We start from the raw sequence: 72,089 nt of genomic DNA on the forward strand, positions 1-72,089 counted from the left end.
GAAGTGTGTGTGTGTGATTGCAGTGACTTGGCTGGATTTACATGCAACGTAAGAGTGATTGTAGTGGGTCAAGGAGCCCAATTTATTAGGACACCAATTTGGGGCAATCCGCCGAGGTCACTTTGCCTACGCTTGGTGTGATGCTGGGGCGATCTGTGATGTGATGCTGAAGCCCGCTGCCCACTGTGGACTGAGAGCAGAGCCGACACTACTGTGCAACTGAAGCGGCAGCAGCCTGTAGTTCCAGTGGAAGCACGGCGTGCCTCGGGAAGAGGCGCCCGACAGCAACCTGCTTTTAATTTGTCATCCTCATATCTGTATCATGTCACTCGGTGCGGAATAGGGTTGGCTCTGCGCGCTCGTTGATCTCTTGTTATGCCACCACAGAGGCAACCGTTTTGCTCCAGCCACTTAACGTGCATTCGGTGTCACAAAAAGAATACCCCCAATCCGCATGATCGATGACGATACAAACGTTAAGTTTTAAGCTTGGGCATGTTTCCGCATGTGAACGTCTTCATGCCTGTCTTCACGCCTGTCTACTAGGGGTGTAACGGTACACAAAAGTCACGGTTCGGTACGTACCTCGGTTTTTAAGTCACGGTACGGTACGGTTCATAGTTAAGGGGGAAATTTTAACATTCGCCATATTACCGCTATGTACGCGACATTTACGTACCACGGTGCACCTCTGTAACCGCTCCGAAGTGCCTGTACCGTGACGGTTCGCTACAAATACTTGTACCGTTACACCCCTACTGTCTACGCTTCAAACTCGTGCATGTTGCAGAAAATGTGCAACAGCGCCCCCTAGGGTCACACTGTTCGGTGGCTTCTCTCCCCATAAAAAGCTACAGTCAGTGTTTAATGAGGTTGATTTACCTTTGACCATTTCCTATTATAGGCTACTGTGTAAAATGCTGTTTAGAATTAACATTTGTATCAAGAAAGAAAGAACCAGCGAATGACGCTCTTATTCCCACTCTACTTGCTTGACCACGCTCTAGCATCTAGGATCGATTGCTCTTCCTTGGGTCCCCGGATGTTAACACTGAATTTGTAGACATTGAATTTTGCAGCTGAATTTGGCATGTTGAATTTGGGGACGTTGAAAATATTTACGTTGAAGAATTTTTAACATTGAAAAATAAAGTTGAATAGGATTTATTGAGTTAAATTTATAGGCAAAAAATCCAGATACGTTATTTCAATGCATAAATATTCAGTGCTTAGAGTTCAATGGCTTTTTCTTTTCAAAATCCGATGGCACAGATTTACTTCCATAGCTTTACACATTTCTAAAAGTTGTTCATATTTATTTGCTTCATAGTAATTCACTCTACTATATCAATTTGAGACGATAAACTCGTCTTTGAAAAATGTTCATTTCCCCCAAACAAAACGGCATTATAAAACATGGCACTGGTTTGAAGCAAGACCATGCCCTCATTTATCACACATTAATTCCAAAACATAATGGGTCGTTTTGCAAAGGAAGTTAACACAACTCTGCGAACTAGCAGGCAGGCCTTACCTGGCTAACAAGTCTCTCTGGCTTTCGTACCCCCCCTGCGTCGGCAAGCACACTCATTTAGTGCAGAAAGAACTGCCTCATTATCATTTTGCACCCACACCACCATCCTTCATTATATTGGTGTCCCGCTATCATTTGCAAAGCCTATCTTTCTTGTTTTATAAAAAAAATCATTCAACATCCAACTAGAGCCGTACTTTGCACACGACCCCCCTGTCTGCTCAGTGTTATGGTACGACCCATCCGAGCGCAGCCCTTGTGGTTGTGGTTGGCTGTCTTGGTTAAAGTAAGTCATCGCTCCGGTCCCCTATTGCTGCCAGTCGGATGTGATTTCATTTTTTATTTCATCGTAACTCATATTAATATTCATACTCATATCATATTTATAATTATTTGTGTCCATTTAATGTGGTTGAAAATGGATAATTACAGCGTCATCACCACTCCTCTCCCGATCCCCCCCCCTCTTCCCCCATAAATTCACCTCTCCCCCATCAACCCCCCTCTCCCCCATCAACCCCTCCCTCTCCCCCCTCAGATCAGTCGTAGAATGACCAACCCGATGCCGAGTGATTGCAGCACTTACCAAAGAAAATATTTAGTTCCTAAAAGAGCTCATTGTGACAGAATAGCAATATAGATATTTTTTTATTATTTTTCTGATTTGCATTACAACAAAAATAGAGAAACAAACGACTATCTGAGCAGCGCAGAGAAGGCTTCAGGCTTTTTTAGGAGGAATGTTCAAGGGAGATGGCGACAGTTGGTCTTACGTTTATCCGAACATTATCACGTTCTCCCTCGTCATTTCACTTAACATTTAAACACATGAAGACTAGAGCAGGAAGGTTTAGACTGGTTCAGACCCATTACAGCTGGGTTACGGACCAGATTCAGAGGATCACAGATGACTATACTATAACTGTTTTTTCCCAGAATTCACAGCAAAACCATCACTAAACCATCAAGCTGAAAGCTGCATTCAGACTAGTTAATATTAACATAATCCTTTTCACGTTTTCAATTGAAATCCCGTTAAATTAATTAATTAGCAGATCAACTGTAGTTAGCTTAGACCTTTTAAATTCAAGTTCCCTTTAATTAATAAATTAGCAGATCAACTGTAATTAGTTTAGACTTTTTCAATTGAAGTCCCCTTTAATTCATTAATCAGCGTATGTTTCATAACCACTGCGTCAGGAAGACGTAAACCCAGCTTGCTCAACGGAGGGACGAGACAGACAGAGAGACAGACAGAGAGAGACAGACAGGGACACAGAGAGAGAGAGAGAGAGAGAGAGAGAGAGAGAGCGCAAGAGCGAGAGAGAGCGAGAGAGAATCAGAGAGACAGAGAGAGAGAGAGAAACAAAAATATGTCAAAAACAACAACATCGTCTTGGATATAACCATCTTACAGGACGACACCAGGGGGAGGGCCAGTCACTGGGGGCCCGGATGTGTGGGTAACGCCCACAAGGGCGGGCGGGGTCAGGGGGCGGTGTCGAGGGCGGAGCAGGCGTGAGGGGGCGGGGCTCCAGGCCTCACTGGGGGAGGGCCTTCAGGATGGCGTTGACCTCCTCCGCCACAGCCGTCAGCGCAAACTCAAACTGGTCCTGAAACAGACGGGAAGAGAGGGTCTGACTGATTCTTAACCTCTGACTGACTGGCCCTTTACCTCTGACTGACTGACCCTTAACCTCTGACTGACTGACTGACCCTTTATCTCTGACTGATTGACTGACTGACCCTTAGCCTCTGACTGACTGACCCTTAACCTCTGACTGACTGACTGAAACTTAAACACTGACTGACTGACCCTTAACCTATGACTGACTGACCCCTTAACCTCTGACTGACTAACTGACCCTTAACTGACTGACTGAGTGACCCTTAACCTCTGACCGACCCACCCTTAACCTCTGACTTACTGACTGACCCTTAACCTCTGACTGACTGACCCTTAACCTCTGAAAGACAGATTCTTAACCTCCGACTGACTGACTGACCCATAACCTCCGACTGACTGACTGACCCTTAACCTCTGACTGACCGACCCTTAACCTCTGACTGACCGACCCTTAACCACTGACTGACTGACTCTTAACCTCTGACTGACTGACCCTTAAACTCTGACTGACTGACTGACTGAATCAAACTGGTCCTTGAACCGACGGGAAGAGAGGGTCTGAGGGACTGACTGACTGACTGACCCTTAACCTCTGACCGACTGATCCTTAACCTCTGACTGACTGACCCTTAGCCTCTGACTGACTGACTGACCCTTAGCCTCTGACTGACTGACCTTTAACCTCTGACTGACTGACTGACTTAAACTGGTCCTGAAACAGACGGGAAGAGAGGGACTGACTGACTGACTGACCCTTAACCTCTGACCGACTGACCCTTAACCTCTGACTGACTGACTGACCCTTAGCCTCTGACTGACTGACCCTTAACCTCTGACTGACCGACCCTTAACCACTGACTGACTGACTCTTAACCTCTGACTGACTGACCCTTAAACTCTGACTGACTGACCTTTAGCCTCTGACTGACTGACCTTTAGCCTCTGACTGACTGACTGACTGACTGACTCAAACTGGTCCCGGAACAGACGGGAAGAGAGGGACTGACTGACTGACTGACCCTTAACCTCTGACCGACTGACCCTTAACCTCTAACTGACTGACTGACCCTTAGCCTCTGACTGACTGACTGACCCTTAGCCTCTGACTGACTAACTCAAACTGGTCCTGAAACAGACAGGAAGAAAGGGACTGACTGTCCCTTAACCTCTGACCCTTAACCTCTGACTGATTGACTGACCCTTAGCCTCTGACTGACTGACCTTTAACCTCTGACTGACTGACTGACTCAAACTGGTCCTGAAACAGAAGGGAAAAGAGGTACTGACTCACCCATAACCTCTGAATGACTGACCCTTAACCTCTGACTGCCTGACTAACAGACTGACCCTTAACCTCTGGCTGACTGACTGACCCTTAACCTCTGACTGCCTGACTCAAACTGACCCTGACACAGACGGGAAGAGAGGGACTGACTGACTGACTGACCCTTAATCTCTGACTGAATCCTTGATGGAGGCGGTCACATGGTAACTCACCTTGGTCCTCACCATCCCCGGCCTCTGGTCTCTGACATGCTCCAGAGTCGCCGCGATGTCGATCTCCTTACCGCCTGGTTAGAGACCAGATACACAGGCTGGTTAACAGGCTGGTTAACAGGCTGGTTAGAGACCAGATACCCAGGCTGGTTAATAGACTGGTTAACAGGCTGGCCAGAGACCAGAAAACAGTCTGGTTAACAGGCTGGTTAGAGACCAGATGCAAAGGCTGGTTAACAGGCTGGTTAGAGACCAGATACACAGGCTGGTTAACAGGCTGGTTAGAGACCAGATACACAGGCTGGTTAAGAGGCTGGTTGGAGACCAGATACACAGGCTGGTTAACAGCTGGTTAGAGACCAGATACACAGGCTGGTTAGAGACCACATACACAGGCTGGTTAACAGGCTGGTTAACAGGCTGGTTAGAGACCAGATACACAGGCTGGTTAAGAGGCTGGTTGGAGACCAGATACACAGGCTGGTTACCAGGCTGGTTAGAGACCAGATACACAGGTTGGTTTACAGCCTGGTTGGAGACCAGATACACAGGCTGGTTAACAGGCTGGTTACAAACTAGATACACAGACTGGTTAATAGGCTGGATAACAGCCTAGAAAGAGACCAGATACACAGGCTGGTTAACAGGCTGGTTAGAGACCAGATACAAAGGCTGGTTAACAGGCTGGCTAGAGGCCAGAAACACGTTAGTTGCTTAGTACTGAGTTACTGTAACTAAGTGAATGTCTGCCACTTGGAGAAAGTATAGGAAGACAGACAGACAGACAGACAGACAGACAGACAGACAGACAGACAGACAAACCTTTGGCCATGCGGTTCAGAACCATGTCAATCAGGATGTATGTCCCAGAACGCCCGGTCCCGTCGCTATGGAAACAACATCATGTGTCACATCTGACACAGTCCTTAAGAGCTCTATAGGTTAAACAATCAATCAAAACACTGTCGATCAATACCTAATCAGACTACACAGGAAAAAAGATGGATCAATTCTGGACGGAAAACTACAAAACCCTTAACACTTATATTCAGAAACAACACTGCCTCAAAAGGCTATTGGCCTAAGCAACATATACTTTTCCCTGAAATTTTAAACGTTGCAAACGTGCAAAAACATACATTTATATTTATGTGGCATTCAGTCCAATGCTTAAAATATATCGGTCGCATTCAGTAGGCCAATGCTGTGGTAAAGTGTGTAAAGTATGACCAAGTCCTTTCTGTTCAGATAGATATAACTTTATCAATCCCCTGTAGGAGAAATCTGTTAATGTTTGTCCCTATAAAACAATAATTGTAAAAAAAAAATTCAAAACATGACAGTAACTCTAAAGTCAAACCGTCCAATCTGAAGGCTCTACTTAACCTCTCCCCTACTCACTTACACCAATGCAAAGTGAACAGAACTGAGTAGGGGAGGGTGTAGCCTAACTAGTTTGCGAACGACCCAGAGAAAAGCAACGCAAATTCAATGTGAACATGTATGAGACAATTTTGAAATTCTGCCCGGACACATTATTTTAAAAGTGTCTCAAAAAGAGGGCATGTCCGGGCAAAAGAGGACGTCTGGTTACCCTACGTACGGGGAACCCATTTGATTCCTACCTGTTCCACTGTTAAATAGCGGCGCTATCCTGGTAATTTCTCTGCGTGAGAAATACGAAGTGAGGCGTTTGACCGTGTGTATGGGTTGAATTGCCTGTGTCTCACGCCGAATGCGTGAGACTTGAGAGCCCTGCTTAGTGTATGTTATCGTCCTGGCACTTAAAAACAATCCTTAGCATGGTGCAGCGTCCTACTCTAGCTGTCTCTGTTGTGCATGGGGAATGGGTTAACCTAGTGATAGTTAGTCCCTGCCACCTAAAAACAGTCCTTAGTATCGTGTAGCACCTTATCCTAGCTATCTTTAGTACTTAGCATGGTGTAGCATCTTATCCTAGCTGTCTCTGTTGTCTACGGGGAACGGGTTAACCTAGTGATGGTTAGTGCCTGGTATTTAAAAACAGTCCTTAGCATCGTGTAGCACCTTATCCTAGCTATCTTTAGTACTTAGCATGGTGTAGCATCTTATCCTAGCTGTCTCTGTTGTCTACGGGGAACGGGTTAACCTAGAGCAGCCTGTCTCTGTTTACCTGCAGTGGACGATGATGGGACAGGATCTTCCTCTGTAGCATTTGTTCACCTTCCTGTGGAGAGGAGGTGGAGAGAGGAACGGTGAGGAGAAGAGGAGAGGAGGAGAGGGGAGAGGAGGAGAGGAGAAGAGAGAGGAGAGAGTAGAAGAGAAGAGGAGAGGAGGAGAGGAGAGAAAGAGTGAGAGAAAAAAAAGAAAGAGAGAGAGAGAGCGAGAGAGAGAGAGAGAGAGAGAAAGACCGGAACGTGAGGAGGTGGAGGAGAGAGGAACGAAAGATATTGTTTTTTCTTTCTTCTGACAAACAGACTAACTCTAAGTCTCTCTGGGTAAAAGCTAGATGTATTTCAGAATAAGAGCGTGGAGCAGTACCTCCTGAAGTCCAGCAGGGGCCGCGTGGCACTGGGGATCCCAGCGGTGGGCCAGCTCAGGAAGTGGAACTGGGTCAGGGTCCGGGTCTCCTGGGTCTGGACGTTCTTCAGGTAGAAGCTCCGTACCAGGAAGTCGTTACACCAGATGTGCTCCGACACCAGGTTCACCTGGGGGGGAGAAACCAGAGACCAGCATGAGGAGGGAGACCAGAACCTTAGAGGTCTGCTCCGACACCAGGTTCACCTTGGGGGGAGAGACCAGAGGGAGAGACCAGCATGAGGAGAGATACCAAAATCTTAGAGGTCTGCTCTGACACCAGGTTCACGTGGGGGGGAGAGACCAGAGACCAGAGGGAGAGACCAGCATGAGGAGAGAGACCAGAACCTTAGAGGTCTGCTCCGACACCCGGTTCACCTTGGGGGGAGAGAACAGCAGGAGGGACCAGCATGAGGAGGGAGACCAGAACCTTAGAGGTCTGCTCCGACACCTGGTTCACCTGGGGGGGAGAGACCAGAGGGAGAGACCAGCATGAGGAGAGAGACCAGAACCTTAGAGGTCTGCTACGACACCAGGTTCACCTGGGGGGGAGAGACCAGCAGCTTAGAGGTCTGCATGAGGAGAGAGACCAGCACAGCAGAGAGACCAGCACAGCAGAGGTCTGCATGAGGATATACCGGTCCTGAGATGTGATTGACAGGCAAGATGGATTCCCAAACCAATCAGAGAAGAGACGTCAATGGCCATAAGGAGTCAGACCTCGTAAATAGGGTAGAGGGAGGAGCATATGTGGTAGAGGGAGGAGCCTACCTCGTACATGTGGTAGGGGGAGCAGCCTGCGTGATGGGGAGGAGCCTACTTCGTAGATGTGGTAGAGGGAGGATCCTATGGGGTACAGGGAGGAACCTACTTCGTAGATGTGGTTGGGGGAGTAACCTGTGTGGTAGGGAGAAGCCATATGTGATAGGGGAGGACCTACTTCGTAGATGTGGTAGGGGGAGGAGCCTATGGGGTAGAGGGAGGAGCCTACCTCATAGATGTGGTAGGGGAGGAGCATATGTGGTAGGGGGAGGAGCCTACCTCATATATGTGGTAGAGGAGGAGCCTATGTGGTAGAGGGAGGAGTTAATGCGGTGGGGGAGGAGCCTATGTAGTAGAGGGAGGAGTTTATGTGGTAGGGGGAGGAGCCTACCTCGTAGATGTGGTAGAGGGAGGAGCCTTCGTCGGGCCAGTAGCGGTCACACTGCTTCTCTCCGTCCTCCACTAGAGCGGTCAGCATCACGATGACTGTACAGCCGTTCTCCCACACCATCTAGAGAGAGAGAGAGAGAGAGAGAGACATAGACAGAGAGAGAGACAGAGAAAGAGAGGGGGAGAGAGAGAGACAAAGAGAGAGACAGAGAGCGAGCGAGAGCGAGAGAGAGACTGAATGAATGAATGATCTTTATTTGTCAAAGTACAGGTACGGGTCAGCGAAATTTGGGAGGGCTCCACCCTGGTGCTTAAAAAAGAGAGGACAAGGAACATATATAAACAATATATATAGTATGATAAAAACAAACAGAAATACACATCTAATATAAATATAACTAGAACTTAGTTAAAGTGCAGTTGAATGACTTGTAAACATGATAACCCAATATTGCACAAGTCCTTAGCAAGTGAGTGAGGCAGATAGATAAATAGATTAATAGATGGTTCACTGTAGGGAATTGCAAAGTTCCCTAGTAGCTGCCACGTGCCTGGTTGTACGAGAGGTCAGGTGTTGGCAACGTTCAGCGCCTGTATGGCCCTGGGGTAGAAGCTAGATTTTGGTCTGTTTGTCCGTGCAGCCATAGTCCTAAAACGCTTCCCTGAGCGCAGCAGCACAAAGTGTTCGTTACCCGGTTGGGTTGGACCCCTGAAGTCCCTGGTAGCCTTCTTGAGGCAGCGGGTGTTGTACAGTTCCTCCAGAGAGGGGAGAGGGCAGCCGATGGACTTCTGGGCCAAATTAACGACCCGCTGTAGTGCCTTGCTCTCTGCAGCTGTGCAACTGGAGAACCACACGCAGATACAGTATGTGATTATGCTCTCCACTGAACAGTGGCAGAAGGTCACGAGCAGCTCCTCTCTAAGGTGGTAGTTCCTGAGGACTCTCAGGATATAGAGTCGCTGTTGTGCCTTCTTCATGATGGCTGTGATGTTGGTCCTCCCCTGGATGTGCACCCCCAGGAATCAGAATGCTGCGACCCTCTCTATGCAGCTACCGTCGATGGGCAAGGGCTGGATCGCAATCTTCTTCCTCCTGAAGTCGATGATGACCTCCCGGGTTTCGGGCTGGTTCAGCAGCAGGTTATTAGCCTTGCACTGTTTGCTCAGCTGCTCCACCTCGTCCTGGTATGCGGTCTGGTTTCCCCCCAAGATGCGGCCCACCACGGTGGTGTCGTCCGCATACTTTGTGATGTCATTGCTGGGATGGACGGGGGTGAAGTCGTGTGTATAGAGGGAGTAGAGCAGGTGGCTCAGCACTCGCCCTGAGGAGTCCCAGTGCTGGGTCTGAGGGCTGTGGAGGTGTGGGAGCCTACCCGCACCCTCTGGGGCAGTCAGACAGGAAGAACTTAAACCAGGTGCAGGTGTTGAGCGGTAGTCCCAGGTCTGACAGCTTGAACACCAGTCTGTCCGGAAGTATAGTGTTGAACGCCGAGCTGAAAACCACGGAGAGCATTCTGATGTAGCTATTCCTCTCCTCCAGTTGGGACAGGGTGGAGTGGAGAGCCGTCGCAATGGCGTCTTCTGTGGACCTGTTGGCTCTGTAGGCAAACTGGTGTGGGTCTAGTCTGGGCGGCATGGATGTGATGATGTTGGTACAAACTAGCTTTTCAAAGCACTTCATGGTGATGGGTGTGAGTGCCACCGGACGGTAGTCGTTGAGGCAGCTCACAGTGCTTTTCTTTGGGACCGGGATGATTGTGGAGGTTTTCAGGCAGGGTGAGACGATGGCCTGGGACAGGGACCGATTAAAGATCTTGGTGAGGACCCCGGTCAGCTGGTGAGCACAGTCCCTAACGCCGTCCGGCCTCGCTGCTTTTCTGGGGTTCACCGCCTTCAGCGTGCGTCTCACCTCGTGTTCTGTGAGGGTGAAGCTGCTGGGGGCTGGTGGCTGTGGGGGTTGTGATGTGGCTTCCCCCCTTGGCCCCCTCTCGAACCACGCGTAGAAGTAGTTCAGCTCTGCCGCCAGCCGTGGGTTATCCCCGTCGGCTGAGAGCCTGTTGACTCTGAAGTTGGTCATGTGCTGGACCCCCTGCCACACCCGCCTTGAGTCGTTGCTCCGGAAGCAGTCTTCGATCTTGCCCTTGTACTCCGCCCTAGCCTCTTTGATGCCTCGGTTCAGGTTGGCCCTGGCGATGTTGTATAGGGCTTTGTCCTTTGACCTGAGGGCGGAGTCTCTCTCCCTGAGCAGCTGCAGCACCTTTCTGTTAATCCATGGCTTTGTGTCGGGGTAAACCCGGACACGCTTGTCCACGGTGAACGAGTCTGCACAGTTCCTGAAGTGTTGGAGGACCGTTGATGTGAACCGTTCCAGGTCCTCATGCTCCTATTCCTCCCATATGGTGTCATGGAGACTGATATACAGTGGTGTGGATTCTGCTGGCCAGGTTTTGACTGTCAAGGTGGTGATGGGAGCACTTTTCCTGATGGGGGAGTACGCTGGAATCAGAAGGATGGACACATGGTCTGACTGGCCTAGGTGAGCCAGCGGTCTGGCTGATTAGGCTAGTGTAATGTTGGTATGTACATTGTCCAGTGTCTTTCTCCCCTCGTGGCACATTTAACACAGAAGTATTACTTTTAGGTTGACGTGATTGATGATGTGGACTGCCTCAGGGTCCGTACACACAGTGCTATGTTTGCATCAGTGTCGGGAGGTATGCAGTGTTTCCCACGGACAGAAAGCAATGTGTGGTGCCAGGGCCATAGTTGGACGTGGGGGGGGCGTTGAGGAGTCCTGACGGGGGGGAAGGATCCCAGACGGGGGGGGGGGGTTCTTGTATTTCACATATATAAATATAATGATAAAAATGATAATAGTCCTTCAACCAATCAGACCAACGATCGCTTCGATCGCAACAATCGCTTCCCTGTTGTCATTGTGTTAAACCAACCAATAGCGCGCCAGGGGGAAAAGCCAGCTTGGTGATTGGCTCCAGTAAAAGCGGATCGGAAATGTATTGCTCAGAGCGAATTCAAATCGCCGGCAGAACGGGCTTGGGGTACCCAGCTAATCCCGTAGCCTATCTCGACTATAACCGCATTTCATATTAATCGCATTGTTTGCTGCGTTACCAACGTTATCTATGCTGACTTGGGGTGTGGGATGTTCAATATCAATAACGTTGAGTTCTTAAGGGCTAGCATTATCTTTTCTGAGCTAACAGCTGATTTCTGGCGAATCAGCTGTTTATAAGTGTACCTGCGCACCACTGGCATGAATGCACGCTTGTCTCTGTGTGTGTGTGTGCGTATGTGTGTGTGAACGAGAATTTCAGGGAGAAAGAGTGCTATGAGGAGCCTATGCGCGCCGCCATCTTGCGCATGCCAAGATGCGTATTGTTGCTAGAGACAGAGAGAGGGAGAGAGAGAGGGAGAGAGAGAGACAGAGAGAGAGCGAGACACAGCAGGGGGTCTTTCCCCCCCGCCCCCCCCCCCCAGGTCTCACCCCTCCTCCGTCCAGGTCTCACCTGCCAGAAGTCGGAGATGGTGTGAGACAGTGGCCCCTGCGTCGCAATGTAGGCCGGCATCCGGGGGTCGTGCTCGATCTGGTATAGGTCACAGGTGACATCAGGGGGCAAAGGTCACATCAGGGGTCAAAGGTCACATGAAGGATCAGGGGTCAGTGACGCGGGCCTTACTATGGTGCTGGCATTGATGTAGTCGTCCCGAGAGGGGTTGACCTCTGCCCTGAGCTTCACCCTGGAGTGGTCATCTGGAAGAGGAGTAGGAGACATGAGGGGCACAGCATCAGCACCGTCATCGTCACGGCGATGGTCCTGATGAGGGCCATCTTGAAGAGAAGCCTCTGATTGGTTTAGGATGAGGGTTTTTTAAGGGTTTAAAGGCAGGGCACACAGGGCACCTTAAAACCCTTAAAAACAGTCCTAACGGGACAGTTTTTTTTAAAGGTTTTACGTTTTTTTAAGGGTTTTAACGGTCTCACAGGTCTCATAGTTCCTTTAGGATGAAGGGTATTTAAAGGGTTGTTACGTTTTCTAATGGTTTTAAGGGTTTTTAGGTGCTCTGAAGGGTTCTGAAGGTGGTTTACAGGGTCTTACAGGACACCTTAAAACCCTTCAGTCCCGTTTGGACCGGAGGGTTATTAAGGGTTTTAGGGTTTAAGGGTTCTAAAGTTGTATTTCAGGGTGTTTTAAGCTTCTCACAGGGCACAAAGTCAGGGCTGCGGTTCTTCTTGAGGTGGGCGGGGCTGTGGGCGGAGCTGACGGCACTAGGCTCCGCCTGGTAGGAGCAGAGCGCCTCCCACTCCTGCAGGAGGCGGTCCTTGTTCCTCAGGTGGTCCTCCATGTAGGCCTGAGGGGGGGGGGGGGTATTTTAATATATACATTCATAACATAAACACACACGTTATCTGCTCACTGAAGCGTTGTCATGGTGACCAATTAGAATTAATTAGTGCTGGCTAATTGTATAACATTACTGACAGTGAGACCATGTGACCAGTAGAGACCAGAAGAGACCAGTACTCACCAGTACCATGTGACCAGTAGGGACCAGTAGAGACCATGTGACATGTAGAGACCATGTAACCAGTAGAGACCATGTAACCAGTAGAGACCAGTACAGAACAGTACTCACCAGTACCATGTGATCAATAGAGACCATGTGACCAGTAGAGACCATGTGATCATTAGAGACCAGGGCCTCGTTTCCCGATAATGATGGATCCACGCTCGTAAGATCATTCTCAAGATGGATCTTGCAAACCATCGTAAATTTCTTTGGAGCGTTTCCCGGAACTCCTCTTAACATGAACGCGCGTGCACTGCACTAACGACGTTCGTAGGATTGTAACCGTCTACTGCCACGTGCTGAAATGGGCTCTGTAGGAGGAGGAGACGCAGGAATGACGCAGGAAAATGCGGTTAAAAAGGCGTTAAAATATCTCCCCATCAAAGCCAACAGCCTACGAAAAGAATAGACTGCAATAATATGAATGCTAAAGAAATTAAAACACAGTTGATTAGGCCTAGGCCGACATATGCTATATAAGTCCCAATCCTGAACGCACTGTGCGTACATTCTTTCACAGCATTTCCCCCCCTGAAATAATTCCAAATTACAAAAATCAAAAACAGCTTGTGTGACAACTACATTTATCGTAATGTGCTGATTTCTGAAACATGCTTTGAGCAGTAAAGAGAGCCGACTTTATCTGATTCCGCATGAAGTTTCATTGAATGGCGCGCACTCTCTAGTCTAGAATCTTTAGTTTAACCATTAAAAATGCAACATTCCATTAATTCATTATCACTCAAATGCAGAGGCTGGGCGTTGACACACGGCTACCGCTGACCCGATTAGGAGAGCTTGGTCTAAGTCCTGTCCATCTTGTTGGGCAGGATGATGTATTGGCCTTTTTACACTGCCAAGCCGGTTCGGTCACAGCTTGGCACGCCCGGCGATTTCACCGTTTTATCTCAAGTTTCCTGTGTAAAACCGAGGGGGTCAAATCCCCCGTTCGTCACGGCGCGGGCTTTCTTGACTCACTGGAGAAGGCGGGGCTGAGCATCTAGCGTCTAGAACTCTTTAGAATCATTTGCATAGGCTACTCCCGAATATTTAAATTTTTTTATGAATGAAGATGCCCGCATTCAAGCATGAGGTGATGTCTGAGTGTAGGCTAGAAATGCGATTAACTATTTACAAGTGCAAAAAAGGCAACATATTTTTTATTTTGCTGACGACCTGTTTTTTATCCCGACAAAAGCCTCGTAAGGAAAGTTCCTCTGCGACTCTTTCGTAGATCGCACCATCTCTCAAGGTCTTTGTTTAATGCGACTGCATAACCTTCTCTCACATGATCAGCAGCTTGCGGATTTCACTTTCTCTCCTGTTACTACCGTTCATGATGATATCGCTGCATTGTCTCTGTAGAGACAGCTCAAGCAGGCAATTTACCTCGGGCAGTGTAAATGCGCGGACCGTGCCGTGAAAAAGGTGTGCATTCGACGGAACACCTTGCTTTGGTATTTGTCGAATTTTCTGTCCATCACTTGATATGAATTTTTGTGGCTTCTAATTGGCCCAATTTACCAGTGACCCACGTGGGCACCATGACACAACAGCCTATCACATTCTAGAGGAATGTTTTGGCTTGTGATTCAAATCGATTCATGCACGGGCTTACCTGGGCTGAATGATCAGGGGCCTATCACGAGCTGCAGTATTTAATATATATTATAGATATAAAATACTGCATCTTATGATAGGCCCCTGATCTTTGTAGGCCCCAAACAATTGTATGGGGCCTACGCCGATCTTGGGGCCTATCATGTGCCAGTATAATATATATATATATATATATATTTGATACTGGCTCATGATAGGCCCTGTGTGTGTGTGTGTGATGGATTCCCAAGGCCCGCCGAGGCCAAAGGGGAACCTCTTACCTGTTAATATGCTGTTATTAGGCGTGTTTGTGTTTCTGCAGACCGGATCATGTTTTCTTTATGTAATATGGAGTTAAATCAAAATTTCATGGAACATGGTTTTATAATCACCTTGTCTATCCTTCAATTATTTGGTCATCTATAATCTACTAATATAAATATCGTGATGTTATGTGGCTCAGAGAGGGTCACTAATACGTTTTGCACTCTAGACACATGGCATTTACACATTTTCATTGTAAGACCCCCTCTCAGGGGGCCTACGAAACCGCTCAGCCCCAGGGCCCAATGGCAGGTTAAGGCAGGCCTGCACGCATCACAGCACAGTTTCCCACAGCAGTCTGCGAAACCACGCTATCTACTTGGCGATGGTGCACTCCACTAAGGTCAGGGATGTTTGTAACTGTCTAGACACGGTCCAATAAATAATGAACTTCATCACAGCCTCATCGAAGCGCCTACAGTGCTTTATGGCAAACAATCGCAACAAAAAACGCCTGAAGAAATTCTCAGACACCCACTGGTCTCAGCATGATTCGTTTACAGCATGTCTTCTGTTATTGATCAATATGAGGACATTTATGGAGTCAATATGAGCACCCCTGGAGTCCTCGTTAGCTACGAGTGATTTCACGACGTTCGTTACCAACATGCTTTCGGGAAACGGGGCCCAGTACTCACCAGGACCATGTGACCAGTAGAGACCATGTGACCAGTAGAGACCAGTAGAGACCATGTGACCAGAAGACACCAGTACTCACCAGGACCATGTGACCAGTAGAGACCAGTAGAGACCATGTGACCAGTAGAGACCATGTGACCAGTAGAGACCGTGTGACCAGTAGAGACCGTGTGACCAGTAGAGACCAGTAGAGACCATGTGACCAGTAGAGACCATGTGACCAGTAGAGACCGTGTGACCAGTAGAGACCAGTACTCACCAGGACCATGTGACCAGTAGAGACAGTAGAGACCGTGTGACCAGTAGAGACCAGTACTCACCAGGACCATGTGACCAGTAGAGACCATGTAACCAGTAGAGACCAGTAGACCAGTACTAACCAGTACCATGTGGCCAGTAGAGACCAGTAGAGACCGTGTGACCAGTAGAGACCGTGTGACCAGTAGAGACCAGTACTCACCAGGACCATGTGACCAGTAGAGACAGTAGAGACCGTGTGACCAGTAGAGACCAGTACTCACCAGGACCATGTGACCAGTAGAGACCATGTAACCAGTAGAGACCAGTAGACCAGTACTAACCAGTACCATGTAACCAGTAGAGACCAGTAGACCAGTACCCACCAGTACCATGTGGCCAGTAGAGACAAGTAGAGACCATGTAACCAGTAGAGACCGGCAGACCAGTACCCACCAGTACCATGTGACCAGTAGAGACAAGTAGAGACCATGTAACCAGTAGAGACCAGTAGACCAGTACTCACCAGGACCATGTGACCAGTAGAGACAGTAGAGACCGTGTGACCAGTAGAGACCAGTACTCACCAGGACCATGTGACCAGTAGAGACGATGTAACCAGTAGAGACCAGTAGACCAGTACTAACCAGTACCATGTAACCAGTAGAGACCAGTAGACCAGTACCCACCAGTACCATGTGGCCAGTAGAGACAAGTAGAGACCATGTAACCAGTAGAGACCGGCAGACCAGTACCCACCAGTACCATGTGACCAGTAGAGACAAGTAGAGACCATGTAACCAGTAGAGACCAGTAGACCAGTACTCATCAGGACCATGTGACCAGTAGAGACAGTAGAGACCGTGTGACCAGTAGAGACCAGTACTCACCAGGACCATGTGACCAGTAGAGACGATGTAACCAGTAGAGACCAGTACTAACCAGTACCATGTAACCAGTAGAGACCAGTAGACCAGTACCCACCAGTACCATGTGGCCAGTAGAGACAAGTAGAGACCATGTAACCAGTAGAGACCGGCAGACCAGTACCCACCAGTACCATGTGACCAGTAGAGACAAGTAGAGACCATGTAACCAGTAGAGACCAGTAGACCAGTACCCACCAGTACCATGTGACCAGTAGAGATGTCCATGTTGGCCTGTGCCGGCTCCTCGCACCAGGAGGGGGTGGAGCTGTGGGAGCCCGGACTGGGAGCCGCCCCCTCGCTGAACTGGGACGACACGCTGCTGACCCGCGACCCGTCGGCCCCTCCCCCGACCCCTGCCGTGGCCCCTCCCCCGACCCCGGGGCCCGCCGCCGCCCCCAGAGCCGCCGCCTCCAGACGGCCGAAGGCCCCCCTAGAGGCCATGTGCTGCCGGCACAGGTCCTGGGGAGGGAGAGACCATTAGACGCTCCTCAGTGGGCTAGGTAATCCTACAGTCCTGGGGAGAGAGACCAGACCATACCGTCAGGTCCACCTTTGGTTCAGCCTTTGACTTGAAGGAGAACATCAGGAGTCTGAACCTGGACCCTACCTTCTTTTAAGACCTTTTAAGGGAAGAATGCGGACCACTTCTGAGATGGCGGTGTAAGGTCTGGCCCTGGCCCTACCTGTTACTCCTGGTGGGTGAAGGACCCCCCTCCGGTCCCAGCCCCGGGTCTAACTCCTACCTAGTTCTACACTGGTCAGTAGGGGGTCTAGGGGGTCCTACCTGGTACTCCTGGTCTACACCGGTCAGTAGGGGGTCTAGGGGGTCCTACCTGGTACTCCTGGTCTACACCGGTCAGTAGGGGGTCTAGGGGGTCCTACCTGGTACTCCTGGTCTACACCGGTCAGTAGGGGGTCTAGGGGGTCCTACCTGGTACTCCTGGTCTACACCGGTCAGTAGGGGGTCTAGGGGGTCCTACCTGGTACTCCTGGTCTACACCGGTCAGTAGGGGGTCTAGGGGGTCCTACCTGGTACTCCTGGTCTACACCGGTCAGTAGGGCGTCTAGGGGGTCCTACCTGGTACTCCTGGTCTACACCGGTCAGTAGGGGGTCTAGGGGGTCCTACCTGGTACTCCTGGTCTACACCGGTCAGTAGGGGGTCTAGGGGGTCCTACCTGGTACTCCTGGTCTACACCGGTCAGTAGGGGGTCTAGGGGGTCCTACCTGGTACTCCTGGTCTACACCGGTCAGTAGGGGGTCTAGGGGGTCCTACCTGGTACTCCTGGTCTACAACGGTCAGTAGGGGGTCTAGGGGGTCCTACCTGGTACTCCTGGTCTACACCGGTCAGTAGGGCGTCTAGGGGGTCCTACCTGGTACTCCTGGTCTACACCGGTCAGTAGGGGGTCTAGGGGGTCCTACCTGGTACTCCTGGTCTACACCGGTCAGTATGGGGTCTAGGGGGTCCTACCTGGTACTCCTGGTCTACACCGGTCAGTAGGGGGTCTAGGGGGTCCTACCTGGTACTCCTGGTCTACACCGGTCAGTAGGGGGTCTAGGGGGTCCTACCTGGTACTCCTGGTCTACACCGGTCAGTAGGGGGTCTAGGGGGTCCTACCTGGTACTCCTGGTCTACACCGGTCAGTAGGGGGTCTAGGGGGTCCTACCTGGTACTCCTGGTCTACACCGGTCAGTAGGGCGTCTAGGGGGTCCTACCTGGTACTCCTGGTCTACACCGGTCAGTAGGGGGTCTAGGGGGTCCTACCTGGTACTCCTGGTCTACACCGGTCAGTAGGGGGTCTAGGGGGTCCTATCTGGTACTCCTGGTCTACACCGGTCAGTAGGGCGTCTAGGGGGTCCTACCTGGTACTCCTGGTGGGTGAAGGACCCCCCCTCCGGTCCGAGCCCCAGCTTCCTGGCGGCGAGCCTGTGGGCGTGGCGTCTCAGACAGGTGATCGTCATGGCAGCCGCTAGGAACGCCCCGACGCAGCCGGTGACCACCAGCATCCCAAACCCCCAGCGGGACACTCGGGGCGGGACCCGCCGGGCCTGGGGGGGAGCCGGACCCTCCTGCTTCTGGGGGGAAAGGGGGAACATCTGGGATCTGGTCTGGTCATGGAGACCAGGGAACATCTGGGCTCTGGTCTGATCATGGAGACCAGGGAACATCTGGGCTCTGGTCATGGAGACCAGAGCCCAGAGGTATCATGGAGATGCTCTTTGTGTACTGGTGTTGACTGAAGACCAGTGGTCATCTACTGGTGTTAACTGAAGACCAGTGGTCATCTACTGGTGTTAACTGGAGATCAGTGGTCATCTACTGGTGTTAACTGGAGATCAGTGGTCATCTACTGGTGTTAACTGGAGATCAGTGGTCATCTACTGGTGTTAACTGGAGATCAGTGGTCATCTACTGGTGTTAACTGGAGATCAGTGGTCACCTACTGGTGTTAACTGAAGACCAGTGGTCATCTACTGGTGCTAACTGGAGATCAGTGGTCATCTACTGGTGTTAACTGGAGACCAGGGGTCTTCATCTACTGGTCTTAACTGAAGACCAGTGGTCATCTACTGGTGTTAACTGGAGACCAGTGGTATCTACTGGTGTTAACTGGAGACCAGTGGTCTGCTCATGGAGAGGCTCTTCATGTACTGGTATCTACTGGTGTTAACTGGAGACCAGTGGTCTGCTCATGGAGAGGCTGTTCATGTACTGGTATCTACTGGTGTTAACTGGAGACCAGTGGTCTGCTCATGGAGAGGCTGTTCATGTACTGGTATCTACTGGTGTTAACTGGAGACCAGTGGTCTGCTCATGGAGAGGCTCTTCATGTACTGGTATCTACTGGTGTTAACTGGAGACCAGTGGTCTGCTCATGGAGAGGCTGTTCATATACTGGTATCTACTGGTGTTAACTGGAGACCAGTGGTCTGATCATGGGGATGCTATTCTCTACTGGTATCTACTGGTGTTAACTGGAGACCAGTGGTCTGCTCATGGAGAGGCTGTTCATGTACTGGTATCTACTGGTGTTAACTGGAGACCAGTGGTCTGATCATGGGGATGCTATTCTCTACTGGTATCTACTGGTGTTAACTGGAGACCAGTGGTCTGCTCATGGAGAGGCTCTTCATGTACTGGTATCTACTGGTGTTAACTGGAGACCAGTGGTCTGCTCATGGAGAGGCTGTTCATGTACTGGTATCTACTGGTGTTAACTGGAGACCAGTGGTCTGCTCATGGAGAGGCTGTTCATGTACTGGTATCTACTGGTGTTAACTGGAGACCAGTGGTCTGCTCATGGAGAGGCAGTTCATGTACTGGTATCTACTGGTGTTAACTGGAGACCAGTGGTCTGATCATGGGGATGCTATTCTCTACTGGTATCTACTGGTGTTAACTGGAGACCAGTGGTCTGCTCATGGAGAGGCTGTTCATGTACTGGTATCTACTGGTGTTAACTGGAGACCAGTGGTCTGATCATGGGGATGCTATTCTCTACTGGTATCTACTGGTGTTAACTGGAGACCAGTGGTCTGCTCATGGAGAGGCTCTTCATGTACTGGTATCTACTGGTGTTAACTGGAGACCAGTGGTCTGCTCATGGAGAGGCTCTTCATGTACTGGTATCTACTGGTGTTAACTGGAGAGCACCCACCTCTCCGACGCCAGCCTGTAGGATCTCCAGCCCGGTGCCCGACTCCAGGAAGCTCTTCTCAGCGACTGTGGAGCACACATGTACACATCCTTTACACCCAAGGAGAGAGAGGACTGGGGTACTGCTCCCCCAGGAGAGAGAGAGGACTGGGGTACTGCTCCCCCAGGACAGAGAGAGGACTGGGGTACTGCTCCCCCAGGAGAGAGAGAGGACTGGGGTACTGCTCCCCCAGGAGAGAGAGAGGACTGGGGTCCGCACGGTCCCTTTAAGACCTACCTGCTTTCCCGGAGACGTCTGCAGCGCTGAGGTTCTGGGCGTTGGGCCGGACTTTGAAGGTCATCCCTGGTCCGACCACACTGGAGAGAACAGGAGGAACCACAGGGGATGAGACTAAAACCTTCTCCTGGAGGAACAGATCTAGAACCACATCTAGAACCTTCTGCTAGAGGAACAGATCTAGAACCACATCTAGAACCTTCTGCTAGAGGAACAGATCTAGAACCACATCTAGAACCTTCTGCTAGAGGAACAGATCTAGAACCACATCTAGAACCTTCTCCTACAGGAACAGAGCAGATGAGTCTAGAATGTGCTGTATAAATATTGTTGTTTCGTTAATATTGTGACAGAAAGTCAGACAAGTGGAAGGGCCGGACACATGCAAAGCATTATGGATAATGCACGGTAACCATGAGGACGTTTTGACACAAAGACATGAAGCTTCAGCCAATCATTCACCTGGTGGTTTATGATTCTAACTCTTGATTGGCCGTTTCAGATTTCATGATGTGAAATCGGTGTTCGCTGCTGGCCAATGACGTGCTAGCGAACCTTAGGCTCCAGCAACATGATTGGCCGAACAAGGGACATGAATCTGAAGTCAAAGTTGATCTGAGACATGAATTGGAGTTCAGGGGACAGGGTGTACGGAGGTCAGAGGTCAGAGGTCAGGGGTCAGGACCTCCGTACCTGATGTTGACGAGGGCGCCGGGGGAGAGGTCAATCCTCTCCGCTAGACGGCCCAGCAAGAGAACCCCGTCCTGAAGCCTGAGGCTGAGGGACACACACACCGTCATGGACACGCACACACACGCCAAACGCCACAAACTTGTGACACCAGACACACTATGCGGGAGCACATGGTACAAAGGTGTACAAGGACACACACTAGTCCCTAAGACTGCTCTGTCCCTCTGGTGAGGACAGACACACACTGCCCCCCCCTAGTGAGGACACACACTGTCCCCCTCTAGTGGGGACACACAGACACACACTAAGGTCTCAGTGTCTCTGAGGAGACAGAGCCGCCATTTTGTCTCAGTGGAGCGAGAGAGGGGAGGAGGAGAGAGAAGTGTAGAGGGGAGGAGGAGGAGAGAGGAGAAAGGAGAGGAGAGGGGAGGAGGAGAGGAGAGAGAAGAGGAGAGGGGAGAGGAGAGAGGGGAGGAGAGGGGGAGAGGAGAGGAGGAGAAGAGTGGAGGAGGAGCGGAGTGGAGGAGAGACGAGGGTGAGGAGAGGGGAGAGGAGAAAAGGAGACGGGAGGTAAGGAGTCTTGCCCTCCTCACCTCTGATTGGTCACGATGTAGCCGTACGTCTCTGCGGTTTTGGCCTTCTTGTCTCCCTCTCTCTCCTGATTGGCGGAGCCACCGGGGGGCGTGTCCTCCTGGGTCTCAGAATGGGCGGGCTGCGAGTGGGCGAAGCCGGGCACTAAGTCTTCGTTGGCGGTCTTCTCCTGGGGAGTGTGCGTCATGGAGCTCTCCCCCATCCGAAGGGAGGCAGAGGTAGCCTTCATAGTGGTTTTACAATACGTTTTAGTAAGGGATGCCCCGATACCACTTATTCACTTCTGATACCAATACCATAGCTTAGGCTAGCTGCCGATACTGATATCTATCCAATACTAATAATAATAATAAAAAAATATATGGAACCATTTTGCTCATGATTGCAAATAAACCACCTTAAAACATCTCACTTAAGAAAAGATGAATGGCTTAAATCAAGTAAAAAGATTTGACCAGAGTTCAAAAGTTTAAATGGAGTAAACAATGTAAACATGCAGACATTTAAAAAAAAAATGAAATGGTTGGAAACTTAAAGTGAAGAGTTAAACAAATAGCCAAATGGTTAAAGTTTGAATACATTTGAGATAATATATAGAATAGCTGAGCTGTTACAGCTGATATTTTGAAGTGTGTGCCCTTGTGCGTACGCAATGCATGCGTGTGTGTCATCACTTGTAGTAACAAGGAAGTGTTATTGACGTTATTCTTTCACATCTAGTTCATTGAGATAAGCTAACAAAACGATAAGGCTTGTACGGTTGGACTCCTTGGAGTCTCTTTCAATATCATGACATGAAAAGGATTGTTTACGTAAGCATTTAGCTTCTACCGGGAGTACATCGGATATGTAAGAAGCAGCTAGCCTCTAGCCATATAAACGGGGTTCCCCACACACAAACGCCGATTTTTAACAATCATATTTCCAATTGATTAATCATTTTTAATCGATTGGACGTCCGCAACATCCAAAACGGTTAGCTTTTATGGTCGCCAAGCTTGTGGCTACAGCTGTAGCCGAGGTTGGTGCGTGTGACGTGACGGCCTCTCCTCAGCAACAGCCCGGCCCAGGCGGTTGCACTGTTTTCTTCTTTAAGGTTGAGATGAAGCCACACTGCTGACATGGTTTTTCAACAGGTAGCTCTCATGCGCCTACTTGACGACTAACTGTTGTTATCACGTGACACGCTGCGCGGATCGGATCATATTTCTTTCTCACCTCTGATATCCGATCCAGGATAATGGGCCAATATTGGACCGATACCAATGCCGTGGATCGGATCGGGACATCCCTAGTTTTAGTTTTAAAATAGATTTTCGTTTTTCAAACAGGTTTTAGTTTCTCTCTTTGGTAATGAATCCTCACCATCTTTTTAGGGGGCGTGGCGTTCAGAGCAGGACCTGAAGGGAAAAGACAGACATTGAGGGCGTTTATCAGACGCTTTTTTTCCCAGAGAGACTCACAATAAGTCTGTTTGTCAGAAGAAAGAGAAACAACAATAAATCTCTGTGGGTACATTGAGGATGTTCATAGAACCAAGTGCTAACAATCACTAGGGGTAAGGGCGGGTGTTCAGGGTTAGGGGGGGTCAAGGGGGCACCTTTAGGGAGATGCTGAGAGGAGGAGGAGGAGGAGGAGGAGAAAGAGGGGTCTGTCTCCTGGCTCTGGAAGTCCTTCATGCTGCCCCCGTAGTGGTCCATGAGGAGAGCCAGGTTCTTCATGGAGCGGTCTGAGGAGAGAGGCGAGAAGAGGAGAGAGAGGAGAGCAGAGGAGAGAGAGGAGAGGAGAGAGGAGAGAGGAGAGAGGAGGAGAGAGGAGAGGAGAAAGGAGGAGTATAGGAGGGGAGAGAGAGGGGGAGGAGATGGGAGAGAGAGAGTAGTGGAGGAGAGGAGAGGAGAGAGAGGAGAGGAGAGAGGAGAGAGGAGAGGAGGAGAGAGGAGAGGAGAAAGGAGGAGTATAGGAGGGGAGAGAGAGGGGGGAGGAGATGGGAGAGAGAGTAGTGGAGGAGAGGAGAGAGAGAGGAGAGAGAGAGGAGAGGAGAAAGGAGAGAGAGTAGAGGAGAGAGGAGGAGTATAGGAGGGGAGAGGAGAGGGGGGAGGAGATGGGAGAGAGAGAGTAGTGGAGGAGAGGAGAAGAGAGGAGAGAGGAGAGAGGAGAGGAGAAAGGAGGAGTATAGGAGGGGAGAGAGAGGGGGGAGGAGATGGGAGAGAGAGTAGTGGAGGAGAGGAGAGGAGAGGAGAGAGAGAGGAGAGGAGAGACAGAGGAGAGAGACGGGAGACGAGAAAGGAATCGAGGAGGAGTATAGGAGGGGAGAGGAGAGGAGAGAGGAACCTAGTTAAATATGCAAGGGCATTGCCACCCTGGTCCGGTAGGGGGGGTACTCCACTCGCCTAGAGACGAGCTCTGACTGACACGCCATCCATGAGCTCAGAAACATGAACACATGAACAACATTCACCCAACGAGCGTTTCACTGTGGTGAAACCAAACGATGCGCTGAATCAAAGCGCTGTAGAAACTGACAGCATCATGGACAGCAGCAGGAATGGGGGGCTTTAAATAACTCTTTGAGCAGTACAAGTGTTTTGTAAAAGCTTTCAACCCTTTCCCACAAATTAATAACATTCTGAAAAATATAAGGATGTAAAATCTGCTCACAGGTTTAGGTATATATATACATATACTATATGTTTATAATGTCCCTCTGGTCTGCTCAGCCTTTCTGATCTGATGTGTCTGTTTGCATCGTCTGTAAGTATGATTGATAGATATCCTCTCTCTCCTTCCCTCCCTCCCCCTCACCCCCTCCCTCTCTCTTGTGTGTGTGTGTGTGTGTGTGTGTGTGTGTGTGTGTGTGTGTGTGTGTGTGTGTGTGTGTGTGTGTGTGTGTGTGTGTGTGTGTGTGTGTGTGTGTGTGTGTGTCTCTCTCTCTCTCTTCCCCCTCACCATCCATCATCCCCGCCATGGAGTCGTAGTCCTTCCTCGGGGCCCCGCCCCCCTGCTGGGCCCCGCCCCCCTGCTGCTCCTCTGCCTGCTTCTGATTGGGGCGTCTGGCTGCTGCATGCTGGGTAACGTAGTCCTGGCCGTAGTCCAGCGGGAAGCCCAGCTCCTGCAGGAGGGAGGAGCCAGGGGGGAGGGAGGAGGAGGAGGAGGAGGAGGAGAGGAAGAGGGAGAGGAGGTCTTGGAGGACTTGGCGGTCCTGGTCGACGCCCCCAGGAGAGGAGGAGGAAGAAGAGGAGGAGGACGGGAGGAAGACTCTGCTGCTGTCATCCAGGGAGTTGAGAGAACGCTCCTCCTCAGCGGGGAGACGGTACTGAGGACACACACACACACACACACGCACACACACACGCACACAGAGACACACACACACTCAGACACAGACAAGCACACACACACGTACACACACACACACACACACACACAGAGACACACACACACACACACAGAAGTATTAAGGATCATCAGAGTCTCATTAAGAGGACTAGAGCAGCTAGTGGACCTAATGAATGACTAAGGAGGTGTGCCTCCATGTTGAAGCCACGCCCCTCTGAGGTGATAGGCTCCGCCCCCACCTGTCTGTAGGCGTAGGGCTCCAGCGGGGGGGTCTGGAGGGGGAGGGGGGTCTGAGGGGGGTCCAGCCCCATGTGGTCCAGGTACTGCCTCACCAGGGGGTCCACCTCACGCCCCTTAGACCTGGGAAACACACACACACACACACACACCCTCTCTGATGTCAGGTCAGATGATGGAGAACCCTCTCTGATGTCAGGTCAGATGATGGAGAACCCTCTCTGATGTCAGGTCAGATGATGGAGAACCCTCTCTGATGTCAGGTCAGATGATGGAGAACCCTCTCTGATGTCAGGTTAGATGATGGAGAACCCTCTCTGATGTCAGGTCAGATGATGGAGAACACTCTCTGATGTCAGGTTAGATGATGGAGAACCCTCTCTGATGTCAGGTCAGATGATGGAGAACCCTCTCTGATGTCAGGTCAGATGATGGAGAACACTCTGGACTCACGGTGGAACAGGCTTCTCCTGGCTCTGAGATGAAGGTCTGATCTGAGGAACCTTCTCCAGCTCCTCTCTGATGATCTGCTGGGTGAGGGAGTCCTGCCAGGTGAGACCTGAACACCACCGACACCGAGACAAAGACCCATAAGGCACTCTGCCTTCTGCTTCACCACCCACATAAAGACACAAAGACCCATAAGGCACTCTGCCTTCTGCTTCACCACCCACATAAAGACACAAAGACCCATAAGGCACTCTGCCTTCTGATCCACCACCCACATAAAGACGAAAAGACCCATAATGCACTCTGCCTTCTCCATCTTCATACAAGTGCCTGTATCTCTATCTCCATGTTTTTCAGTCGTTCCCAGTGCCTGGTCTGTTGTGTTACTGGTTCCCAGTGTCTGCTCTGTTGTGGCACAGGTTCCCAGTAAACTGGTCTGTTCTGGTATTGGTTCCCAGTATACTGGTCTGTTCTGGGACTGGTTCGCAGTATACTGGTCTGTTTTGGTACTGGTTCCCAGTATACTGCTCTGTTCTGGTACTGGTTCCCAGTGCCTGTTCTGTTGTGTTACTGGTTCCCAGTGCCTGGTCTGTTGTGTTACTGGTTCCCAGTGCCAGGTCTGTTGTGGTACTGGTTCCCAGTATACTGGTCTGTTCTGGTACTGGTTACTAGTATACTGCTCTGTTATGTTACTGGTTCCCAGTGCCAGGTCTGTTGTGTCACTGGTTCCCAGTATGCTGGTTCCCAGTGGGTTCTGTACCTTGGACCAGAAGCTCTTTGAGAACCCCCTGCAGTCGTCTGAGGACCGGGACGGAGACCTGGTACCGGACCCCCTCCTGGGGGGGTCTGCTGCACTGACCGAACAGACCGTCTGTAACACACACACAAATATTAACACACACACACACAACCACACAGACCGTCTGGGGAGAGAGACACACATTAACACACAAACACTTATTACCACACGCACACAAACACACACAGACCGTCTGGGGACAGAGACACACATTAACACACAAACACATATTACCACACGCACACAAACACACACACACACAAACACACATGACACACACAAACACAGACCGTCTGGAGAGAGACACACATTAACACACACACACATATTAACACAAACACACACACACACAGACCGTCTGGGGTGAGAGAGACATATTAACACAAACACAAACACATTGTATCACAGAAACACACACACATAGTAACACACATACACACACACAAACAAACACAGACACATAGTGTGTGTTGATGATGGCTGAGGGGTATTCCACAAAGCCAGTTTTATCACATAACCGGGTAATTTAACCCAGGGTTTGCGGTAACCCTAGGTTTTCCGTTCCAAAATGAACACGTTATGTTAGTTACTATAGAAACATATGCTCTGAATCAAATCTGGTCGGAGCAGGTTTTGCGCAGGTTAAGTTTGGAACATAACCCGGTTTTGGGAATTTAAACCTGCGTTCACCGCAGATTTCATGTGTTCACAATGGCATGCCCTTTTGATGAAAGGCCTGTTGATATCGGAGCGCAAATTATTCGTGCAATTCACCGGGAGCGATTAATAAGACCACGGCTTTACATCTTGGCATATCCGGATGACTTTTTGCTGGAGAGATATAGATTCTCGCGCAAATCTTTAATATATTTAAATAGCCTTCTCCAGCCTTACATATCCAACACTACCAATCCAGGACCTGGCCTGAGTTCACTCCAGACAATTTGCGTAGCGCTCCGTTTTTTGCAAATGGTCGTTTTATCTATAATGTTGGAGATGCTGAGCACATCTCAGTCCTTTCAGATGACCCATCCACGTCCGGACCAAGATTTCCATCGGCCTCCTATCGTACAAAGAGCAATATTGGCTGAGTACTATGCCGAGAGGCGCTTACAGAAAGTATAAAATAGTCCTAACGGACTTACATCCACTGGAGAATGTTCGATCGTAGCTGGCGGCTCCATTACAAGCACTAATCCATCTTGATCTGTGAAGTTGATGAATAGTCACTTTTAGGTTTACCAAAAAAAACATTTGGAACATTTGCGCTGTGGCACGCACACGGTTTGCATGTGTTACTTCGAAGACAAACAAAATCAAAAATATAAGAAAAACAGAAAAACAGAAAAATTCAACCAGTGGGGTACCCTCACATGGCCGCTGACTCTCTGAGGAGGTACCGCCAGGTACCCCCTCCATGCCAGGGCGCCCTGAATTTATGTCTATTGCCAGCTCCTCCACCACGGTCAAGACAATTTGAGGGCCAGATCCAGTTTGCAGACGGTCGGCCTTTTCACGATTGGCTTAAAAAAAAGGGCTTATTTAATAAAGGATTGACAAATATGGTATGACAATTTAAATGCTGGACTGACAAAATATACCAATACGATGGTGGGAAAAGCTTACCAGTTTGTATGTTTTTATACTTCATTTTTACTTGATCCGCTGACCGCTTGGGAGCCATCGGAGAACATATTTTTTAGAAGAAAAGGGTTATGTGGTAGGAACATTAAGAATGCTTAACTGGGATATTAATAGATTCATGGCTCAAATATTAAGGATCATGCTTTTGACGTGTAACTAACGCATTTACGCGGTCAACAATCCGCTTCCCTTTTCTTGTGATAATGTCCTTCTCCTCGTCATAGCTCTCCAGGAGAACCTGGAGATCCATTTAATTGAAATAAGCGGCCCGTTTCGCCATTTCGATCAGGGTTTCCATGATCCATACATCACGTCTTTATAGGTTTGGCGTGGACGCGCACAACCCTGTGTTAACCAACCCCGTGTTGATTGAACTAATGCATTACCCGTGCTGTGGAACCGACAGCTCTGGTTTAGTTGGCACAGGGTCAATCAACCTAGAGTTCAGCGTTAACTGTGTTTGTTAAACCTCCGTTCGTGGAATACCCTTCTGGGCTCAGCAGCCTCTTAAGAGTCTGATTGGACTCTTGGGCCGGTGAGGCTGCACACCTGTTGCTCGTTGGGTAATCAATATGCAACAGGTCCCAGAATCAGTCTAGACCATTAGTCTAGAACGTCAGAAAAACAAGGTCTTAAGTTAAGTCTTAAGTTGATTTGAAAGGTTCCTAATTCTAATTTGTATTGCATCACGTGTATGTTTTAAGTGTATCCAAACGTTGTCCAGTCTCTCCAGCAATGTGGGAGTCATTATGGGATGTACCGTAATCAGACTGAACCATCTCTCCGTCTCCACGGTGACAAGCCTCTGTCTGAGTTCCTGGATGTATTACATTAACCCATTTGTACCGGCTGCTGCGCGGCGCAACATTGTATCTAGTAGATACAATGTTGGGCCGTGCAGCAGCCAGCACAAATGGGTTAATTAGGGTAAAGGATACAAGTCTATTATAGTATTTAAGGTAATAGTAGCTTGTCTGTCAAAGTGAACAGAAGCACATGGTTGTCATGGTGAAGTTCATTAGTTAATCAGCCTTGTTAGAGACAGCTGTGAGGAATGCTGAGAGGCTAATTGATTCTTTCAGAGTTTAGACCTTGCAGAACTCAGAAAAGGTATTGCTGGGACACACATTTAAACATTATAGCATCATAGTGTGATTCGCTATCAGTCGATGAGGATGGACTGATTCATCTGGGCCCCGTTTCCCGAAAGCATCGTTAGCCTAAGTGGTTTGTGAAGTGCATCGTACGAGCATCGTACAGTTTTTACACCGTTTCCCGAAAGCATCGTTGGTAAAGAACATTGTGAAATCACTCGTAGCTAAGAGCACCGTTAGCCTACTATAGCCTCAGTGGTGTCACCAGCGGTCATTCCGTATATTGGATGCGTTTTATTAAAAGACATCCAATACCATGGAATGTCCAGCTGGCGCAATTTCGCAATACCCCCAAAACAGTGGTTACCGCCGATATATTACTCATAGACTACTGATTTCAACCGCAAAGACCGAGACATGTTAGAAGGCAACAACAACATAATTTATTGCAGCAATTTAAAATACCAAAAATACATTCGCAGCCGAAATGTACGATCAAACGCCACGTCACAAGGCAACCTTCTCACAAGGCATATAATAAAATCAAATGATTCCATTGCTCTTGTGTGGGAGGTCGCTTTCGAGCTGCACTTGCTGTCTCCCTCTGATTTTAATTCAACCATCGTGGTTAAAATGTCCTCATTTTGATCAATAACAGAAGACATGCTGTACACGAATCATGCTGAGACCAGTGGGTGTCGGAGAATTTCTTCAGGCGTTTTATGTTGCGATTGTTTGCCATAAAGCACTGTAGGCGCTTCGGTGAGGCTGTGATGAAGTTCATTATTTATTGGACCGTGTCTAGACAGTTACAAACATCCCTGACCTTAGTGGAGGGCACAATCGCCAAGTTGAGAACGTGGTTTCTGCAGTGAACGTAGATTGCTGCAGGAAACTGTGCTGTGATGCGTGGATTAACGCCGCACGCTTTCCCGCTTACATTACCAGCACCATCATAAGTCGTTTTAACACTGCAAATATGCCGTCGAATGCACGCCTTTTTCGTGGCACGGTCCGCGCATTTACACTGCCCAAGGTAAATTGCCTGCTTGAGCTAGCACCCCAATTTACCCTCCCGGGCCCTACACACATTGGATAGAGGTGTTGCTTCGCTGTCTCTACAGAGACAACGCAGCGATATCATCATGAGCAGTTCTAACTGGAGAGAAAGTGAAATCCGCAAGCTGTTGATCATGTGAGATGGTTATGCAGTCGCATTAAACAGAGACCCTGAAAGATGGTAGGAACTACGAGAGAGACGCAGAGGAACTTTCCTTACGAGGCTTTTGTCGGGATAAAAAACAAGTGGTCGGCAAAATAAAGAATTTGTTGGCGTTTTAGCACTTGTAAATAGTTAATCGCGTTTGTAGCCTACACTCAGAAGTGAACTCATTCTTGCCTGCAGGTGTCTTCATTCATAATAAAATAAAAAAATTCAGGAGTATGCAAATTATTCTTAAGAGGTCTAGACTCCATGAGCCCCGCCTTCTCCATTGAACCAAAAAAGCCTGCGCCGTGACGAACGGGGGATTTGACCCCCTCGGTTTTACACAGGTAACTTGAGATAAGACATTGAAATCGACGGGTGTGCCAAGCTGCGACCGAACCGGCTTGGCAGTTAAAAAAAAAGACCTATACATCATCCTGCCCAACAATACAGGCAGGATCTAGACCAAGCTCTCCTAATCGGGTCAGCAATAGCCGTGTGTCAATGCCCAGCCTCTGCGTTTCAATGATAATGAATTAATGGAATGTTGCATTTTTAATGTTTACACCAAAGATTCTAGACTAGAGAGTGTGCACCAATCAATGAAACCTTAGATAAAGTCGGCTCTCTTTGCTGCGCAAAGCATGTTTCAGAAATCAGCACATTAAGATAAATGTCACACAAGCTATTTTTGATTTTTGTAATATGGAATAATTTCAGGGGGGAAAATGCCTTGAAAAAATGTACACACAGTGCGTTCAGGATTAGGACTGATGTAGCATATGTGGGCCTAGGCCTAATCAATTGTGTTTCAATATCTTTAGCATTCATATTATTGCAGTCTATACTTTTCGTAGGCTACTCTGCTGTTGGCCTTGATGGGGAGATATTTTAACGCCTTTTTAACCCCATTTTCCTGCGGCATTCCTGCGTCTCCCCCTCCTACGGAGCCCATTTCAGCACCGTGTCAGTGGTTACCATCCTGAGAACGTCGTTAGTGCAGTGCACACGCGTTCATGTTAAGAGGAGTTTCAGGAAACACTCCTGTTATGTGGTAGTGCTGGGTGCACTAGGTCTTGTGCTGCTTTTGTTTGTTTTTGCCTTCTGCACTCAATCATATCATCACCTCCTGGAGGCGGAGCACTGTGGCTGCAGGTTGCTGTTTGGATTGTTGGCGACGCCCCCACACATATAAAGCCAAGTGGAAGATGGCGGCCCACTCTCTCTCTCATCTGAGTAAAGATGCTGGCACACTTGTACCTTTTTGTCAACTTTGTTAAAGATATTATATTTATTGTTACCTTTCTGCACGCTCAGGTAAGTAAGTGTAGCTATATAGTTTCCACTGTTTTATTTTGTCCGCTGTCGGGCACGGAAGTTAGATAAGCTGAACCTCCAAGGCCATTACGTGAGGTTTTTCCTTTACATTTTTTCCTTTCTGTTATGTGGTAACCACCTAGGCCTTTTCTGCCGATGTTTTTTTTTTGGTTGCTGTTAATTGTTTCACTTGTGTGAAACCTTAAGATCACTGTCAACCATAAAGCATTGTTTTTCCCCCGAAAACCCTGTCATCAGGCTTTTATGTTGGGTTGTCCAAAGACTGCTGATTTTATGTATATTGGACCTCGTAACAGCTCCAAAGAAATTTACAATGGCTCGCAAGATCCATCGTGAGAATGATCGTACGAGCATGGAACCATCGTTATTGGAAAACGAGGCCCTGATTAGACCCTCAGTCAGAGAACACCCTAATACAAACACGCATATAGATACAAATACAAACACACATACACACTCACACACATATAAACACACAAACATAGATACAAATACCTATCCAAACACAGACACACACATATAATCACACATCCATACATAAACCCACACATAAACATACACACAAACAGGTACACACAAGTACAAAAACACACTAACAAATACATAAATAGTTGCACAAAAACACACGCCTACATAAAAACATGAGCAAACACAAACATGCACAATACACACACATGTTGACAATACACACACACTTAGTCGCTCGTGGGCTGATGTTAACACACACAGACACACACACACAGAGGAGTCACACACACACAAACAGGCATGTATGTATGACGCAAGTTCACACTCATGCACACACACGCGGTGCATTGGTGTGTGTAACAGAGAGTGGGTAGGCCTTGATGAGTCATCCCCTCTCTCTCTCTCTCTCTCTCTCTCTCACACGGGGGAGACACAGTTGTCAGGGTGCTGATGTCACTGTCGTCATAGAAACGGCCAAGGGTGAGCCGTGATTGGCCGGCTGTGGTTGACGGAGGAAGGCCTGTGTGTGTACATTGGACATTCATCTCTCTCTCTCTCTCTCTCTCTCTCTCTCTCCTGCAGATAGCAGGACTAGATCCGCGTCAGGACTCAGAGACAAACAGCTGAACTTCTACTGAACAAGACACAAAGGAAGACATGGACAGACACTCATTTACACAACGCAAATGTATATTGATGCGGGCACATATACACACACACACACACACACACACGGGGCGTGGTCTTTGTGACCCACCCATGGCCTGTCAGGGGGCATGGCTTGTCAGACAGACGGACGGACAGACAGACAGATAGACGAAAAGAATGACAGACAGAAAGACAGACATTTCAAACTGTTGATCAGCTGAGTGTCTCATGTATTTATATGATATATAGATTGTATATAATATGTGTTGTGTCTCATATATTTGATATTTATATGATATATAGATTATATATAATATGTGTTGTGTCTCATATATATGATACATATATGATATATAATGTGTGTTGTGTGTCTCATATATGATATATAGATGATATATAATATGTGTTGTGTGTCTCATATATGATATATAATATGTGTTGTGTGTTTCATATATATGATATAGAGATGATATATAGATGATATATAAGACGTGTTGTGTGTCTCATATATGATATATATATGATATATAATATGTGTTGTGTGTTTCATATATATGATATAGAGATGATATATAGATGATATATAAGATGTGTTGTGTGTCTCATATGATATATATATGATACATAATATGTGTTGTGTGTTTAATATACATGATATAGAGATGATATATAAATGATATATAAGATGTGTTGTGTGTCTCATATATGATATACAGTTGGGGAAAAAAAGTATTTAGTCAGCCACCAATTGTGCAAGTTCTCCCACTTAAAAAGACGAGAGAGGCCTGTAATTTTCATCATAGGTAAACCTCAGCTATGAGAGACAAAATTTAAAAAAAAATCCAGAAAATCACATTGTCTGATTTTTTAAGAATTTATTTGCAAATTATGGTGTAAAATAAGTATTTGGTCACCTACAAGCCAGCAAGATTTCTGGCTGTCACAGACCTGTAACGTCTTCTTTAAGAGGCTCCTCTGTCCTCCCCTCGTTACCTGTATTAATGGCACCTGTTTGAACTCCTTATCAGTATAAAAGACACCTGTCCACAACCTCAAACAGTCACACTCTAAACTCCACTATGGCCAAGACCAAAGAGCTGTCAAAGTACACCAGAAACACAATTGTAGACCTGCACCAGGCTGGGAAGTCCGAATCTGCAATAGGTAAGCAGCTTGGTGTGAAGAAATCAACTGTGGGAGCAATTATTAGGAAATGGAATACATACAAGACCACTGATAATCTCCCTCGATCTGGGGCTCCACGCAAGATCTCACCCTGTGGGGTCAAAATGATCACAAGAACGGTGAACAAAAATCCCAGAACCACACGGGGGGACCTAGTGAATGACCTCCAGAGAGCTGGGACCAAAGTAACAAAGGCTACCATCACTAACACACTACGCCGCCAGGGACTCAAATCCTGCAGTGCCAAAAGTGTCCCCCTGCTAAAGCCAGTGCATGTCCGGGCCCGTTTGAAGTTTGCTAGAGGGCATTTGGATGATCCAGAACAGGATTGGGAGAATGTCATATGGTCAGATGAAACCAAAATATAACTTTTTGGTAAAAACTCAACTCGTCGTGTTTGGAGGAGAAAGAATGCTGAGTTGCATCCAAAGAACACCATACCTACAGTGAAGCATGGGGGTGGAAACATCATGCTTTGGGGCTGTTTTTCTGCCAAGGGACCAGGACGTCTGATCCGTGTGACGGACAGAATGAATGGGGCCATGTATCGTGAGATTTTGAGTGAAAACCTCCTTCCATCAGCAAGGGCACTGAAGATGAAACGTGGCTGGGTCTTTCAGCATGACAATGACCCCAAACACACCGCCCGGGCAACGAAGGAGTGGCTTCGTAAGAAGCATTTCAAGGTCCTGGAGTGGCCTAGCCAGTCTCCAGATCTCAACCCCATAGAAAATCTTTGGAGGGAGTTGAAATTCCGTGTTGCCCAGCGAAGGCCCAAAAACATCACTGCTCTAGAGGAGATCTGCATGGAGGAATGGGCCAAAATACCAGCAGCAGTGTGTGAACAAACCTTGTAAAGACTCACAGGAAACGTTTGACCTCTGTCATTGCCAACAAAGGGCATGTAACAAAGTATTGAGATGACCTTTTGTTATTGACCAAATTCTTATTTTCCACCATAATTTGCAAATAAATTCTTTAAAAATGTGATTTTCTAGATTTTTTTTTTTTTCATTTTGTCTCTCATAGCTGAGGTATATCTATGATGAAAATTACAGGCCTCTCTCATCTTTTTAAGTGGGAGAACTTGCACAATTGGTGGCTGACTAAATACTTTATTGCCCTACTGTATATGTGATATATAATGTGTTGTGTGTTTCATATATATGATATAGAGATGATATATAGATGATATATAAGATGTGTTGTGTGTGTGTGTTACTAACCATCAGAGCAGAGCTGGTCCCGTGGGCACAGCCTCTTCTCAAACGCACAGCCTGAAATCACAGGACAGGGTCAATAACACTAACAGGGTTAGGGTCAGGGTACCGGAGAGAGGAGACAGGGTTAGTGTCAGAGTCCATCACACTCTACTAAAGGGGAGGAATCAGAGACCACCACACGCACGAGGACACATGAACAAGCTGAGCTCCAGGGGTCGTTTGAAACACATCTCCTTTGACATCGAGGAACGTGTTGCTGATTTACCGCCTTCTTCATCTGAGTCAACACACACACACACACACACACACACACACTCAAATACTGACCCTTCTCCCTCTGGTGATGAGACTTCACTCACACACACACACACACACAAATACACACACGAAGACACACGCACACACAGGGAGGAGAGGGATCAGTCTAACGCTGTGTGCGCACGTGTGTGTGTGTGTGTCTTTGTGTGTGTGTTAGTGTGTGTGTAGGAAGTCTCATCACCAGAGAGGAAGAAGCGTCAGTCTAACGCTGAGGGGAGAGTCCACCGCTGCAGAAAACACAACACACTGCTTTATAGCTCTATACTGGATGACTCACCCTACTGTGCGCACACGAAGACACACACACACACGTAAAGGCGCGCACACAAACTCACACGCAAACAAATAAACAAAAACACAAAAACACACTCCCTCCCTCAAACACACACACACACACACACACACAGAGCTAATCTTCTCTCACTTCCATCCCCAGGCTCCTCCACTGTCTCTGAGAGCTCCAGGCTCCGATCTCTGTGATAGCCCTGATGTAGCTCTGTTCTCTGACACCTGCAGACGCTTTAGACCCACAACCAGAGGACCAGCCAGCCATCAACCAGAGGACCAGTCAGCCCACAACCAGAGGACCAGTCAGACCACAACCAGAGGACCAGTCAGCCAACAACCAGAGGACCAGTCAGCCCACAGCCAGAGGACCAGTCAGACCAGAGGACCAGTCAGACCACAACCAGAGGACCAGTCAGACCAGAACCTGAGGACCAGTCAGCCAACAACCAGAGGCCCAGTCACACCACAACCAGAGGACCAGTCAGCCAATAATCAGATGACCAGTCAGCCAACAGAGGACCAGTCAAACCACAACCAGGGGACCAGTCAGCCAACAACCAGAGGACCAGTCAGACCACAACCAGAGGACCAGTCAGACAACAACCAGAGGACCAGTCAGACCACAACCAGAGGACCAGTCAGACAACAACCAGAGGACCAATCAAACCACAACCAGAGGACCAGTCAGACCACAACCAGAGGACCAGTCAGACCACAACCAGAAGACCAGTGAGCCAACAACCAGAGGACCAGTCAGCCAACAACCAGAAGACCAGTCAGACAACAACCAGAGGACCAGTCAGCCAACAACCAGAGGACCAGTCAGACAACAGAGGACCAGTCAAACCACAACCAGAGGACCAGTCAGACCACAACTAGAGGACCAGTCAGCCAACAGAGGACCAGTCAGACAGGACCAGTCAGACAACAACCAGACGACCAGTCAGACAACAACAAGATGACCAGTCAGACCAGAGGACCAGTCAAACCACAACCAGAGGACCAGTCACACAACAACCAGAGGACCAGTCAGACAACAACCAGAGGACCAGTCAAACCACAACCAGAGGACCAGTCAGACCACAACCAGAAGCCCAGTCAGCCAACAACCAGAGGACCAGTCAGCCAACAACCAGAGGACCAGTCAGCCAACAACCAGAGGACCAGTCAGACAACAGAGGACCAGTCAAACCACAACCAGAGGACCAGTCAGACCACAACCAGAGGACCAGTCAGCCAACCGAGGACCAGTCAAGGACCAGTCAGACAGGACCAGTCAGACAACAACCAGACGACCAGTCAGACAACAACCAGATGACCAGTCAGACCAAAGGACCAGTCAGACCAGAGGACCAGTCAAACCACAACCAGAGGACCAGTCAGACAACAACCAGAGGACCAGTCAGACAACAACCAGAGGACCAGTCAAACCACAACCAGACGACCAGTCAGACAACAACCAGAGGACCAGTCAGCCAACAACCAGAGGACCAGTCAGCCAACAACCAGAGGACCAGTCAGACAACAACCAGAGGACCAGTCAGCCAACAACCAGACGACCAGTCAGACAACAACCAGAGGACCAGTCAGACAACAGAGGACCAGTCAAACCACAACCAGAGGACCAGTCAGACCAGAACCAGAGGACCAGTCAGACAACAGAGGACCAGTCAAACAACCAGACGACCAGTCAGACAACAACCAGAGGACCACTCAGCCAACAACCACACGACCAGTCAGCCAACAACCAGAGAACCACTCAGCCAACAACCAGAGGACCAGTCAGACAACAACCAGAGGACCAGTCAGACAACAACCAGATGACCAGTCAGACCAGAGGACCAGTCAGACCAGAGGACCAGTCAAACCACAACCAGACGACCAGAACCAGACGACCAGTCAGACAACAACCAGAGGACCAGTCAGCCCAGAACCAGAGAACCAGTCAGACCAGAGGACCAGTCAGACAACAACCAGACGACCAGAACCAGATGACCAGTCAGACAACAACCAGACAACCAGTCAGAAAACAACCAGAGGACCAGTAAGCCCAGAACCAGAGGACCAGTCAGCCAACAACCAGACGACCAGTCAGACAACAACCAGAGGACCAGTCCAACAACAACCAGACGACCAGTCAGACAACAACCAGAGGACCAGTCAGACAACAACCAGAGGACCAGTCAGACAACAACCAGAGGACCAGTCAGACCAGAGGACCAGTCAGCCCAGAACCAGAAGACCAGTCAGACAACAACCAGACGACCACTCAGCCAACAACCAGAGGACCAGTCAGACAACAACCAGACGACCAGTCAGCCAACAACCAGAGGACCAGTCAGACAACAGAGGACCAGTCAAACCACAACCAGAGGACCAGAACCAGACGACCAGTCAGACAACAACCAGAGGACCAGTCAGACAACAACCAGACGACCAGTCAGACAACAACCAGATGACCAGTCAGACCAGAGGACCAGTCAGCCAACAACCAAAGGACCAGTCAGACCAGAGGACCAGTCAGCCCAGAACCAGAGGACCAGTCAGACAACAGAGGACCAGTCAAACCACAACCAGACGACCAGTCAGACAACAACCAGAGGACCAGTCAGCCAACAACCAGAGGACCACTCAGCCAACAACCAGAGGAGAAGTCAGACAACAACCAGAGGACCAGTCAGCCAACAACCAGAGGACCAGTCAGCCAACAACCAGAGGACCAGTCAGACCAGAGGACCAGTCAGCCCAGAACCAGAGGACCAGTCAGACAACAGAGGACCAGTCAAACCACAACCAGAGGACCAGAACCAGACGACCAGTCAGACAACACCCAGAGGACCAGAGGACCACAAGCAGAGAACCAGTCAGCCAACAACCAGAGGACCAGTCAGACAAGAACCAGAGGACCAGTAAAACCAGAACCAGAGGACCAGTCAGAACCAGAGGACCAGTCAGCCAACAACCAGAGGACCAGTCAGCCAACAACCAGAGGACCAGTCAGCCAACAACCAGAGGACCAGTAAGACCAGAACCAGAGGACCAGTCAGAACCAGAGGACCAGTCAGCCAACAACCAGAGGACCAGTCAGACAACAGAGGACCAGTCAAACCACAACCAGAGGACCAGTCAGACCAGAACCAGAGGACCAGTCAGACAACAACCAGAGGACCAGTCAGACAACAGAGGACCAGTCAAACCACAACTAGAGGACCAGTCAGACCACAACCAGAGGACCAGTCAGACAACAGAGGACCAGTCAAACCACAACCAGAGGACCAGTCAGACAACAACCAGAGGACCAGTCAGCCAACAACCAGAGGACCAGTCAGACAACAGAGGACCAGTCAGACCACAACCAGAGGACCAGTCAGACCACAACCAGAGGACCAGTCAGCCAACAACCAGAGGACCAGTCAGACCAGAGGACCAGTCAGACAACAACCAGACGACCAGAACCAGATGACCAGTCAGACAACAACCAGACAACCAGTCAGAAAACAACCAGAGGACCAGTCAGCCCAGAACCAGAGGACCAGTCAGCCAACAACCAGACGACCAGTCAGACAACAACCAGAGGACCAGAACCAGACGACCAGTCAGACCAGAGGACCAGTCAGCCAACAACCAGAGGACCAGTCAGACCAGAGGACCAGTCAGCCAACAACCAGAGGACCAGTCAGACAACAGAGGGCCAGTCAAACCACAACCAGACGACCAGTCAGACAACAACCAGAGGACCAGTCAGCCAACAACCAGAGGACCACTCAGCCAACAACCAGAGGACCAGTCAGACAACAGAGGACCAGTCAAACCACAACCAGAGGACCAGAACCAGACGACCAGTCAGACAACACCCAGAGGACCAGAGGACCACAAGCAGAGAACCAGTCAGCCAACAACCAGAGGACCAGTCAGACAAGAACCAGAGGACCAGTAAAACCAGAACCAGAGGACCAGTCAGAACCAGAGGACCAGTCAGCCAACAACCAGAGGACCAGTCAGCCAACAACCAGAGGACCAGTCAGCCAACAACCAGAGGACCAGTCAGCCAACAACCAGAGGACCAGTAAGACCAGAACCAGAGGACCAGTCAGAACCAGAGGACCAGTCAGCCAACAACCAGAGGACCAGTCAGACAACAGAGGACCAGTCAAACCACAACCAGAGGACCAGTCAGACCAGAACCAGAGGACCAGTCAGACAACAACCAGAGGACCAGTCAGACAACAGAGGACCAGTCAAACCACAACTAGAGGACCAGTCAGACCACAACCAGAGGACCAGTCAGACAACAGAGGACCAGTCAAACCACAACCAGAGGACCAGTCAGACAACAACCAGAGGACCAGTCAGCCAACAACCAGAGGACCAGTCAGACAACAGAGGACCAGTCAGACCACAACCAGAGGACCAGTCAGACCACAACCAGAGGACCAGTCAGCCAACAACCAGAGGACCAGTCAGACCAGAGGACCAGTCAGACAACAACCAGACGACCAGAACCAGATGACCAGTAAGACAACAACCAGACAACCTGTCAGAAAACAACCAGAGGACCAGTCAGCCCAGAACCAGAGGACCAGTCAGCCAACAACCAGACGACCAGTCAGACAACAACCAGAGGACCAGTCAAACAACAACTAGAGGACCAGTCAGACCAGAACCAGAGGACCAGTCAGCCAACAACCAGACGACCAGTCAGACAACAACCAGAGGACCAGTCAAACAACAACTAGAGGACCAGTCAGACAACAACCAGAGGACCAGAACCAGACGACCAGTCAGACCAGAGGACCAGTCAGCCAACAACCAGAGGACCAGTCAGACCAGAGGACCAGTCAGCCAACAACCAGAGGACCAGTCAGACAACAGAGGGCCAGTCAAACCACAACCAGACGACCAGTCAGACAACAACCAGAGGACCAGTCAGCCAACAACCAGAGGACCACTCAGCCAACAACCAGAGGAGCAGTCAGACAACAACCAGAGGACCACTCAGCCAACAACCAGACGACCAGTCAGACAACAACCAGAGGACCAGTCAGACCAGAGGACCATTCAGCCCAGAACCAGAGGACCAGTCAGACAACAGAGGACCAGTCAAACCACAACCAGAGGACCAGAACCAGACGACCAGTCAGACAACAACCAGAGGACCAGTCAGACAAGATCCAGAGGACCAGTCAGAACCAGAGGACCAGTCAGACCACAACCAGAGGACCAGTCAGACGTCTCACATCAGGAGAACTACTGAGGCAGAGGGGAGCCAACAAAGTTGAGATGCTAGGAAGCTACACAGTGTTAAGATGCTAAGAAACGAACAAGAGTTAGGAGGTTAGGAGTTAGGTTGCTACGAAGCTACACATAGCTACACAGAGTTCAGATGTAAAATGGCGTTCTTAATGGCCCTGTGAGCAGGCGGTCTTAGAGCTGGTCTTAACGAGTCCTCAAAATGGATGATACCTGTTATCTCCCAAACGAGCAGGACGGGTCTAATAAGACCAGCTCCACAGAGAAAGGCGACAATGTTTTAATGGGCCTGAGATGTCACCTGGAAACAGACGTTTAGGACGGCTGTGATGACCTTTATAACAGAGACCTGATTCTACCAGAGAGAGAGAGAGACAGAGAGAGAGACAGAGACAGACAGAGAGAGAGAGACAGACAGACAGAGACAGACGGCGAGCCTCAGGTCCTGATGTGTGGAGGTCTCTCGCCCAGACCTCATCGTTAGTGACTCACTATGTTCCGCTGCTATTATAATCAATTATCTGCTTTCACCAACCGTCGCCAAAAGTGTAATTCCATAATGGTTCCTTCACCCTGCGATCCACCGAGGGTGAGTCAGCAAAGGCAGGGCAGGGGAGGGCGCTCAACACGCAACCCCTACAGCTCAGCCTTAACAAAGCCAGACACACAACACAACACAATGCTGTACACAACACAACACAACCCCTACAGCTCAGGGCTGCCAGAGCCTGAATCTGGACCTACAGCTTGACCATAACAGAACATAACACAATGCTACACACAACACAACGCTACACACAATGCAAAACAAGCTACACATCTTGTCCTTCACACACATCAAAACCTACACAACAGAGCCTAAACACACAACACAGCCTACACAGCACACACAGCTCTCTCTCAGCATGAGCAGAGAGTAAGGATGGAGTTAATTGAGACTAAAAGGTCAATCCGTCGTTAATCTAATTAAGAGAGGAGCCGTGAAGCCCTTTCCTGTGGAAAGCTTTCTGCAAACTCTGTGTTCAACCTGTGGGCCTCCCCATGCAGCTGCACGCTGAGGCCCACAGGTTGAGTACTGGTGGGCCTCAGGGTGCAGCTGCACGCTGAGGCCCACTGGTTAAATATGAGAGTTTGTAGTGGTTTCATTGAATCATTAACAGACTCCTTTCTCTAGACAGCTCTCCGTGGTGCTGAGCCAATCAGGCTCACACACACTGACACAACAGAAACACAACACAACAGAGACACAACGTAGCCCACACACATCAAAACATGTCTGATACACAACACAACCTACACACAACACAATAAGGCTGATACACAACACAACCTACACACAACACAACATGGCTGATACACAACACAACCTACACACAACACAACATGGCTGACACACAACACAACATGACTGATACACAACCTACACACACAACACAGCCTACACACAACACAACATGGCTGATACACAACACAACCTACACACACAACACAACCTACACACAACACAACATGGCTGATAGTCAACACAACCCACACACAACACAACATGGCCGATACACAACCCAACCTACACACAACATGGCTGACACAAAACCCAACCTACACACAACACAACCTACACACAACACAACATGGCTGATACACAACCCGGCCTACCAGTGTTGATCACTGGGCCAAACATCCTTCATTGAGGTTGCATCTTTAAAACTACAATCTAGACCTATGACAACATGAATAATAACGTCTAGTGTGTGTGTGTGTGTGTGTGTGTGTGTGTGAGTATGTGTGTGTTTGTGTTTCGGCCCTCAGGTAAACACTTCATATTTCGCCGAATAACGTCCAAGTTGTTATCCAACCTGCGAACTAGACACTTTAACAACTTGACCTCATTAAACAAAAAGCAGATTAACGCGTAATGTATACTAATGAATGTAAAGTTAGTTAAACGTGGTATTCTGACCAATTATAGCACAAAAATGTGTGAATTATGACAGAAAAGGACAGTGTCCGTCAACAAACATACAATATAACAATATAAAACCATATCAAAGATCTCTCTATAATATATATAATTAGTCTCACCGTATCGCGTGGCCGCTCCCAGCTGATACGTTAGCGCCATCAGGCACAGCATGCGCCAAAGCCGCGCGGAACTCATGTTTTCCAGGGAAATCCACTGACTGGAGCCGCCAACCGCCGCTTACACTCCCGCCATCTCCGGAGAACGAGTGCGCTGGTGAGGTGTGGCTGCGCGCGCAGCTGTGACGGCAGGGGTCTCTCTCAACACACTCCGTGATCAAAGCGCACCGACGGGTGAAAGTGCGTGTGTGTGCGTCTAAGTGACGGCGCCGTGGGGAGCGACGAGCGCCCCTAATGTGAACGTGCGTCATGACGACACAACCCCCCATGCATTAACTAAACCCACCATGTTAAACACAGAGCATCCATCACCAGAACCATGTTAACAGAGATACTGGCGGGTTTTAAATGAAAAAATGCAAATGTAGGGTCAGTAGACTAGCATATTTTAGACATTTGACATTTTGGCATTTGTAAGAACAATAATAATTATAAACAGAGGTAATTGTGTTTTAATTAGTTCCATGAAGACATCTCAGACCAAGGAGTTCAGTGAACCGTTTTATTTAAAAGCTGGTCTCCCTCCCTCAGGAAGGAGGTCCCCACATGGGGTCCAGGACTGTGTGGACCCCCTGGACCAGGGTCTGGGTGGACCACTTGAAGGTCCTGTTCCTCAATGGCGCCCCCTGCTGAGAGCTTTGGTGAACCACAGGGACCTGGTCCGGTCTACAGGCCTCGGGGTCCGGTCTACAGGTCTAGTCCACGGTCAGCATGGCCCTCACGGTGGGGTAGAGCTGGAAGAACGCCTGGGGAAAACAAAATGGATGAGTTCAACCAACAGCTGAACTGAACCAATCGGGGAGGCTAAAGAACACATTCAGGTGTTTACCTTGAAGAGGGTGGTGTAGTGTAGTGTGGGTGGTGCAGAGCAGTGGTTCCCAACCTGGGGGGCCCCAGAGAGCCAAGGGGGGCCGTGAAGCCTCTGATGGCTAGAGGCAAATTGACGTCCGAGCAGTGCCGCAATTTCAGAATATAGCAAATGCAGTAGCAGTGTGCCCGTGCCTGACTTTATGAAAGAACTGAAGAAGGAGGACAGCACAGCGACGTCAGTTTCTCGTCCAAACTTTACATCTACCCCCTCCTCCACCGCAAACAATACTGCCGCAAACAGTGCTGTTATGTAAGGGATAATGTTCAGAACGCCGGTGATTATTGTGAAAATAAGCCCAGACAGGGCCTGTCTCTTTACAACATTCGTTGTCAACATTCTGATGAACACTACATTCGTAGTGTTCATCAGCAGAGTAATAGTCCACCAAAGACGTTGACGTCGCTTAGCAACCGGACACGCTGGGGTTGATAAGTTAGCAGACTACTTGCGGATTGATAAGAAAGACGTGAATCAGGCAAAAAATCCACTCTCCTTGACAGCGGTCATGTTCGGTGTGCATAAAGGTACAGACGGACCAATTGCAAACTACTGCAGCTGCTGATGCCATCTCTCCAAGTTAAAAAGTAGCTGCACCCACCCCAAACCAATCGGAATAAGTGTATACATGTCGATTATAGCAGACTACACCACCACTCCTGTTCCACAAGGAATTCTATTCAGATCAGAGGATTGTATTCCGATTGAGGCGTATATATGATCATTTTATATTCCGATTGAGCTGTTCTTCCACTTCTAATCGGATCAGAAGTGTCCATGTAAACGCGGCTAGTGTGATCCACATTATACACTTTCTCTTGTCATGTTGTGGCTTGGGAAAAGGGATGAAATATACCCCATTCTGCAGCCTCTCGGGATATCGACTGTCCGTGTTACATGCACCCAAAGCACATCAGTGGGTGGTGTATTCTATGGTGGTCTAGTGTAGTTTGGATGATGTTGTGTGGTGTAGAGTAATGTGGGTGGTGTAGTGTAGTTTAGTGTGGGTGGTGTATTGTAGGGTGGTGGAGTGTAGTGTTGTGTAGCGTGGGTGGTGTACCTTGAAGAGGGTGGTGCTCTGTGTGTAGTGTAGTGTAGTGTGGGTGGTGTAGAGGGTGGTGCTCTGTGTGTAGTGTAGTGTGGGTGGTGCTCTGTGTGTAGTGTAGTGTGGGTGGTGTAGAGGGTGGTGCTCTGTGTGTAGTGTAGTGTGGGTGGTGTAGAGGGTGGTGCTCTGGGTGTAGTGTAGTGTATTGTAGGGTAGTGTAGTGTGGGTGGTGTATTGTAGGGTGGTGTACCTTGAAGAGGGTGGTGCTCTGCAGCACCCCAGAGGTGCAGGTCATCTCCCTGATGGAGTGCATGGAGAGCTGGGGCGCCCCTATGTCCAGGACGGGGACCCCCAGCCGGGCCGACAGGATGGGCCCGATGGTGGTCCCGCACGGGCTGTCGTTACGCACCATCACGTCCTGGGGAGTTAGCGTTAGCTTAGTTTTAGCTTCAGGGTTAGCATTACCAGTACTAAGGGGCTGTTGTTACGCACCATCACGTCCTGGGGAGTTAGCGTTAGCTTAGTTTTAGCTTCAGGGTTAGCATTACCAGTACTAAGGGGCTGTTGTTACGCACCATCACGTCCTGGGGAGTTAGCGTTAGCTTAGTTTTAGCTTCAGGGTTAGCATTACCAGTACTAAGGGGCTTTCGTTACGCACCATCACGTCCTTTCGGGGGGGAGTTAGCGTTAGCCTAGCTTTAGCATTTTCAGTACTAAGGGGCTGTCGTTACACACCATCAAGTCCTGGGGGGGGGGGGGGTAGCGTTAGCTTAGCTTTAGCTTCAGGGTTAGCATTACCAGGAATAACGGGCTATCGTTAGTCCCAGGGGGTTGGGGGTTGTTAACACTTGGGTTGGGAATCACAGAGTACCTAACGATACGATACATGGCCCGCGATACCGATAATATCGCCATACAGCGATAATCGATATATATTCTTAGACAAGCCTATAACGGTACATCACAATGTCTAACGATGAATACTAAATGACCGTGAAAAGGTAAAGTGCTGGACTTGAGTCTTTATTCACTGTCCAAACTCCAAACTTCTGTTCAAGATTCCTTCACTCGTGTGTTGAGCGCCTCCTCCTGGAGCAGGGAAATCTGTTTAGAGCGCCTTATTTTATTAATTAAAGTATCGATATTGGGCCGATATTTCCAGTGAACTCTTCAGGAATGAGGCATGCGCTACTACCTATTACCTGGAGAGTTAGCGTTAGCTGTGGGGTTAGCATTTGCTTCAGGGTTAGCATTAGCCTCAGGGTTAGCATTAGCCTTAGCGAACGCGTTACCTGGAGGGGGACGTCCACCCTGCTGGCGATCTCTCTGAGCATGGTGGCGGTGACGGCGGTGGTGGCATAGCGCTGGTTACTGTTGAACTTGATCACCGGGCCCTGAGGAGGACACAAAACACAGTACACACACACACACACACAAACAAAACACTGGAGGTCACTGAGTGACCGTTACCAAAGTAAAGGCGCACAGATCTACATGACCGTCTCAATGTCATCATTATCATCTTCAATTCAGGAACAAAACATAATTCCAAAAATCTATATTTAAACGACTATCAATAAATAACCTTCTACCAAAACCAACCCTTTTCTAAACTTTCTCAACTTCACCATCAGTAATTCAACACTAAAGAGATGAGTCAGACAGAGATGAGTCACAGTCACTCTGAACACAGTAGAAGGGTGCTATACAGAAGTGTTAAACAGGAATGTTATATAGGAGGGTGTGGTGCCACCTTGTGGAAGGACGGTCGGTGGTTCTCATCGTGCTTCTCTCTGTAGAAGAAAATAAAAACTGGTCAGAAAACATCCCTTTGTTTAGCTCTGTGACTGGTAGTTTGTAGCCTGGGTATACCCATGCTGCCTTGTGCGCGATTTCATTTCGCGCTGCTAGGCAGCCTGGATTCCATGGATCCGATTTTCGCCTGAGATAGGGAACCAATCACAGAACGGGGAGGAACGGCAAGACAATGACGACGTCTATGCGACACACCCATCGTCTTCTTCCTCATTGAATTTCTGTCGCTCTACAAACGTCATCTGGTATAATTGATACAATTGGTTATGAGCTACGTACAGACTCATATGATAGACATTCGTAGCGCCCAATAAACGGCTCCGGGCAATCGTTAACCACGCCTCAAATACAAGAAAATGAATGTGTGGTGCCCAGACCTCTTCTCAATGTAGATTGAGATGAGGTCTGGCGTTAGCCAGGCTAGGTAATTTGGGTCTTGGGGTTGGTACTGAATGGTAGTTTGTACTAACTGGTAGGTTGTGTGTTACGGGTCTTACTGGTAGTTGGGGTGCGCTACTAGTGTTACTGCTCTCACTGGTAGTTGGGGTGTGTTACTGCTGGTAGTTGGGGTGTAACTGGTCTTACTGGTAGTTGTGGTGTGTTACTGGTGGTATTGGTCTTACTGGTAGTTGGGGTATTACTGGTAGTTACTGGTGTTAGCAGTCTTACTGGTAGTTTGGGTGTGTAACTGGTGTTACTGGTCTTGCTGGTAGTCGGGGTATTACTGGTGTTACTTGTGTGTCTTACTGGTAGTTTGTGTGTTACTGGTCTTACTGGTAGTTTGGGTGCACGGCATGGGCCATGTCGGTACTAACAGGTAGTTTAGGGGTCTACCTGGTAGTTGGGGTCTATTACTGGTCTTACTGGTAGTTGAGGGGTGTTACTGGTCTTACTGGTAGTTGAGGGGTGCACGTCGCGGCCCATGTCGGTACTAACTGGTAGTTGGGGTGTTACTGGTAGTTACTGTTGGTACTGGTCTTGCTGGTAGTTGGGGTGTATTACTGGTGTTAGTGGCAGGTGGGGTGTGTTACTGGTGTTACTGGTAGTTTGGGTGTGATACTGGTCTTACTGGTAGTTGGAGTGTGATACTGGACTTACTGGTAGTTGGAGTGTGATACTGTGTTACTGGTAGCTAGGGGGTGTTACTGGTGTTACTGGTAGTTGGGGTGCACGGCGTGGGCCATGTCGGTACTAACTGGTAGTTTAGGGGTCTAACTGGTAGTTGGGGTGTAACTGGTCTTACTGGTAGTTGGGGTTCACGGCGCGGGCCATGTCGGTACTAACTGGTCATACTGGTAGTTGGGGTGTGTTACTGGTGGTACTGGTCTTACTGGTAGTTGGGGTGTGTTACTGGTGGTTCTGGTCTTACTGGTAGTTGGGGTGTGTTACTGGTGGTTCTGGTCTTACTGGTAGTTGGGGTTCACGGCGTGGGCCATGTCGGTACTAACTGGTCATACTGGTAGTTGGGGTGTGTTACTGGTCTTACTGGTAGTTGGGGTGTGCTACTGGAAGTTGGGGTGTGTTACGGGTCTTACTGGTAGTTGGGGGTGTTACTGGTGTTACTGGTAGTTGGGGTTCACGGCGCGGGCCATGTCGGTACTAACTGGTCATACTGGTAGTTGGGGTGTGTTACTGGTGGTACTGGTCTTACTGGTAGTTGGGGTGTGTTACTGGTGGTTCTGGTCTTACTGGTAGTTGGGGTTCACGGCGTGGGCCATGTCGGTACTAACTGGTCATACTGGTAGTTGGGGTGTGTTACTGGTCTTACTGGTAGTTGGGGTGTGCTACTGGAAGTTGGGGTGTGTTACGGGTCTTACTGGTAGTTGGGGGTGTTACTGGTGTTACTGGTAGTTAGGGGGTGTTACTGGTGTTACTGGTAGTTGGGGTGCACGGGGTAGGCCATATCGGTAGTAACTAGTAGTTTAGGGGTCTGACTGGTAGTTGGGGTGTAACTGCTCTTACTGGTAGTTGGGGTGTGTTACTGGTGGTACTGGTCTTACTGGTAGTTGGGGTGTGTTACTGGTGGTACTGGTCTTACTCGTAGTGTGGGTGTGTTACTGGTCGGACTGGTAGTTGGGGTGTGTTACTGGTCTTACTGGTAATTGGGGTTTGTTACTGGTCTTAATGGTAGTTGGGGTGTAACTGGTCTTACTGGTAGTTGGGGTTCACGGCGCGGGCCATGTCGGTACTAACTGGTCATACTGGTAGTTGGGGTGTGTTACTGGTGGTTCTGGTCTTACTGGTAGTTGGGGTTCACGGCGTGGGCCATGTCGGTACTAACTGGTCATACTGGTAGTTGGGGTGTGTTACTGGTCTTACTGGTAGTTGGGGTGTGCTACTGGAAGTTGGGGTGTGTTACGGGTCTTACTGGTAGTTGGGGGTGTTACTGGTGTTACTGGTAGTTAGGGGGTGTTACTGGTGTTACTGGTAGTTGGGGTGCACGGGGTAGGCCATATCGGTAGTAACTAGTAGTTTAGGGGTCTGACTGGTAGTTGGGGTGTAACTGCTCTTACTGGTAGTTGGGGTGTGTTACTGGTGGTACTGGTCTTACTGGTAGTTGGGGTGTGTTACTGGTGGTACTGGTCTTACTCGTAGTGTGGGTGTGTTACTGGTCGGACTGGTAGTTGGGGTGTGTTACTGGTCTTACTGGTAATTGGGGTTTGTTACTGGTCTTAATGGTAGTTGGGTGTGTTACTGGTTTTACTGTTAGTTGGGGTGGGCTACTGTTGGTACTGGTCTTACTGGTAGTTGGGGTATTACTGGTAAATACTGGTGGTCTGGTCTTAGTTGGGGTGCACGGTGTGGGCCATGTCGGTACTAACTGGTAGTTTAGGGGTCTTACTGGTAGTTGGGGTGTAACTGGTGTTACTGGTAGTTGGGATGTGTTATTGTTTGCACTGGTCTTACTTGTAGTTGGGGTATTACTGGTAGTTACTGGTGTAAGTGGTCTTACTGGTAGTAGAGGTGTTACTGGGCTTACTGGTAGTTGGGGTGTGTTACTTCTGGTACTGGTCTTACTGGTAGTTGGTGAGCAGATGGTCTTACTGGTAGTTGGGGTGTGCTACTGGTCTTACTGGTAGTTGGGGTGTGTTACTGGTCTTACTGGTAGTTGGGGTGTGTTACTGGCAGTTGGGGTGTGTTACTGGTGTTACTGGTCTTACTGGTAGTTGGGGTAGTACTGGTCTTTCTGGTAGTTGGGGTGTTACTGGTAGTTACTGGTCTTACTGGTAGTTGGGATGCACGGCGTGGGCCATGTCGGCGCTCAGCATGAAGGAGAGGGGTGCGGCCTGCTGGAAGGAGGAGCAGGAGGACGAGGAGGAGAGGCGGGTCAGGACCATCTCCGTCAGGTTGGACTTGGCTCCCTGGGCGCTCTCTGACCCCACCTGGTGGCGGAGGACCAGGACACACATTTGATTCATTTATTTGGAATGACCGATACTACAACACCATAGCATCCAAATATTAATAAAGAGCCTATTATGTCTCACACAACAAGACAAACACTTTGCAGGTATCCACAACCAAATTAATCAGTAGAGATAAATATATAGTTATATTATGGGTAGACATGACAGCGCCTTCTCCATGCAGACTGCTTATGATTGCTGACACAGAGCAGTATTTGGCTAATTGCTTAGAGTTCTTATTGAGTCCAGCAATTTGCAATCCTCTAACACAGAGTCTATGAACATGTCCAAGGCCACCATAAATGAGTCCAACTACTGTTAAAGCATGTATTAATGGCTGATATTTAAAAAAAAAAAATCTGAGAAACACAGGTCCAATATACATGTCAAAGCAACAACCCACTTCCTGAATGAAAATGGTTTTTAAAAGATCATCAACAACAACAACGTCAGGAGTATTAGGAGAGTCTCTAAGAACACTTTCTAGGGAGTTATTTAAATGTGTAAACCAGTTAAGTTGTATTTTTTTGTATGTATTGTGCTTAGTCCATATACTTTGCGTAGTTCATTCGCTTTAATGGACGGACACACACACAAGGACAGACAAGAGATATTTATCATGCTTTTTCTCACAAAGAGAGAGTGCGAGTGTGAGTACCTCTTCGTCGTCGTACAGGCTGATCATGCGGACGTTGGTGTCAGAGGCCAGCGTGCCTCCGACGCAGGATTCAATCAGACCCTAAAGGAAGGGGTCAAAAGTCAAAGGTTGAGCGGGGGGGGTCAAAGGTCAAACAGGGGTCAAAGATCGAGCAGGAGGGGCTCAAAGTTGGAGCAGGGGGGGTTAGAAGTTGGTAGGGGTCAAAGGTGGAGCAGGGGGGGGGGGGTTAAAGGTCACCTGCAGGGCGCAGTAGCAGCTGTGCAGGTTATCCAGACGTGGGGCATAGATGAACTCCTCGTAGACCCCCCCCAGCACCTGGGGAGAGGTCAGAGGTCAGGAGGCTACACGCTATAATCTACATGCTAGTGTCTACAGATGCTAATTAGCGTGAAGCTACAATCTGGTGGCATCTGTTTAAAATGGTGACGTCTAGATTTTAAACTACGTAGGCGCTTTTAAATAAAATTAAAAAGAACACAGACAATTAGTAGCTCTCTCTCCCCCCTCCCTCCCTCCCTCCCTCCCTCCAGTGTTTGGTTAGGTCTCACCCCAGGCTGAGTGTCTGTCAGACAGAGCTCAAAGTCTATCAGGGCGTCTGGCTCCACCCCCAGCTGCTCACACAGCAGCTTGACCAGAGCAGGGTGGTGCTTCTCCGCCTACAGGGAGAGAGAGAGAGAGAGAGAGAGAGAGAGAGAGAGAGAGAGAGAGAGAGAGAGAGAGAGAGAGCGAGAGAGAGAGAGTTGGGGTGAGAGGAGGAGCTCATCATTCACTGGCTCAGCTTGCAGAAGTACAAGTGGGGGTTTGTGTTTCGAAGTAGGTGTGTACGATTCTAAGTACGTGTGTATGTTTCTTGCGTCTATAAGTACATCTGTATGATTCTAAGTATGCGTGTGTGTTTCTAAGTATGTGTGTGTGCATTTGTATGCCGGTGTTTTTTAAGTAGTACTTAAGTACTACTTAAGTGTTTGAGTGTGTGTTACCGTGTGTGTTTGTGTGTGTGTGTGTGTCCGTGGTCTTGGCGTCCACAGTGTGTGTGTGTCCGTGGTCTTGGCGTCCACAGTGTGTGTGTGTCCGTGGTCTTGGCGTCCACAGTGTGTGTGTGTGCATGCGTGTTACCGTGGTCTTGGCGTCCACGGCGTTCCCAGATGAGGCTCCGTCCTTCTCCAGCTCTGCCTGGATCGCCGTGGCCAGGATGGGCACTCTGAGGCAGAACACACACACAACTGGCTTTAGGACTGCGTGCGTACACACACACACCTTTAGGACTGCGTCTACATCTGAGCCTGGGATGGTTTACCCTCATCAAGACCTGGGGCTAAAGCTACAGAGATAGTACCATGGTTCAGTCTGTCTGTCACTCACAGGTGTGTCTCCATGTTGGGGCCGAAGCTGTCGTTGACGCCTGCCTGCCTGCCTGCCTGCCTGCCTGCCTGCCTGCCTGCCTGCCTGCCTGCCTGCCTGCCTGCCACTCACAGGTGTGTCTCCTTGTTTGGGCAAAAGCTGTCGTTGATGTCTCTCTGCAGGTGGATGGCCAGGTGGGGAACGCGGAGGATGGGACGACCAACGTGGACCAGTCGATGGACCAGACGCTCTCCCACCTACCAGGAGAGACCGGACCAGGACCAGGAGAGAGACCGGACCAGGAGGACCAAAACCAGGACCAGTGAGGAGAGGAGAGGAAAGGAGAGAGGAGAGGAGGAGTTAGTTAGTTTAGGGGTCCTGTGGGACCCCAAGCTGAAGGGGTTTGAACCCCGAACCTGTGACCCCTTACCCTACCTTGACCCTGAGGTCGTGACCCCTAACCCTACCCTGACCCTGAGGTCGTGACCCCTGACCCTACCTTGACCATGACGCGGCCGGCCACGGTAAGGTCGCGGTCGAACCAGGTATTCCAGATTCCTCCGCCGTAGCACTCGACCCCCACCTGAAGACATCCCTGAGAGGTCTTCTTAGAGCGAGGCTTCACCTGGGGCGACAGACAGACAGACAGACAGAAAGACAGACAGAGAGAGAGAGAGGCTTCACCTGGGGCGAGAGACAGACAGAAACAGCCATAACTGTAGCTCTTACTCCAGCCACTGGAGGCCATTGATGTGAAACTTACAAAGTGCTCGTTAACTTAAAGTGGTCTTTGCTTTACTAACCTTAACCTATCCATCTTTCAATAACCAAGAGAATCATAAATACCAACAAAATTAATTTTAATAAACGTTAACTAGCTCTGCATCTTGATGAGACTAGGAGAAACAGAAGTCATTAGTGGCTATAATAACCAACCTCTGGTGCATCAGACAGGCATAGGTCAACATTGAACCAGCCAATTATAAACCGACCAATGACAGTCAGTACAGGGGAGGGGCTGTCTGTGTGAGGGGGGTGGGGCTGTGTATGAGGGGGCGGGGCCTGAGGCGGGGGCGGGGCTTACCCTGAGACAGGGGCTGTCGGTGTGCGCTCCGATCATGGAGAAGCCGTTGCCGGGCTGGAAGCAACTACCGACGGCGAAGGCGATGAGGCTGGAGTAGTTCCTGGTCAGGAAGTACTGCGGGAGAGACAGCAAGTTACAGTTAGTACGGTTACCGGTGTCACGGTAACCATGGAGACCATTCACATCCTCCACCTGGTCGTGGCACCAGAGATGCTAACAATAAGGTTAGCTAATGCTAACCCTAGCGGTGGATACAGACTCCTATACTGATGATAAAGGTCAGCTAATGCTAACCCTAGCTGTGGATACAGACTCCTATACTGATGATAAAGGTCGGCTGATGCTAACCCTAGCGGTGGATACGGACTCCTATACTGATTATACAGGTCAGCTAATGCTAACCCTAGCGGTGGATACAGACTCCTTTACTGATGATAAAGGTCAGCTGATGCTAACCCTAGATGTGGATACAGACTCCTATACTGATGATAAAGGTCAGCTGATGCTAACCCTAGCGGTGGATACAGACTTCTATACTGCTGCTAATGCTAACACTAGCACTGCATAGTGCTAGGTTAGCTCTATGCAGTGGAGGAGGAGGTGGTTGGGGGGAGGGGGAGGAGGAGGTGATAGAGGGAGGAGGAGGAGGGGGAGGGGAACTCATTCAATTTCATTTAGTTGGAACGTTTGCGAATTATTCTTCCCCTTTCCCACTCCCAAAAACCTCATGACTTCTTTCCTTCCCCTTCAGAAACGTATCGTACTAAGACTGAATCAGAGGTTTCAGATGGAAATACGTTATTAAATATTATGTCAAGATCAAGGTCCATGTCAGGATATAGTACAAGGCTAGGTCATCTGATGCTAGCCCTAGCGGTAGCTACAGACGTTGTTGGCCGGTCTGATGTCCCACTGCTCAGACTCCTATACTGATGCTAATGCTAACACTAGTGCTGCGTGGGGCTAGGTTAGCTGATGCTAGCCATAGCAGTTGGTACCTTGTTGGCCGGCCTGATCTTCCACTGCTCAGACTCCTATACTGACGCTAATGCTAACACTAGTGCTGCGTTGGGCTAGATTAGCTGATGCTAGCCCTAGTGCTGTATGGGGATAGGTTAGCTGATGCTAGCCCAAGTGGTTGGTATCTTGTTGGCCGGCCTGATGTCCCACTGCTCAGACTCCTATACTGATGCTTATGCTAACACTAGCGCTGCGTGGGGATAGGTTAGCTGATGCTAGCCCTAGTGCTGTATGGGGATAGGTTAGCTGATGCTAGCCCTAGTGGTTGGTACCTTGTTGGCCGGCCTGATGTCCCACTTCTCAGACTCCTTCAGCTCCACGAAGCCAGCGGCAAGGAGACGACGCTTACATTCTTCAACCACTGGGGAGGAGGAGGAGGGGGGGGAGGAGGAGAGGAGGAGGGGGAGGAGGAGGAGGAGGAGGGGGAGGAGGAGGTGATAGAGGGAGAAGGAGGGGGGGGAGGAGGAGGAGGAGGAGGAGGAGGAGGGGGAGGAGAGGAGGGGGAGGAGGAGGTGATAGAGGGAGAAGGAGGGGGAGGAGGAGGAGGAGAAGGAGGAGGGGGAGGGAGGAGGAGAACTCATTCAATTTCATTTAGTTGGAACGTTTGCAAATTATTCTTCCCCTTTCCCAAAACCTAAAAAGCACAATCGTGTCTCATGACTTCTTTCCTTCCCCTTCAGAAACGTATCGTACTAAGACTGAATCAGAGGTTTCAGATGGAAATACGTTATTAAATATTATGTCAAGATCAAGGTCCATGTCAGGATAAAGTACAAGTTCTTGCCTCAGCAGATTCTAGTCAAGATAAGATCTCCTGTTGAGACATAGACCTTCAACTGTTGGCTGACTTTTGATCATTAATAACTTTCATGAGTCACTTCAACTAGATCATTAACAAAGTATTGCAGTTGGTTTTAAATTGATTTAGGCCAAGAAGACAAACCTTAAAAAAAGAATCAAAGTATAACATTAATATAGGAAATCATTTGCATGCGTTTATTAATTTTGTAGGGACTGACTGCAGCATTCCCTATTTCAGGTTTTATTGCCCACTCTGTCAAACACTGAGGACAGCATAGTTTCAGTGATCTCCACATAAATGTCATGCACGGTACTGGAGATGGAGATAAGATGAAGACCTAACAGGGTTTTAGCTCTTTTCGTCTCCCTCTTAGCTCTCATATTTTACTTACGGCAACTTTAAGCCATTAACCCTTTAATTAATCGAATAATGGTGTAGCATGCAGACCGGGGGTCCAGCAGGTCTAGCACCTGGTTCAGGAGGGGGTCTTACCGTGATAGGGGGAGACCCCTGCGTTGACGAACGTCAGGAACTCCTTTGCCGCTTTCTGGACCGCTTCCTTGGAGGTCATGATGAGCGCCTGGAGCGGGAGGTTAGGGTCGGGTCGGGGGTTAACTAGGTCGGGTACTGGGCAGATACTTGGATCCTGAGTCCTGACCACAGAAGAGGTACAGAAGCTAACGCGTTAGCTTCTGGAGCTACACTGCAGACAGATTCCTCCACAAAGTGACGGAGAACGAGGAACTAACACGGACTCAAAGTCTAGGGATCAAACGGGAGGTTTATGGGTCCTACCTGCATGGAGTGGATTTTGAAACCGGGACGGGAGGAGGTATGTGTGTGAGTGACAGCGAGAGTCGTCAGCTGTCACTCAGAAGAAGAGCTTTAATGACTGAGCCACAGCGCCTTCCGCCGGGCCGGAGGGGAATACGGTCAATGATATTAAATATATTAAATATAATAGATATATAATAATAATTAGACTATTAATAATAATATGAATGATTATACAAATAATAAAAATAATTTCAATGATTGTATTTGTTTGGTTGAGAGCATAAGTCACCATGGTGATACAGCGACGCTAAAAGAGATAGACTTTCGTGTTCCCACTAAACCAGGCTTTGAGCGCAACACACCTCGTTAACCCACTAATCGAGGTTCGTAGTACAGGCAGATGTATAGGGGGATTATTTGCTTATCAACACGGCGGATGCGCGTGTTGAAAAGAAAAATTGTTTTTGACCGGTTGCCATGGTTATCTCAGTGTGGTTAATTTGCAGTTGCGGTGTTAATTAGCGATGTCAGCTTACTGTTACATTGAACTGTAATCAGAAAACGCGGTTATATGCTATAGGCCCTAGAGTATCTGTGGTATAACGGCTGGGACGAATTTCGAATAATAAATATGTACACTTTATGTTGAAAGTATAGACCGTCGCGATTCCTATTGAAACGAATGGCGCGGTGAGTATTCTTTAAAACGAGTGCTGGTAAATTGTGAAAAATGAATTAAACTGTAAACAGACAAGGCGGTTATATGCTATAGACCAGGCCTGTCAAACTCAAATACCCAGTGGGCCTAAATAAAAAACTGGGTCCAAGCCGTGGGCCGGACATATCAATATTTATTATGAACTTAAGTTTTACCTATATTGAATCTGAAAGTGGCCTAAAGCTTAGGCTTATTAGCTATTGCAATAAGATCTATTCATTTGTAGGCCTAAACATGAACTCAGCCTTTGTTTTACACATACATATATAATCTGAAACAAGGAGTCTAACTCAGATCAAATTTCAAAATATAATAAAGAAGACACTAATTCTCATGCCTCTCTCATTGAAAATCCAAACAATAAGATTTATTTATTTGTAGGCCTAAACATGAACTCAGCCTTAGTTTCACACATATAAATAGATATGTAATCTGAAACAAGGAGGCTAACTCAGATCAAATTTCAAAATAAAATAAAAAAGACACTAATTTCACATGCCTCAATTAATATCCAAACATATACAAAAGTGCAAAAATGAAACCTATGCTACGTTAAAGCTCAGTTTACTGCACTGTGATTTGCCCTGGTGCCTGAACCAGATACTTGACATCTCTTCTTTGACGCAAGTTCCTCAATGTTTGGGGTCAGGCTCTGAGCTGAGGAAATCCTCAGGACTGAGTGAAGGTGTTCATCAGTGAGACAACTCCTGTTTGATGTTTTGTTCAACTTCATTACAGAGAAAAGTTGTTCACATAGGTATGTGCTACCAAACATAGAGAGCATTTGAGCAACTTGAGCACGCAGCTGGGGCATTGTGTCAGGGATGAAACGTGGAAAATGTGCAGCACCAACATACCTCGACTTGAGTGTGTCGCTACATTGGAGTTCGATCAGCTCCATTTGGAGGTTGGTTGGTGCGCTTTCCACGTCTACGGCAAACGGATTACTGAGCAGTTCAAACCTACTCTTTTGGGCTTCAAAGTCGGCAAATCGGCGTGTGAAGTCGGCGCTAAGTATGCCGAGCTTTTCAGCAAATTGTGCACTTTGGAACACAGAGACCTGCTCTTTCATAGTTTGGCAGCACGGGAAATGGCCCAGGTTTTTTTCGCAGGATTTGCATCTCCCACAGGCGCAGTTTGGTTTTAAATGCCTTCACCGCAGCGTGCATGTCAGTGATCACATGATCCCGCCCTTGAAGCTGCAGGTTGAGCGCATTGAGATGGCTTGTAATGTCACACAGAAACGCCCATCCACACCAAAACCCTTTGTCCCGGAGCTCTGTTGTGTCTTTCCCTTTGCTTTCCATGAACTGACATATTTCCTCACGCAACTCGAAACATCTGTTCAGCACCCTCCCCCAGCTTAGCCACCGCACCTCTGTGTGATAGACCACATCACCATATTCCGAACCAATCTCCACCAGAAAGGAACTTGAATTGACGGTGATTTAAACCTTTGGCTCTAATGAAATTAACTGCTTGTGTTACAGTTCTCATTACGTGATCCATTTTCAAAGCTTTGCCACACAACGATCCCTGGTGTGTGATGCAGTGATACACTGTCAGCTCACCTGCGCCGTTCACCTCCAGCATCTTCTCCCGAATCCTGCCCACCAATCCATTCTTTTGACCGCACATCGCAGGCGCCCCATCCGTTGTTAGTCCCACAAGTTTATCCCAAGGCAGACCCATTTCATTCACACATTTGCACACCTCATCAAAGAGATCCTTCCCGGTAGTTGTGCCATGCATTGATTTCAGTCCTAAAAGTTCCTCTGTAACGCGCAGGCTCGAGTCAACTCCGCGGATGAAGATTGACAGCTGGGCCGTATCTAATGTGTCAGTGCTCTCATCCACAGCGAGGGAGTATGCGATAAATTGTTTTCCCTTTTCCGTCAGCTGTTGTTGTAAATTGGTGGAGAGCTCACATACACAATCAGCAACGGTGTTTCTGCTCAGACTGACGTTTAAAAAGGCTTGTCTTTTATCTGGGCACAAGACATCGCAAACTTTTAACAAGCAGTTTTTTAGAAATTCTCCCTCGGTAAAGGGCCGGGCGGATTTAGCAATCTCCTCTGCACAATGAAACTGGCCTTTACAGCAGCATCACTTTGTATTTTGGCTTTAACAAACATAGTCTGCTGTGACATCAAACTTCGTTTCAACTCCACTACCTTCTGTAGCTTCTGTTGAATGTTCATATCCTTGTACTTGTCTTGATGTCTCGTTTCATAGTTCCGTCTTAAATTGTACTCTTTTGTGACAGCCACATCTGCTCCGCACACAAGACAGATGGGTCTGCCCTTCATATCGGTGAACATGTATTCAGCCTCACACCTCTCTTGAAAAACCCTGTTCTCAATGTCCACCTTCCGTTTAGCCATTTTTTTTTCGGGGAAAGCGACAGGTAGCTAACAAAAAGTTAGCTAAAAAACCTTGGCTACTTCAGGTGATAAACAGTATGCGGCTGCTGCAGTAAACATTCTAGACTAGAGCGCTACAGGTAGTGGGGGCTGGGCTCGCGCTTGCGGACCTCGATTGACGTATACCAGCGCAGCGGCAGTGCATTGTGGGACTTGTAGTTTTAACGCTGAAATGCGATAAACCGGCGGGCCAGTTCTGATAGACATTAGATATTATCTGGCGGGCCAAATTAAATTACATAGCATAGCATTCTAGCATTCTATAGCATAGCTGTCAAACTCAAGGCCCGCGGGCCTAATCCGGCCCGCGGGCCTTGAGTTTGACAGCTATGCTATAGACCATAGAGCAACGGTTTTCAATCGGTGAGGCGCGACACGCAACACACAAAGAAAAGATACACATCTGTATGCAGCTCTATTGATATCGGTAATTGTGCGTGCTTGTATTAGTTTTAAAATGCATCGTTTCCTTGTCCCAAGTCACCAGAAGTCAGCATTAAGGGAGGAGAAAAAACGTTCTGTGGAGAGCGAGTTCCCCCAGATCTCCACAAAGGCTATGAAAGTCCTAATCCCCTTCATCTCAACCTACTTGTGTGAGTGTGGGTTTTCCGCACTGACCCTGATTAAAAACAAATATAGATCAAGGCTGCAGGTGGAGGACGACTTGCTTTATTTCTCTCTGCAGTGCAGCCCCGCATCGAACACCTCTGCCATCAAAAGCGAGGCCTTATTTTTATCACTGATATGGACGATTAAATTGAAGGTCAAAGTTGTGTCTTGAATTCATAAATTGGTTGGGCCATAGGGTTGATGCTGCTCGTAGTGCAAATGATGTGAGTATGGCGCATTTTGTTTGTGGTTTAAATCTGTGGTTTTATGTGGCTGAAATCGTTAACAAATTTGATGAAAATATGTGAATCTGTTCGATCTCATAACATGCCGTTGTCGTTCATTGATCCGAGAGCTGTCCATTGTGCTGATTTCTTTCAAGACGATGTGCAGCCGTCGGGTGTCGTCGGTTGTAGCTTTGTTTTGTTGAGTTGTGGATAGGCCTACTGATGTTCAGTGATTTTAAAAGTAGCCTCAATTAGGCCTGCATGAAGTTGGAAATTATTTGCTGTTGCAAAGAATCGTTTATGAATGCACTTTTAAAAAAGTTGTGGAAATAAAATGTCTTCAAATACAATATTAAAAAACATTTACATTTGATTAGTTATTGAAAGTCATCATTGCCTGGAACACACAAAATATGGCATTTACTGAAGAGGCGTGTTAGGTCAGGCGGACGGGAATATATATATATTGTTTTTTTTTGTTGGGGGGGGGGGGGGGGGGGCTTGGCTGTCCTAACCTACTCTAAGGGGAGGCTCACATTCACCCAATTTGAAAACACCTGCTCTAGCGGAAGGCCTGATGATGACGTGCGTTTGGGAACAGTCAAGTTGTCTCCGGTGTCTGGGAATCCCCTCTTATCGAATGGGAATGAAGAGACGGAGTGGCGTCAGGAGTCTAACCTCCATCGTTTCCAGTCTAACCTCGCTAGACTGGAAACGATGGGGTTGACGTTACCGTGAGAGGAAACAAAGGGAAGAACACCGACTGTTTGCTTCGCATATAGATTGTGTAACCCAGGTTAACTGACCTAAAGAAATGGAAAGTTGATAATATATTTATAAATAATATATATATATTATAATATTATAATAATATAGTGATATATCATATGATGTATATATGTATATATATATATTTAGTGTAATACCCCTTTTTGCAAGTGCAGCCGTAGTCAACCAATCAGAGCGAAGTAGCATCACTTGCGAGTGATTGGGCGAGCGAGCGGAAGAGAGAGAGGAACGAGTACGAGGCAGTTTTTCTACGGGTAAAAACTAGCGACACAGACAGAAAGCGAAGTAGAAAGAGAATAGAATGAAGAGAATAGAATAACGAGTTAAAAGACAACAGGTAAAGACATGCAATGTCAGTTATCTCGGCCATGGTTGACAATGAATTGGCATGAAGCACCATTGGCGGGCAAAAGAAGTGGTGCGACAAATTCGCCTGACAAAACTTGCACAGCAACAGATTATGATTCGTCCCGCGACAAAACGTGAACGGGCGACAAATGTGTCTTTTGGTGTGAACGACTCGTCTCCTCAGCTATGGAATCACAACAATGTTGCAACCTAGGGAGGGCGCGTTGCTTACGTGTATGCCTGTATTACAGTCAACGAAGATAATGTGTTTATTAAAATACTCATTTTAATGAAGGCACAAAGGAAAATCTAATTAAGTAAAGAGTAGAATTCTAAATCAGATATTTACTTGAGTAAGAGTAAAATTACAGACTTAAAAAAGCAACATTACCCGGAAAATATACTTTTTTTTTGTTGTAATTTGCGTTACTTGTAACGCGTTACTACCCACCACGTAAGTAAACGTAACTTTCAACCGTTTACCTTCGTTCAAACCATTTAACAAATCTAAATACTTGTATCTTCAATAATATCCAAACGGAATTTCGATATCATTTAAACTTTATTCAGAATCACAGTTTTAGTTTCATACCTGCTTCGTTCTCAGTTGGTCTCATTGGTTTACACTGACGCTGGAGCGTGATGACGTTCAGCAGTGTTGCCAGATTGGGCGGTTTTTGTGTTTAGCAATGCTTTGCGCTTTTCATTCAGCTCACTTTATTTGTTTCCAACCATTTACTTTTTCTTAAATGGTGTGCATGTTTATGCTTTTTCTGCAGGAAATGCATTTTCTAGTTTCAGTTGATATTGTGGCGACCCCTCCGGGGTCGCGCTGGGGATCCTGGGAGTTAAGTGTTTTCAGTTGATGTAAGGGGTTTTTGAAGTCTTTGTTTATTGCTGAGTTGAGTGGGGTTGATGGGTTCGGGGTGTTGTTCAGTTGTGTGTTGTTCAATGCTTACATGTGTGTTTATTGTTGTCGCCACCATCACTGACTGTGTCATGTTTGTTCATTGGATGTGCTGTTTTCTCGTGCGTTTGTGTGGACTAAAAGTAGCCTGCAGTGGTGCGGTGTATGGGACGCAGAGCTAGAGTTAAAACCTGACTCTGTGTGCTTCTTGGTCGCCGCTACAATATCAATCAAGACCAACAGGAATAAATATGAACCAAAGCAGCAATAATGTAAGAAAAAGACATTCACAATGTTGTAGTCCGTGTTTCAAATGCTGACAGAAGTGTGTTGCTGTTAAAGGGGAACTATGCGACTTTGGCCACTTCTTCGCTGTTTTCTTGGTTTGCGCTTGCATGAGCTCCCCCTACAGCTTCTGAGGATATATTTTACAACACTGTCTTATCAACTCGTTCCCCATCCACTTCTGCGCTAGCCATGTGCATTTGTTTTCAAAGAAGCCGGCGAATGCGTGGAGCCATGTCCGAGGTAGATGTTCATAAAGAGTAGACAAGGTTATACATTTTGTAAGGGTGTATGTGTTACAATAAACCCATCCTTTTTTATAGTAGACGGGGAGATGTTATATCCTAGATTAGAATTGTTTTATCTTTGGTTGTTGAACAGAACGATCAGTGTCAGAGTGTTAGCCAACATAATACATAACGATAGCATGAACAATTTGCGCAGCAATCGTACATTTATGTATCTGCTCAAGTACGTCACTTGTGTACGGAATTACAGGGAAATGGATTCAGAGATCGAGAAGGTATGCTGTCGCTAGTCCTCGCAGGAGAGTTGTCATAGGCAGATGCTGTGTCTGGAAGATTAGGGACACGTTTATGTTTACGTGTAAATGCTTGTGTAGCCGAGCTAAATTTAATTTGATTTTGTTTTATTTTTTTATCATTGTTCATACCTTTTTTATTGTGAACTCCACCAAATATTGGTTCCTAAGTAAGTTGGTTTCGTTGTTTCCTATGGCATGCCTTTTGTTTCCCTGGGGAGTGGTTTGGCGTTGCACCTGTGTGTCTAGCGTCAGTGAGCGCTGATGCACGGAGCTGGTGAGTTGCGTTTGCGTCTCTCTCCGTTAGATTTTTATGTTAACCCCTTGTTGGTTGCCCTTGAACGGTTGTGGTGGTTCACACTGCTTTGCGACATGCTTTTAGGCACGCGGGAGAAACTCCCTGGTTCGTAGACAATTTTTTAGTCATTGAATTGTTGGAAGGGTGGACTTTTTTAACTTTTAACTCGTGAACTAGCTTGAGCTGGTGTTAGCTTTCTACGGGGTTTCCCGGCCGCGTGAGATTCGGCATGGGAGGAAGATCGCTGTATTTCCCGCGTTGATATTACAAATGCAGTTGTGTGATCCAGTATGTGTGGTCAATTGTTTGCTTCCTTTATTTTGTAGAGTGGAGAGAGATATCCCGGATTGTGTGTGACGCCTGTGTTGTTTTGTCTCCTTTTGAAAGGTATGCCTGTTATGTGTTTTTGTTTATGGTATAATATGTGAAATGAGTGTGAGAGGAAAATGACAATTCTTTATTATATTTTATTTCCTTTATCAGTGTATATATTTTATATACTGTCTTTTTATTTAAGATCTTTTTATGCTTTGTTTACATTTTTATAATTTATCCCCTACACGTATTCATTTAAAGTCACGGGATATATTAAGCTAAGGTCAGTGAGCGCTGATGCACGGAGCTGAGTGGAGAGAGATATCCCGGATTGTGTGTGACGCCTTTGTTGTTTTGTCTCCTTTTGAAAGAATAAACCTCCATCACTCGACTCCTGTGTGTGTGCCTCACTCAAAGATACAAGACACAACGCAGATAGACATCGGTTACACTTGCAAATAAACATTGTAAATAAATATTATTGTATATGGTTTTAAAATGTTTCCATTTTTTTAAATAACAGATGTTTGCACCACCTTTCTTTCATTTGTTCAATAATACACATTTTGGTTAGAAAAATATTTATCTTGGATATTTAAAGAAATGCAAGTGACAGTTCTTCATGGTTTGTTTTTTGCCTTACGGCTATTGTGTAACATCTTCTTGAGGGTTCTCTGGATTTCGTCGTGACAAGTTCGGATGTGGGTGGCGGCTGTACCGGGGCAGGCAGGCCGAGCCGTGTAGGGTCATCAACCCTCATAACAATGCTGTTTGCCAACGCTTGTAACTAACAAAAAATACAAAGCAATCTTTTTACAAACATGTTTACGAGCGGGGAACTACACCAAAGGTATAACATGGCTAAAGCTATAATGGAGGTTCACGTATCGTAACACTTCTGTTGCCGTCGAATATGTGCTAACTAGCAGCTCTCGTGCAGGGTACTGCATTATATGGCCAGCCGGACATATCACATGATATAGGCTATACACTCTTAGAAAAACCTGAGGCATTCGAATAGCGGTCAGGTGATCTAAATAAACAAGAACCTGGATTCGGGGATTTAGCCTGTGTCTGGGGGACGACACAGACGAACAGCAAAACAACCATGAAAACAAAGGTGTTTGGTAGGGAGTACGCTAACACCCCAGCAAGCAAGCTAGAAACATACAGGGCTCACAACAAAACGGTCGAGCAAACACACTTTAACAGAGACTATCAACATCAAGAAGCCACAATACAAAGAGGACAAAGTTCACCCAAGGGTACTTACAATTTCAAGAGCAAGTCGGCATCCGATTTGCGGTCTTTTTCTTTCAGTTCACGCTATTCCTGAGAAGCTCGCCCAATGTTTACTTGTGTCTGGCCTCTCTGTTGGTCAGTCTCCCTTCTCTCTCTCCGACATTGGGTTTCTCTGTCTCATTTTAGTCGGTTTATCCATGATGAATGTAACAATCCCTTCGCTACTTGTGTTTATATCGAGCCGGTTCCGTGTTTGTGAGTCTAGTGCCGTAAAGCAATTTGGTGAATCGCGAGACCCAAGACTCCCGCGAGAGTGGGCGGCGGGTCGCCGGCAGAAACGTGCATATTCCCTTTTTCCGCCAAGATGCGCTAGCGGGAGTCGAAACAGCGAGCAATCGACCAATAAAGTGTTATAGAACCATCACAATGATTCTTAACCTGTTATATTAAGGTAAATGAAGCACAAAAAGTGGCATAGTTCCCCTTTAAAATGTTAATTCAATAAAGGATTGTTGATTGAATCACGGGAGTTATTTTTCTCTCCCTCTCACTCTTTCTTTCCCTCCGTAAATTCTAAAAGTTTCCATGTAACATCTTTAAAGTCATTTATCACTGCAATTATTATTAATAAATTAATTCTGAACTAATCATTGCGGTAGGAGTCAATGTGTTGCCGTGACCTGCGCCACATGGGGGCAGAAGTGGCCACGAATCCACACCAAAAACCCATTGGACGATATCATGCCGTTTCTTCATATAATTCCACATAATTTCTTACAATTCCGGTTTATTTAATTATTTCCATTTTTGTACTAGTTATATGTATAGATACTAGTATCATGTATATTATGTTGAGGGTATTATGTTGACATACTTAGGAATACGTCTACACGAGTTGACTTCACACACACACACACACACACACACACACACAACCGACCAGACACACACACGGCTCAAATTCCTGTCCCACATTCACATCATAGCACACAAGTACAAGCTCAGACAAACCCAGTTTGTGTGGCGCCATGCTGTGAGGAGACGCACCAACCGCCGGCACCAGCAGACGGCGCCAGAAGCGCTTCTACACCTGACACATTTGGCTATTGATTCATGTTAGAGCTTGTATGATCCTTCTCTGATTGGCTTAGGGAATCTATCATGTCTGTCAATCACAGGTGTGCAATTCCAAACCTCTCTCACAGAGAGACAAAGAGAGAGACAGTGAGACAGAGACCCAAGTTTTTTCAATAAACACCAACACCACCATGTCAATACATGCTTTTTTAATCCAAATAATTAGCAAAGTTGTTATTCCCTTAAAAAAAACTACTCAAAACAGAATCATGAAGTTACTGCAAGATGCATGATAAGGTCCCTGTCTCAGAGCGGAGGAATAAATAACATATGGACATCTTAAAGACAGTGTGTCTCACTCAGACCTCCCTTGCCTTAACGAGAGGTTCTGAAGTTCTGAAGTAAGTGCCTGAAGTGTTTTATGTACAGAGGGTTCGACCACGGCTGTGTCGACGCGTTGTCATGACCACAGGAGTGTGTGCTTGTGAGCCGGTGTGGGTTTGTGTGTGGGGATGTTTTGTTTGTTGGGTCTTTTTAAATAAAGTTTTATTTGAATAAAGTATTTCATTAGACAAAGTCAGACTTCAAGAGCGACGGCAAGATATTTATTATTGAAATATGTAATGTACTATCGTCTGGTTTCTGTGTGTGTGTTTGTGTAGGTATGTGTGTGTCAAGGTGTGTGTGTAGGTGTGTGTGTGTGTGTAGGTGTGTGTGTGAGTAGGTGTGTCGGTGTGTGTGTGTGTGTGTGTATGTTTGTGAGAGTTGGTGTAAAGGTGTGTGTGGGCGGAGGGGATGATCACAAAATGGCGGACACCGAGTTCAGCAATTCCAGTAGTAGATTCCCCTGTCGTGGTTTCAAACTAAACAAAGAACAGTTCAGACGGCGTTAAAACATCTTGAACCCAACGAGGTCTGAGTTAAATTCTCCCCATGAATAAAAACACAAGTGTGTGAAGATCAGCGTTTGAGTAAATACACGGTGATGATTCAGCGTGTCAGAGCTCGGCTCAGCGCGGGACGTCCTGTGACAGAGTTCACCCCGCGCGGGAGAGGGTGAGCGGTGAGGTGGTGATTCGGCACTTAACTCCCGTCCAAGTGCCGTCCGGTCACAGAATCAGAGGGGTGGAAATATGGCTGAGTGGAATCAAACCCTAAGCACCTTTGACCTTTGACCCTGCGGTCCCCCCTCATTCTCTGGCCTATAGTTAGTTACCTCGGATAGTTGAGTCCGTGAGGTAATAGGTCACTTCAGAGGTCAAACTCCCAGAAGAAGAAAAGGAAGAGGAGACTGCGTTGTCATGGCAGTTAACCGAGGGTATCCGTCTCCCAGGGCGATGGCGTGAGGGCCCTGAGGTTGCGGGTTCGAGTCCCTGATCTGTGTTTTGGGGGTGTGATGTCATCATCACCGTGGGGAGGGGGCATGGGTTCACCTTGGAGGGGTGTGGCTTTAAGCGTAGAGGCGGGGTCAGGTCCGACGCGGGGGCGGATTCAAAGTCAACCCTGCCCGGCCACGCCCACTACGGAGCGGGGGGACGGTCCCTAGACAGGGGTCCCCAAAACCCCTGGTCTGGTCACGCCCTTCCCCCCAGAAGGACCCCAGCGGGGGGGGGGGGGGGGGGAGGGGAATAGCCAGAGGGGCCCCTCTGGCTCTCTGGGGCCCCTCTAGGACATTAGGAGCCCGTCTGGGACCTGGGGGGGGTCCGAGAGCAGGGGCCGGTCTATAGTCCCTTAATCCTCTGGGGCCACTTAATCGTCCCTTAATCATCTCTTGAACACCACTCTGTCCAGCCCCTGCTCCACCCCCCCCCAGGTCCCAGATGGGCTCCTAATGTACTAGAGGGGCCCCAGAAAGCCAGAGGGGCCCCAGAGAGCCAGCGCGCCAGCAGAGTGCGATCAGATCCGGAGCAGGGGCCCCACAGCCTCGGCCTGGGAGCCGTAGTCGTAGCCCAGGTCCACGGCTGCGTGGGGGCCCCCCGGGGGCCGGGCAAAGTGGGGGCCCCCGGAGCTGTTGGGGCGGGCGTTGGTTGGGCCACTGCTGGTCGGCCGGCCGCTGTGCGGCCCGCTGCCCAGCGGGGGGCCGTTGTGGGGCCCACTGCTGCTCGTAGGGCGGGAGTTATGGGGCCCACCGCTGCTCATTGGTCGATTGCTGAGTGGACCGCTGCTAATTGGTCTGGAGTTAATCGGACCGCTGCTAATTGGTCTGGAGTTAATTGGACCACTGCTAATTGGTCTGGAACTCTGGGGCCCGCTGCCTAACAGGGGATGGTTGTGGGGGCCGCTGCTGCTCATTGGTCGATTGCTAAGTGGACCGCTGCTCATCGGTCGGCTGTTAAGTGGACCACCGCTGCTGATTGGTCGAGAGCTGAGTGGGCCGCTGCTCATTGGTCGAGAGCTAAGTTGGCCGCTGCTCATTGGTCTAGAGCTCAGTGGGCCGCTGCTCATTGGTCGATTGCTAAGTGGGCCGCTGCTGATTGGTCGAGAGTTGAGTGGACCGCTGCTGATTGGCCGAGGGTCAAGTGGACCACTCCCCATCATGGGCAGGCTGGGGGGCCCGCTGGAGGTGGAGGGGTCGTCTCCACACACCTCCACCTCCACCTGGCGCTCGCGGAAGTTCTGGATGTAGCTCTGTGAGGACAGACAGGACAGAGGACCTTAGATCTCTGGAGACATAGAGGGAGAGGTGCGTGTCTCTATGTGCGTATGTAGGCGTGTGTTTTTGCTTGAGTATTATGAAGGTATTATTGTAGCAAAAGCCTTTAGCACCTGTAAGTGCACATTTTGAATGCGTACACTAAAGTCACGGTAAATTTGAAGTTGTGTATATTTAATTTGCATGTGTGCTCTAAAGTCACAAATGTGTAACAGTACATTTGAAGTCGTAAATATTTTTTCTACCATTGTAAACACAAAATAGGGTCTAGGAGTACGCAAGTAAACACTACACTTGGACCATCCAAGCAGACCGTTAAATACATTGAAGGACACTTGCGGCATGTTAATGCAATAATTTGGGGGGAATTCAGTTGAACTAAGTAATTTAATTTGACATAATGTAAGATACCCAACTCTGTCGTGTAGGATGCCCTCTTGTCTACTTTCAAGACTCCAGAAAGTCAGAATTTGCTTGGATGGTCCCAGTGTAGTTTGAAAAATGCACCCCCTGCCGGCGGCTTTCATTGGTTAGTGCTGCAATTTTGTCCGGCCCACGGACGCTCTGCCTCATACGGATACAAATCACTTTTGCTACACATGTACCACCTAGACGTGTTGCAAAACTACCTGCAAAAAACCCCACAGCTGAGACTTGTGCTCGCTCATTAAAATGCTCAACATAGCGTTCTATATCATTTTATTTGTGAGGACATTTTACACAGATGTGCAACTTCTGATGCATTAGTTCAAAATTTGGGTTTACGAATGCACACATTTTGGGCATGTTCTCAGATTATGACACACGGGTGTGTGAATGTGTTTTGCACCAACTGCGCTGCAATGATTGTAGCAAAGGATTTGTGCACCTGTAACACAGACTTGCGTACTCCTAGATCCTATTTTGTGTTTACAATGGTAGAAAAAATATTTACGACTTCAAATGTACTGTTACACATTTGTGACTTTAGAGTACACATGCTAATTAAATTAAATTTACTGAGACTTTAGTGTACGCATTCAAAATCTGCAGTTACAGGTGCTAAAGACTTTTGCTACATTAATACCTTCATACACCTTCACATTCGAGTATGTGCATATGTTTGTGTGTTTGTGCGTGTGTGTGTGTGTGTTTTTGTGTGTTGTCTGCGTGTACGTGGACTCGAGTGTGTGAATACGTGTGATGCTTGTTTCTGTGTATACGTGCGTGTGTGTTTGTGTATGTGCGTGCGTGGTCTGTGTGTGCATACGTGCATGTGTGCGTGCTTGTGTATATCGGTACGTGTGTGCATGTGTTTTTGCGTCCATGGTATCTGCGTCGTGTGTGTGTCTACGTGTGTCATGGTGCTTGTGTGTGTGTATATCTATGTCTACGTGTGTGTGTGTGTGTGTGTGTGTGTGTGTGTGTGTGTGTGTGTGTGTGTGTGTGTGTGTGTGTGTGTCTATATGTGGGTGTCCACAGACCGGTGACAGCACGTCCCCGTCGTAGCGTCGGATGGGGTGGGGCTTGCGGCGGTAAGCGGGCTCGGCCGGCGATGCCTTGTTGCCGGGGGCGCCCGACGCGGCGGCGACCGGGTTCTTCCTCTTCGTGCCGCGGGCGCCGCGGGCGGAGCGGCCGCGGTCGTCGCGCTGACGGATCCGGAGCACCTGCATGTGCCTCTGGTGACGAGAGATGATGACTGGGGGGGAGGAGGGGGAGGGGGGAGGGAGGGGGGAGGGAGAGGGGAGGGGAGGAGGATGAGAGACATAGAAGGAATAAGAGAGAGAGATAGTTTCATTTACCACTTACATATCTTTGAGTCATTTTTTATATTATGACCATTTAAAGGAATTGATGTCATGGCAACTCAGAATGAAACCTTGAAAAGCCTTAATGAGGCTGAAATAAGGCCCATACACACACACACACACACACACCCTGGTGATGAACTGACTGCCTGACCCACACGTGTTCATCATGTTAGTATCTCCCTCAGACATCTCAACAACATGGATGATCTCAAAGCATCATCTCTAGATCAGATAAGACTGTTGGCACGCACACACTGACACACACACACACACACACACGCAGACACACACTGAAGCACGCACACACTGACACACACACAGACACGCACTGAAGCACGCACACACTAACACACACACACACAGACACAAACTGAAGCACACACTGACACACACAGACACACGCTGAAGCACGCACACACTGACACACACACAGACACACACTGAAGAACCTACAAAATGACACACACACAGACACATACTGACACACACTGAAGCACGCACACACTGACACACACACAGACACAAACTGAAGCACACACTGACACACACAGACACCCGCTGAAGCACGTACACACTGACACACACAGACACACAGTGAAGCACGCACACACTGACACACACACAGACACACACTGAAGCACACACACAGAAGCACGCACACAATGACACAAACAAGGCACACACTGAAGCGCACACACACTGACACAAACAAAGACACACACTGACAAACACAAAGAAACACACTGAAGCACGCACATATTGACACACACACAGACACACACTGACAAACATTCACACTGACGCATGCAAGGATGTACACCCACACTGATAAACACACACACACCAACACTGATGCAGGCACCTACACACTTACAAACACAATGACGCACGCAGGCAGACAGACAAACACACACACATCACGCAACATTCCTGGACAGGAAGGTTTTATCTCCCCCCTCCTAAATCTCTCTCTCTCTCTCTCTCTCGTCTTTCCAAGGCTGTCTTTTCATCTCATGCCTCCCACTCTCTCGACTCTCAGACATCATCCTCATAACATTTGAAAGCACTATGCAGAAAGCTAACAGTAATACATCCATAGACCATATTGATTTAGGAGGTTGAAACTGTCTCCAAAGGCTCCAGTGAATGCACTTTTAGATACACTGCAGTAAAAGATGCACTGATTGCACCATGACATTTACATTTAGGGGATTTAGCAGACACTTGTATCCAGAGCGACTCACAACCGTTCATTCACCCCTTCACCCACCGACGGCGGGGTCCACCCCTTAAAGCGTCCCCCAGCTCAGCCTCCTGAGCTAAGCCAACCTGGAACTTGAACTCATAACCAGCAGGGATGATGATTCATGTTAACCCTCCTATTATGTTCAAATAAACGTACAACTTTGAGGTTTTGGGTCAATTTGACCACAGCAATGTAAACATGCAGGAAATGAATGTAAATAAAAGTCTTAACCAAGTTTCTCTCTCAGCTACTTTAGGCCTTTCTACTGACCATCTTTA

General features: G+C 48.3%; 3 protein-coding genes across 4 annotated transcripts in view; all 3 read right to left on the bottom strand.

The window, feature by feature from the left end:
* Positions 1-3,075: 3,075 nt before the first annotated feature.
* On the bottom strand, positions 3,076-35,773 carry LOC307076967 (receptor-type tyrosine-protein phosphatase-like N; the record flags this gene model as incomplete). Its single annotated transcript, XM_079738199.1, has 23 exons — positions 3,076-3,147; positions 4,659-4,732; positions 5,481-5,545; positions 6,811-6,864; positions 7,179-7,345; positions 8,368-8,487; positions 11,894-11,971; positions 12,065-12,138; positions 12,590-12,737; positions 16,880-17,143; positions 18,547-18,759; positions 20,343-20,407; positions 20,619-20,698; positions 21,312-21,395; positions 21,905-22,125; positions 23,268-23,302; positions 23,503-23,631; positions 24,915-25,011; positions 25,478-25,598; positions 25,929-26,034; positions 26,686-26,796; positions 35,535-35,585; positions 35,716-35,773. The coding sequence occupies 23 exons, from the start codon at positions 35,771-35,773 to the stop codon at positions 3,076-3,078; spliced, it is 2,487 nt and encodes an 828-aa protein (XP_079594325.1).
* Positions 35,774-44,014: 8,241 nt separating this feature from the next.
* dnpep (aspartyl aminopeptidase) lies at positions 44,015-56,430 on the bottom strand. Of its 2 annotated transcripts, none has more exons than XM_079738372.1 (15): positions 56,362-56,430; positions 56,059-56,146; positions 55,037-55,125; positions 53,745-53,858; positions 53,160-53,285; positions 52,793-52,917; positions 52,436-52,520; positions 51,868-51,975; positions 51,557-51,634; positions 51,320-51,400; positions 50,480-50,637; positions 47,193-47,232; positions 46,732-46,833; positions 45,690-45,857; positions 44,015-44,272 (listed from the first exon to the last, which is right to left on the bottom strand). In XM_079738372.1, exons 1-15 carry the CDS (start codon positions 56,365-56,367, stop codon positions 44,222-44,224), a joined length of 1,419 nt encoding a protein of 472 aa, XP_079594498.1. In that variant the 5' UTR covers positions 56,368-56,430; the 3' UTR covers positions 44,015-44,221. The 2 variants fall into 2 exon arrangements, with proteins under 2 accessions (XP_079594498.1, XP_079594499.1); XM_079738373.1 differs by having other exon boundaries at positions 56,059-56,219; positions 56,362-56,426.
* Positions 56,431-67,999: 11,569 nt separating this feature from the next.
* Positions 68,000-72,089, bottom strand: part of LOC307076535 (transmembrane protein 198-like) — a 45,570-nt gene continuing 41,480 nt past the window's right edge. The window contains exons 4-5 of the mRNA XM_079737573.1: positions 70,239-70,453; positions 68,000-68,750 (exon numbers count right to left, since the gene is read on the bottom strand). Of these exons, the coding sequence (XP_079593699.1) occupies positions 68,019-68,750; positions 70,239-70,453 (947 nt within the window). The 3' untranslated portion in view covers positions 68,000-68,018. The remainder of the gene's footprint in view (positions 68,751-70,238; positions 70,454-72,089) is intronic.

Source organism: Pollachius pollachius (genome assembly GCF_949987615.1).
Source record: "Pollachius pollachius genome assembly, chromosome: 6".
NCBI lineage: Eukaryota > Metazoa > Chordata > Actinopteri > Gadiformes > Gadidae > Pollachius > Pollachius pollachius.

Excerpts from the sequence above, each read along its gene's own strand:
- dnpep (XM_079738372.1), bottom strand. Across the intron at positions 53,859-55,036 it reads ACATCAGGCCGGCCAACAAG|TACTTCCTGACCAGGAACTA; the intron begins GTACCAACCACT and ends TCTCTCCCGCAG. Across the intron at positions 47,233-50,479 it reads GCCGTGCATCCCAACTACCA|AGAGAAGCACGATGAGAACC; the intron begins GTAAGACCAGTA and ends TTTCTTCTACAG.